The sequence below is a fragment of the Microcebus murinus genome, chromosome 2, assembly GCF_040939455.1.
Source record: "Microcebus murinus isolate Inina chromosome 2, M.murinus_Inina_mat1.0, whole genome shotgun sequence".
NCBI classification, from domain to species: Eukaryota; Metazoa; Chordata; class Mammalia; order Primates; family Cheirogaleidae; genus Microcebus; species Microcebus murinus.
Window position 1 is genome coordinate 111076509 of NC_134105.1, and position 72089 is coordinate 111148597.

The 72089-nt window shown below is 40.3% G+C and overlaps 1 long non-coding RNA gene across 1 annotated transcript; it reads left to right on the top strand.

The window, feature by feature from the left end:
- Positions 1 to 26027: 26027 nt before the first annotated feature.
- On the top strand, positions 26028 to 27290 carry LOC105873594 (uncharacterized). The gene is made up of 2 exons (XR_001155122.2): positions 26028 to 26130; positions 27007 to 27290. It is a non-coding gene; the product is annotated as an uncharacterized LOC105873594 (long non-coding RNA).
- The last annotated feature ends 44799 nt before the right edge of the window (positions 27291 to 72089 follow it).

Consider the following 72089-nt stretch of genomic DNA (forward strand, 5'->3'; position numbering starts at 1 on the left):
GTCTGCTGATCAGTCAATTGAATGTCAGAGAGAATTGCAAGCTGTGACAGAGAAGAGGCTCATTTTTATGGTAATGAATTTGAATTTTTTAAAATATACTAAACTACACTAGCTTGCTCCAGATTTTTGAAGTTCATTGGCATTACCTGGCAACAGAGATTTGTACAGCGGTGGGCGGGATCCCACCAGCCTTCAGAGGGCCTGGGCTTGGAGAAAACCATGCCCTGCTGTGTGGCAGCAGTTCTCATACCATGTCCCAGCCTCAGAGGTGCCTGCCAGTGACCCTCTTCCCATTTCATGAATGTGATTGTAAAATGTCTAGATTCATTTTTACAGTAGACAAAATGTTTGCTGTGGCTGTTAGGGGTTTACATTTGTTGACCTTTTCCAATAAGAAGTACAGGCCTCCATTTATCCATATTCCTGGGACTCTTGAGAAAGCAGCCAGGAGAGAAAATCAGGACTCAGGAGAAATTAGATCTCCCCGCCATGATTTCTGCTGTTCAGTGAAGATCTCTTGCTAAAGGAACTGGACAATGAGGACAGACATTTCTGAACTCAAAACTCCCTCCACAGGACAGAAACAGATGGGTCTGAGCTTGCTTTGCTTAAAATAGTCAGCAGAAGATTCCAGTCTCTGCTGTGCATTAGCTGCTATGAACATCTTAGGATGGACTGCTAAAGCAGGGTCTAGTCCTTAGATGCCAATTGCCTTATAAACTTTTCACCTAATGCCACGATGTTTACTCTTACATTCTTTCTCTCAGCTCCCTGCCTGATTCTGTGACTGACTGGCTGGTCTATCACGAACCCTTTTGTCGTGTTCAAAGATGACATTAAATCCTTCCATATACTTAATCCTGTGTGACCAAGAGCATTGATTTGAGTAGGCTATTAGTACAACAAAAATAACTGAAAATTCTTGCTGAGCTTTCTCAACAAGTGTCCTGATTTATTTGGAAAATCTGGACTGGAAAATTAATGTGAAAGGTGTAGTTAGTGTTACAATGATGGCATCAGCCAGAATTGTTAAAGACTCTAAAAAATATTACATAAGTACTTTTAACCTTATCACCAGATTCTGGATAATCTCTGCCAATTAATCCCAACCTTAGGCAGTTTGAGTCTTGCTTCTATGTGTAGTTGACGCTTGAACAACACAGATTTGAACCGTGTGGGTCCACTTACAAGCAGCTTTCTTCTGTTTTGACCAACCCTTCCTGTTCCTCCTCCTCCTCAGCCTGCTCAGTGAAAATGACAAAAATGAAGAATCCACTTCCACTTAGTGAATAATAAATATATTTTCTCTTCCTTACGATTTTCTTAATAAAATTTTCTTTTCTTTAGCTTACTTCATTGTAAGAATACAGTATATAATATATATATATATATAACATGCAAAATATGTGTTAATCAATTGTTTATGTTATCAGTAAGGCTTCTAGTCTACAGTAGGCTATTAGTGGTTAAATTTTGGGGAAGTCAAAAGTTCTACTTCATGGGGGGGAGGGGTCAACTCCCCTAACCCTCACATTGTTCAAGGGCCAACTGTACTGTTTTTCTTACCATTTTTTAATCAACATCAATCAGATGGAGATTGCAACCAGTCCCACCAATAATGTGATTCTGCTCATACTTTCTATTCAGTAAGTTTACTCACAGGTGGTACAAATAATGTTGCTAATGAATTGGATAACTCAAGGGATCTCCCAAGATGCAATGCCCAGTCCCATGCACTTCAAATGTAATGCCTGACCTGAAGATATATCTAGAAGTATGTATTAGTGTAATAAGAATACTCAGTATATCCCGGGGCATCTCATGAATACTTGGTCTGCTTCTGCAATATTGTGACATTTATTCTTATAACATGGAGAGTGCCATATGCCATTAACTTTGGGCCAGAGAAGTTTGATATCATATGTGTAACCCAAGGTACAAATTATCAGCAGTTTCTAATAGTAGTCTCTGGCTTTTGTACTTTGGAACTTAGATCCCAGTTACCTGATCTGGACCAGGAGGTAGTAAGCTTATATTTAATTAAATTGTTTTGCATCAATACCATAAAAGGATTTCATTATTGTAGTGTTTGAAAATAGCTTTGAAATACTCACCAGCCCACAAGTATTTTATGATCCCTAAATTGTTGTAAGGGCTTTATCCTTGCGAATACTGATAAGGGTTGGTACAATTACTCGAAACTACCTGTCTCTGTCCTAGGGTTAGGAATTTGGCCTACAACCTTGGATCATCCTGTCTTCTCCATGGTGTTCCAGACCATTACCACCACCCACCATTCCATGTCCCCACAATATCCTTTACCGATCTCTCCATGTATCCAAGTATTTTATTGCTATATCCCTGTGTGAATAACTCAATAATTATCTGTGAGCTTCTTGGGCTCAGGAATAAAATCTCATTCAATGTTTGATACTAAACATCCATCACAGTTCCTGACACAAGAAGGCCCACTTACTGTTTACTGTTGTTATTAACCAACACAGGAGAGAAGACCCCCACATCCTTGGTATTCCATTCATATCCTTGGATTCCTGTACACAATTTTTATCAAGAGGTATGCTTGATGCTTCATACCCTGCCTAACGCAGGACCTTTTGCATGTTTGGTATTTAATAACTTTTGAAGAATGAAAGTCATCATGCACTTGAAGGTCTTTTCACAACTGCCAGGAGATGTGTTTAGAGGATGTCTAGTGTGCAAAATATTAGGCATGGAAAACCACCACACTCCTGAGCAGCCACAGCCTGGTACTCCTCAGGGATGTATTCAAGGCCCTATTTTTATGATTCACGTTTTTCCTACGTTTTAATCATCTGCTCTTCTGATAACTCCCACGTCTACCTGTCAAAGGCAGACCTTTCTTCTGAGCTCCAGACCCATGTATGTGACTCCCTTCTGGGCACCTGGCTCAAATCTAACACATCCAAAATAGAACTCACCATTTTCATCTCCCCTTCACAGAAAATGATACCACCAGAAACCAGTTGCACGTGATAGAAAAGAAAAAAGTCTTCCCTCATTTCTCTCTCCCTTATCCTCTACAGCAATTCAATCAAGCCTACCGACTCTCTTTTCTGAATGTTTCTGGACCCAATCTTTCTTCCCCACTCCTTGGACCCACCCACCATGTTCTGTCTTGGTCCCCTTCAATCCAGACTCTACAACCACTATTTTTAAAGAAATATTCCCCATCTGGTTAAAAGTCTCTGGTATTTTCCTGTCAATTTTAGGATAAAGCCTAAACTCCAAAACACGGCTTTCAAAGGTCTTGATGACTCCTTTGTCTCACGACATTTTTGCCCTCCAAAACCTTAACGTGACTGCTTCTTCTTAACCTGTAGATCTCACCGCAAATGTTACCTCCTCAGACATGCTCCCTGACTACCTTGGCCCACTCGATATGGCTCAATACTTTATTTTTTTTTTCAGTGAACTAATTGATACACAAGGTTAACTTATTAACATTTGTCTGTTTGTCTGTCTTTCTTCACTAGGATTTAAGCTCCTCCTCAGTGTCTGCCATGCTCAAAGCTGTATCTCCAGATTCTAGGACAAGGTCTGACATACAGTAGGCACTCTATGGATATTTGCAGACCTACTGAACTCTCCTTTATAGTCTGGTTATTTCCACCAATGTATTGTGCTCTTTCTCCTTAGGTACCTTTGCACATGTTGTTTCACTCCTCCCTACACACACACACACACACACACACACACACACACACACACACACACATTTTTCTTGTAAGCTTGCTAACTACTATTTATCTTAAATATCATTTCCTCCAGAAAGTCTTTCTTAAGCTAAGTTAAGCCCTCTTGTGATATCCTCATGTATCATCTTATACATTTTCTATCAAAAACATTTGACACCATTGGAATTATTGAATAAATAATTGACTTTTGCATTAGACTATAGGGATCAGATTTCTTTTGTTCACTGTTATGTTCCCAGGGCATAGTATAGTGCCTGGCACTTAATGAGTACTTAGTAATAATTTGTGAAAGAAAGAATGAATCAGTGAATGAAATCAATGTTTCTGTCTGTGGGGAATTTATTTTCAAATCAGGCTCCAGTAAGCACTTCCTCCCAAAACAGTGGCTAAACCCCCTCCTCTTACTCCAGCATGTAGACAACCCAGTGGGGCAGAATGCCGACTGCACAGGCAACAGGGATTAGAAAGCTGAGCCACAGCACTAAGCAAACTGAGAAGCTATTCCTAAGGCAGCGGGTAATTAGCACACAGTTGGCAGAGGGTATTGGAAGGAGCAGACAGCAGACAGTATCCTTATCAGCGTTCTTGGAAAACACTCAGGACTTAAAGTTGAGAAAAATGAGAAATTGTAGATAGATATTAAGAAAACTCTTCACATAGGAATAAAGAACTTGAAACATGGAACCATCATCCCCCCAGAGACAAGCATGGGACAAGAACAGAGGGTCATATGTAGCAGGATCTATAAAATTAGGACTAGGCAGAAGAAAGGAACTGTGGTTGTTTCTACAACAGAGATTTATTTTTTTTTTCCTCTTGGCCTCACAAGCTAAAGATTTTTTTTTTCTAATGTCTTAATGAGGAAGGAATTGAAGATTAGTGTTCGCATTCTATTTTCCCATCGGTTGCTCTTGTTGAGGTACAGGGGCTTCTTTCTAAGTTGGTCATATTCCTTGAAGTGCATATTTTCATTGGCAGTTCATACTTCTGTCCTTTCCTAAAGTCCTAACTTTTTTAAAACTCCAATGTTGTTGCATGCTTGGACTGGGTACCTGCTAACAGTCAAAATGTTGGTTCTCAAATTAGGTAATTTGTAATTTTGCTTAAACAAGCTTATTTCTCTCTGGGTATGCTACATAAAGTTCCATGGAATCCTTTGGAAGATAATGGAATTCATCAAATGAGTTGCCCAACCAAAGCATACTAGGGTATTCGGATGGAAGAGAACCCAGCTGGGGCTCAGGAGGACAGGAGCTCTGCCTTCGTTCTGACACATTGCACGATTCACACACCTCACCTCACCTCTGTGTTCTTCATGCCCATTAATAGTCCTACAGTGTCTCTATAAAAAGGACTTCACAATCCTAGCAAAGTCTTAAAACTAGAGGTGGCAGATAGAATACAGGATGCCCAGTTAAATTTGAATTTTAGATAAACACAGGACATTCTTATACTGAAAAATTATTTGCCATCTATCCAAAATTCAAATTGAACTGGGCACCCTGTATTTTTTTATTGCTAAATCTAGCAACACTAATTGAAATTCCTTTATCGTTTAAAGTTCTCTCTACCCATAATCACATAAAGCCACGGAAAGTTGAAGAAGGAAGTAAAAAAAAACACACCAAAAAACAAAAAAAAACCAAAAAACCATGTTTATTGAGCCCTTACTAAGTGCCAATTGCTTTCCCACGCAACATAAATGCTTAGTTATGAAGCTGGTGATTGGATTTCTACACATGATCCTTTGCTGTTCATGTCTTCGTTAACATAGCAGTTTGGTGTGTTTTGCTGCATTTATCTCCTTTGATGAAGTCAGGAACTGATGAGGCTGTGAACTCAATTCTCAGGAGTATAGGTTCACTTCTCTTGGTTTAGGGGCCACAAACTACATTATATACCACAACACACTGGGAACAAAGGGGCCCTTGGATAAGTCATAAACAACCAGCTGATTGATTGGTTCTAGGAATTTAAGTATCTAAGCATTCATTTTAATTAAGCACTTCACTGGAAAACACATAACATAGACTACAGCCACTAGAACTGTGACAGCTATATTGCAATTTTATAGACCAAAATTTAATCAGCAGGTGCTGATTAATCCTGCTCTAAAAATCTTCCATAGCAAGGCAATTGCCCGGATTCTCTATGCTTCAAAAAGGAGGAAGGCGGCAGTTGCTGCTGCTGAGAAAATAGATCACCAACCTTCTACTGTTAATTCCTACTTTTCTGGGAGTTTTGATTTCAGCTAAAAGCAAGCTCCCCTCTTTAGCACCAGTGTTCATATGACCACAATAATATTTTTAAAAATCATAAAAGAGAACTCCCTTTCAAAATTAGCCAGCTCTGAGTTTACAAGGACTGGGTTTAAATTTTCATAGCTCTCTTTCAGTGAGTAAAACATAAGCCCCCTCCTTCCATCAAGAGGAGGAATCTATTTTCCCTCCCTTTAGTCTGAGTTGGCCTGGTGACTCGGTTTGGAAAATACTACTGAATGCAGCAGAAGTGATGGTGCACCAGTTCTGAGCCTTGCATACTCCCCACTCTCTCTTCAACCCTGATATGACATGAGAGCAACCAATCCTATGCTAGCCTGATGAAGAACAAAAGATCATTTGGATAATGGATGAATCATTCCATCTGAGGTCATCTCAGACCAGCAAGCTCCCAACTGACCTGCCAGCCCACCTGAGATAAACCTAGATGAGAAGAACCACCTGGCTGAACCCAGCCTAAATTGCCTGCAGAATTAGGAGCTAAATAAACAGTCGGCTTAAACAATTAAGTTTTTTTGTTTGTTTGTTTTTGGAGGGGGTGGTAGATTATTGTGCATCAAGAGCTTACTGATACAAATATATTCTTATATAGTAGAGCTTACACCGATTACAAGTTTATATCCTGCTTTCCCCTTTAATATGATCTTATTATTTAAAAAATTCTTGCTGACTTTTATGTTTATTACTCACTGTATGACAGTCTATCCTATGGATGTAGCATGACATTTTGTCATTTTTCTATTATTCTATCTTGGGCTTGTTTTTAAAAAATATAGAGAGCGTAGTGTAATGGGTACATTTAAACTAGAAGTGGAATTACTGGGCCATTGGTCATATGAAAATTTTGAAGACCTTTGATACACATTAGCAAATTCCTTTCCAGAAAGATTACAAGTATCTGCTCTGCCCTTGGGGTTGCCTAAAATGGCTTATCTTACCACAGTTAAGTATTGATTTTAAATAAATTGTTAATTTTGTGGACAGGAAATGCATAATCATTCTATTTTTTATTTTTTGTAAGTCAAGTTAGACTGATGTTCTTTTTTTATTTGCTATTTGTATTTACTCTTTTTGAGTAAACATGCACATTGTTCATTTTTCTTTTCCTTTTTTTAGTAGTTGTGCATTGATAATGTATGTTCTATATATTGATGTCATATATTGCCAATAACTGCTATTTATTTAATGACTGCTAAGAAGCAAACACCTCACATAAAGAATATCTTCTAAATCCACATGGCAAGTTTTCAAGGTAAGTTCTGCTATTCCTTTTACAGATGGGAAAACTGAGCCACAGAGAAGTACAGTATCTTGCCCAAGCTTATCTATGGAAGACCCAAGTTCCAGAGTCTGGCTCTTATTTTTGGATACTGTACTTCACTTTGTCAATCAACATTTTACAAGAATTTTTTTGTTGTTGTTGTTTTAGCCACCTTACATGATTCCCCAGACAATATACTTTCCATAAATATTTGTCAAACTGAATTCTTTGCTCTCACATTGGGTACCACTATCTTGATGGCTAAAATCTTTGTCTGATGCACTGTTGTTTGTATTAATATTCTCTCTGCCCCAATTAGATGTTATAAAATAATCAGGCTAATTATATTAGATCATTTTACTTTATCAAATAATTTTTTCCAGAATCAGGTAGTAAATGATGCTAGGTCCATGGTTCATAATCATGATTGAAAACAAATATCACTGGGTTCCACCATCTCCTAAAAGAATAAGATCCTGGATCACCTGAGGTAGAAAATCATTCACAACATTGTCCAATCCTATTCCACATGACTGGAATTTGGCCAAAAGTACATTGGTTTTTCCTACTCACTTCCCTCAAAAGTTGTTGGTGGTCAATACAACTATTTCTTGGAGAACAGTTCTGGAAAGAAAAATAAATTTAGTTACCGAAGACAAGATCCATGTACAACCATCATGGTATTTCTTATATAGTGGTCACTTTGGCAATAAGATCTTAAACCATGTTCAAGAGAAAATTAAGTTAACGTAATGATACATTGAACTAGTGATTCATTTTACAGTGCCAACTTTGTTGTTCTCTCTTTTTAAATTCACTCTAAACTGGTCCATTTTTAACTTTGTGGCTTTTCTAAATGCCAGATTATACTCACTCCTTCTATGGAATAATAGAAAGTCTATGAAATAATAGAAAAAAGCCCCGATTAGATTCATAAAAGGGAGCCTTTCCAATCCACATGTGTTTTGTCTGTGGATATAGGTATATCTCCTTGGGAACAAGAAGGATGATGCCCATATATATTTGCACAATGAAATAGTTACTAGGGTAACAAATGAGTTCTTATAGGCGCTTACTAAAATTTGTGTGTATATGCTTTCTAAAGCAAATCAAAATTAAATAAGCAGGACTTTTCTTTCCTGGTGGGACCCTGAGCTACCTTGGGGACAGACTGACAGAAATGCTAGCTTCAGCCTAGGGAGGGGTTGAAATAGTTTGGAAATGCTGAGCCGGGCCTTTGCAGAAATGTGCAGCACCTGGCACTAGTATTTTAAAACCCTCTAGAGAGAGTCACCAGTTTTTTAAAAGCTGAGCAACAATTTGCTGGGCTACAAAGTAGGTCAGTGAACATAGAAGGTGGGAACTTTCTGTTAAGATCAACTTCTCATTATATTTAATAACAATTTCAAAAACAAAGTGGGCAGGAGGACATGCTGACAGCGAAGGAATCTACTTTCTTAGACTCATGCACACAGAGTTTTTCAAATGGAAAAAGACCACCTGGCTTCAAAATTCCGAAGTCTGTTTAATGATACCCCAATAAATTTTCATTTATGTTTTGCAGTAGGGGTTATCAATCAGCATATTGGAATCCTCTAGCAAATATTTTTCTTTTAAAAAGGAATATAATGTCAGCTCAGAAATATGCAAATGCATCAGTAACATAGCATAAATAGTTTAGAAAATATTCAAATATATATGAATTTATTATGTGATAAATCTGATTTTTCAATATGTTGGGGAATGGATAGTGTGGATACCAGAGGCCACTTATCTGTTTTGAGGAAACAAAACCTAAATTCCTATCTTATACCTTGCATAAAAATAAATGCCAAAAGAACTAAGCATAAATATCAGAATTACAAAAATATTGCAAGCTCACATGTTCTGTTCTTTATTAGTCCTGCACATTTTCTTATATATTTTTTTCTGGATACTTTATAATTTTTCTGCTGATATGTAGGAATAGGATATTCTTTTCAAATATAGATTTCATCTAATTTGTTAGTATTAAAGAAAACTGTTTAACCACGTACCCAGCCATTTAATAAATTCTCTTAGTAGTTCTAACAGTTGTTTTTAAATTTTGGTTGAATCTCTTTGATTACATGTATGTCTCTATCTGCATCTGCATGCATGTATTTTTGTTTTTCCATTAGCCATAAATCCCAGAATATTGTTTAACAAGTGATGACACCATGCATTTCTCGTTTCCACTTTTTTTTTTTTTTTTTTTTGAGACAGAGTCTCGCTTTGTTGCCTAGGCTAGAATGAGTGCCGTGGCGTCAGCCTAGCTCACAGCAACCTCAAACTCCTGGGCTAAAGCGATCCTCCTGCCTCAGCCTCCCAAGTGGCTGGGACTACAGCATGTGCCACCATGCCCGGCTAATTTTTTCTATATATATTATTTGGCCAATTAATTTCTTTCTATTTATAGTAGAGACAGGGGTCTCGCTCTTGCTCAGGCTGGTATCGAACTCCTGACCTCGAGCAATCCGCCCGCCTCGGCCTCCCAGAGAGCTAGGATTACAGGCGTGAGCCACCGCGCCCGGCCTATCTTGTTTCCACTTTTAAGAAAATATATCCAGCGTTTCACCATGTAACTTTATGTTTGTTACTGATTTTAATTTCACACTCTATTGTTTTTAGGAATTTTTATTCTAGCACTATTTTACTTAGAATTTTAATTATGAATTGATGTTTACATTTATTAAATACATTATTTTACAATTATTGTTCAATTTTTTTCTCTTTTGACTAACATAAACAGATTAAAGGTGAAAATCCACTGAACAAGTTTTGTTTTTTATAAAGCATTTAATAAAAATATACAAGTAATATCATTTATTGCTACTTTTGATCCAATCTAGCCTTCTTCAAATAAATTCAATCTGCCCATGATTAATTGTTTGTATGACTCTTTCCTAATGTTTTATTTGGATTGTTTTTATATTTAAATTCATAAATGATATTGGTCTATAATTTATATGTTGTGGTTGTTTTTACCCTTTCTAATGTAAATCTTTGACATTTATAATATCATCCTGTATAGTTCTATTCAAATTTCCTATCTCTTCAGGGGAATACATTTTGATAATTTAGGTTTTCTTTGAAATATATCCATTTCATCTAGATTTTTCAAATTACTTGTTATACCATATATTTATATTTTCTTAAAATTCTTTTAGTTTTAACTATGTAATTATAACACTTTTCTCTCTTCTGAATTATTATATTTTTGTTCCCTCCTTTTGTGTCTCTTATATCCTCTTTGAAATCAGTGTTTAGATTTTTTTCAAGTTGTTACACATCTTTGTCAATGTCTTTTTGTTGTTTTTAGTTTAACTGCATTGTTCTTAAAAGAATTTTGAAATCAACTTTCTTTGTGGCCAATTGTATGAATAATGTATTCCCCTTAAATTAGACACAAAGTTCTATATATCCATGAAAACAAATGTATTATTTTTGTTAATCAAATTATTTCCTTATTTACTGAGCATCTATTGTATACTGGGCACTGTATGAAGTGCCAGGTTCACAGTGGCACCAAAACAAACATCTTTAAATTTATCTTTTTTCTCCTTCAATTTTAATAACTTTAATGAGATAAATTTTATATAAAATACATTGTTCCCTATTAAAGCAATTAAGTGAGTTTTAACAAATACACACACACACACACACACACACACACACATGAAACCACAACCATATTTATAACACAAATCATTTTCATCCTTCTATAAAGTTTTCTTGTGCTTCTTTGCAATCCATGTCCTCTTTACCCTCGTCAGGTAACCACTGATCTCTATTCTATCACTGTAGGTTACTTTGTATTTTCTAGAATTTTCTATCAATGAGAGCATACAGTATATACTGTTTTGTGTCTGAGTTGTTTCATTCAATATAATGATTTTGAGATCCATCCAAGTTTTTGCATGTGTCAGTAGTTCATTCCTATTTATTGCTATGTCATAATTTCTATTGTATGAATACATCACAGTTTGCTTATTGATTAACCTTTTAATGGACATTTGGATTGTTTCCAGGTTTTACTATTATAAATAAAGATTCTATGAACTTTTGTGTACAAATCTTTGTGTGAACAGGTTTCATTTTTCTTGAGTGAATAATTAGAAGTGGAAAGGCTTAGTTATATGGTAGCTAAATTAGATTAATCTTTATAGACAGTACAAAGTTGGATTTTGGCTTTGGAAACAAATGTGAGTTTTTTGCCTTATAACAATAGAATAGAATCTGTATATATTTATGGACCCAACTGATCTATAACATTTCTCATATATTTAATGCTTTCTTCTACTTTTTCTGCTTAAAATATGGCTTCCTTGATAATTCTTTTCATCTTTGGTGTATATTTTCCAGAAAATGAATATATTACAGAAGAATAGTCCCATCAAGAGGCTCTAGAAAAAGTCGTTTTCATAATCAAATAAATTGAAGAAATACTTTTTAAAGATGTACAATTCATATTAGTATTTTAAGGGCTCTTGAGAAGTCCTACTTAAAACTACTCAATGGTTTCCCCTTGCATTTTGACCAAATCCCAAATCCTTAACATAGCTCTATGAACTTAGCACTCTGGCCCCTACCAACCTCATGACACTCTGCTCCATTAGTTCTGTAAATATATCAACTTCTTTCCTGCCTCAGAACTTCACACAAATGATTTATTTTTCCTAGAGCTCCTTTCTCCATCTCTGCACCTGGATAACCCCTCAGCACTCTTCTAGTTACATATCATTTCATCCAGGAAATCTGCTAGGCTATAGATCAGATCCACATTGTACACTCTCAGAGCATGTGTTCTTCCTCTGTTAGCACTGATTATAATGACAATTAACTAACTATCTGTGTAATCATTTGATTAATGGCCGTTTTCCTAGTAGGACTACAAACTCCATAAAAGTAGGAACTTGTCTGTCTTGGTTTTTAGCAGAGCCATTGCATCTGACTGTTTTAGACAAATAGCAAGCACTCCATAAATATGTATTGAATGAGTCAAGAATCCAAGTAACTTTATTTAACCCCATATTTCTTAAGCTTATTTGACCTATCTCTTGCTAATATCTTATAATATTAGTATTCAGTCAATAATGCTCTTAGGAATGCAGCTCTGTGTGTGTGTGTGTGTGTGTGTATGTGTGTTTGTGTGCTTGTGTGTGTTGCTAGCAATTACCCTATTTACTAAATTAGTAAAAATTAATAAATATGTATTGGGTGCCATGTGCTAGACACTATTCTAAGCACTGAGAATTTAGTGAAGTTTCTAAACCCATGTAGTTTACCTTTTTAGTAGGGATATTCAGCCAATAAACATCCAAAAATAATGTGTCAGGTGGTAAAGTGCTGTGAAAAAAAATAGAGTAGAATGAGGTAGGAAATAGGTGTTGTGCTTCAATTTGGAAAGGTGGTCAGAGAAGAACTCTCTCATAAGGTGACCTTTGAATGAAGATCCAAAGACAAGTGAACTGTACCTGCTATCTGGGGGACAAGCAGGGGGAAAGGGTTGAGTTGCAGCTATAGCAAAAGGACATATAGGGAGAATGGTGGGGGAGGGTATCAGAGAAGGTGGGGCAGGGGTACCAGGTTATTCAGGGCTATGAAGGGCTCTGGGTTTAACTCTGAGGGAGACATGAAGGCATTGAGAAGAGCAGGGATATGATGTAGTATATTTGAGAAAGGATCTTGTGTAGAGAATATGTGTAGGAGGAAGGAAACTTATCAGGAGTCTCTTGTAACAATCTAGGTGAAAGACAACATGGACTAGGGTGGTAATGGCACAGATGGTGAGAGACTGCAAGATTCTGGATGTATTCCATGTAAAGACGCCAGGATTTGCCATGGATTGGGTGTGGAAGACGAGCAGCTTAGATTGTGGATAAGGAAACCTGAGTTTGGTTTGATTATACTAAGTCTGAGATGCTTGTTAGAGATCTAGATGGAGATACAGAGATATATTAATGAATATAGATATGGAGGAACTATAAGTCTAAAGTCAAGGGAGAGGACAGGGCTAGAGATTTAAATTTGGAAGTCAACAGCGTTTTCATGCTATTTAAAACCAGAAATTGGATAAGATCATCAAAGAGATGAGTATAGATAAAAAAAAAAAAAAAGAAAAGAAAAGGATCTGAAGACTAAACCTTTGGGACTTCAATGTTATATCACCCACAGTAGTTAAAATTGTCAACCTTACTATATGAGAAAATGAAATTGACTTCTTTTTCTCCCTATCTCTTAGATTTTTTTTAATTGTATGAAAAAATTCCCTCTTGTCATTTCTTTTTTAAAACATATTTCCAATAATTGTTTAGATCAGTATATGTTAACACCTTTTTTATCTTTAACATTTTATGTTGACTCATTCCTTGATTAATAGCACATGAATCAAAGTAAACATTTTCAAGATTGGTATATAAACGATGTTTTCTTTTAGTCCTTACATATTTGTATCTCTATATTTTTCTCTATATTTTTCTTAAAATTTGGTTGTTTTGTTATTGTTGTTTTGTTTTTGTTTTTGTTTTTTTTAAAGAAAGCATCTTGCTCTGTCACCTCGACTGGAGTATAGTGATGCAATCACAACTCTCACTAAAACCTCAAACTCCCAGGCTCAAGTGATCTTCCTTCCTCAGTCTCTAAGTAGCTGGGTCGACAGGCATGAACCACCATGCCTGGCCATTTTTCCTTAACATTTGAATTATATCTTTATTGAATATAGAAGCTTTGAATTATAGCTATTTTCTTTGTACTCAATAGTTATTGATTTATTATCTTCTACCATTTAATGTTAAAAGGAGAAATCTGTGTACATTGTGGTCAACATTTTATGTGTTTGTTGGCTTTTACTTATTTATTTTTGTGGTTGTTGTTGATGATGTTTGTTTGTTTGTTTGTTTCCCTAATTAGATGTCCCTGGAATTTTTTCTTTGTAAAATGCAAAAAGTTTCCACAATTTATTCAGGTCTTGGTTTTTTGCAGTGTTTTTTATATTTTGGTATTAAAATTATACTTTTACCATAAAATGAGTTACAGAAATTCCCATGCTTTTTCTGTTGTTTGAAATAGTTTAAACTATACTGAATATAAATACTAAAACTGTAATCATCATCTAAGTTCTTCTATGCTGTCTGGGCTATTCAATCTTCTATTTCTTCTCAGGCCATTTTTATTAATTTATATTTTATTAGAAAATTATGTGTCTTCACTAGGTTTCCAAAATGTGGCTCCACAGAGTGGCATGTTGTATTCTTTCCAAATTTTCAAAATTTCTTGTTTATGTATAATTATGTCTTCTATTTCCTTTCTAATTTTGATATTTTTACTCTTTCTTTCTTTACTTCTTAAATAGAGTTGTGAGGAGTCTTTTTTAAACAGTTCTTTCAAATGAATAGCATTTGAAGATTAATAACTTCTAACATTTTTGGTTTTGATTAATTGTGACACTTATCTTTATTAATTTTCTCTTACTACTTTCTTTTGAATCCTTTTTAAAGTTCTTAAACTGAGTACTAAGCTCCTTTGTTTTTAGTATTTATTTTTTAATATATATATTTTTTATTTTTAATTAATTTTAGGTAAATATTTAAGTCACATTTACTAAAATTTTCCTCTGAGTAGAAGTTTATCCATTTTTATCAGTTATAATATAAAGCATACTCAATTTTTTTCTAGAGATTATAATTTCAGCTTGGCTTCCTTTTGGATCAGTTGCTTTGTAGGAGTATATTTTTCTTAATTTCTAATGAGTTAAGATTTTTATACCATCTTTTCTTTATTTCTAATTGCATTGAAATAAATGTGTTCTACAAAATCTCTCCTCTAAGAATTGTTAAAATATTTTATGGCAGTTACATAGGAGATTTTTGTAAATCTCTTTCTTTTTTTTTTTTTGACATAGTCTCTCTTTGTTGCCCAGGCTACAGTGAGTGCCGTAGCATCAGCCTAGCTCACAGCAACCTCAAACTCCTGGGCTAAAGCGATCCTCCTGCCTCAGCCTCCCAAGTAGCTGGGACTACAGGCATGCACCACCATGTCCGGCTGATTTTTTCTATATATATTAGTTGGCCAATTAATTTATTTCTATTTGTAGTAGAGACAGGGCCTCGCTCTTGCTCAGGCTGGTTTCGAACTCCTGACCTCGAGCAATCCACCCACCTTGGCCTCGGCACAGTGATAAACACTTTATTTATTTCATTTATTTCATTTTCTTTAACCAAGACAGTCCCAGTCTCTGTATTTTAGTAAGAGAATTCAGTATATTCACATTTGATAAAAACATGCATATACTTAATTTTAATCTTTACATTCTACCTTATATTTGCTATAGGGTTTCATATTTCTTTCAAATGACTGTTTATTCTCTTTTTCTCCTGTTTGGAAGTTCTAACATCATTTTCTGTTCAACTCATGGTGTTTTTCTCTTTCTCAACACTTGCAACTTATTCATTCAACAAATATTTAATAAGTGCCTACAATTATTTTTTGAGTGTATTTATATATTATTCTTTGAAAACAAAATGCCAACTATTTCCTTCTTCCAAGACACTCTATTTATCCACTGGTTTCCCTACCACAGTAAAATGAGATATTTCGATTATTCTTTCTTTTCCTCTCCTTCCCAGCAAGATAATATCTTTATAATTCATTCTCTCTTCTCCCACCTTTGTGACCTCGAGGTATTGCAGAAATAACTATATTTAGGTTTTACATTACAGCATGTGCTTTCTATTTTAAGAATTCTAGCTTAACAGTGATGTTGCTCATTATCTATCACTCTGTCATTATTCTTCTAGAGTCAGCTATATAGATTGCAAAGTTCATCCCTCACTTCTTGTTTCTCTCCTTTCTATCTTCCCTTAACTTAAGAACTTCCTTGAGATTTAGATGTTGTTTAATGTCCTTTTCATTAATACTTTTTTTTCCTGATAGGGCAAAAGAGTGGCATATTTTCTAAATTTTTGTAAATCTTCCTCTTATCCTGATAGACAATTGCTATCTTGGCTGGATATAGAATCTTGGGTTGTATTTACTGAATTTCAACATTCAAAACATAAATTTCAGGCCGGGCGCGGTGGCTCACGCTTGTAATCCTAGCACTCTGGGAGGCCGAGGTGGGCGGATTGCTCAAGGTCAGGAGTTCAAAACCAGCCTGAGCGAGACCCCGTCTCTACTATAAAAATAGAAAGAAATTAATTGGCCAACTAATATATATATATATATATAATTAGCCGGGCATGGTGGCTCGTGCCTGTACTCCCAGCAACTCGGGAGGCTGAGGCAGTAGGATTGCTTGAGCCCAGGAGTTTGAGGTTGCTGTGAGCTAGGCTGACGCCATGGCACTCACTCTAGCCTAGGCAAGAAAGCGAGACTCTGTCTCAAAAAAAAAAAAACAAAAACAAACAAACAAACAAAAAAACATAAATTTCAAATTCATGAAAGTATTTGTGTTTTAATTTGCTTTCCTTAAGTGTTCATATATTATAATATAATCATTATTTTGTTCAAATTGCCATCTCTCTCTTTCAGAAGTTCTTCTTCATTAGGAAGCTGTCTGTGCTGGTGCATGGCTTGTTCTTCCTCTGTTTGGATATTGTTTTAGTCCTTTACCAGTTCATTGCTCTACTAGCTGTTAGGGCTCAGGTTCACCTTCCCTGCACTCTCCATGGAGTCAGTGTCAATAGTGAAGTGAAAATAATAACGTCTATCTTCGTGAGCCAGTGGTACAATGACCAGCAGGTCATCTGTCAATCATCTTAGCTCCAAAAGCTAATGCTCTTTATAAACTTAGATGCCAGAAACCTCTGCAGCTTCTCAGGAGCTGGGAAGACCAGTCCGTCCTCTCAATGCCACTTGGTCAAGTTTGTTCTGCCCTTTCTTTTGTTGATTCACTCTACAGGAAGACCAAGCTCAGTCTAGGAGGGTTCTGAGGGCAAAGCCACTGTGAATTTGGCATGCAGAGCACACCATAGTGCATAACAAGCAGTCAGGAACATCTGAGATGTCTCACTTCTACTGAGAAATTCCAGACTCTTCAGCCTGGCATTAAAGTCTCCTCTTACCTTTTGAATCGTAGCTCCTCTACTCCCTTTTCTTGCAGGTACCTAGAAAAGTTACTTTTCTATGCCCATGCTACAAAGAAGTTTTTGCATTTCTTGTTGGACGGCACTTTCAATCTGGCTGCTATACTCTTAAGTATGATCACATACCTCCGGATTATTTTTTTATTTCAGCATATTATGGGGGTGCCAATTTTAAGGTTTCAAATAATGCCCTTGCCCTCCCTCCCCCAATCACCTCCAGATTATTGCCTATACCAGGATCCCCACTACAGTGATTTCCAATGCAGAGATCAATTCCAAGATTTAGGCATTATACGTATGTGTCTAACCTGATAAGGCAAAGTTGTCTGATCACAATAAATCATGCCACACATTAAGGTGTTCAGCTTTCTGACATGATATCGGTCTACAATAGAATTTTCATGTGATATTGATGTTTTTCTGGAAGAGTGCCTCTGCCAGTATCCTTGAGATAAAAAGCTCAGAAAATTTTGCTGGTGTTGTACTACCGTGTCAGACTTTAAGGAAAACAAAATTTAATTGTATTGTTTGGACAAACAAATCAAGTCTTTTCCCTCTTTTCTATTTCTGCAGTAACTAGTGGAATAGAAATGTTTCCTTTTTCAACAGAAAGATCTATATTGACTAGCTTGGTAGAAAGTTATGGTTAAAATGATTTTGGAATGAAAAACAATCCCAATCATCTGGGGAAATTCATTGATTGGTTCATTAATTTATCATTACATTAATTACACAAACACCTACAGAGTAATTGCTTAGGGTCAGCCCAGCAGCAGTGGCCCGATTTCAACATTTATGTCCACCCTCTGGATCTAGTTCCTTAATTTGAACGGTTAGAGATGTTGGCATAATTTTTGCTCTTATCACTCAGACTTCATAATTCTTGTGATTTTGTCACTCTTAATATTTATATGACATCTAGTGAGTGATTGATCTTCTGAAGGGCCCTATGGTCACTCACATTTGCTTATCACTAGCACATAGGGGGCAGTCTACGGATTTATGGCTGCCAATAAACGTTGTTACCAAAAGTGCAGTTTCTTTTTTTTCTGTGTGCTAATTTCTAATAACTCTTGTGCATGAGAGCAATTACTGACAAAAGTCAGCCTCTGTTAATAGAGTTTATCACACTTCATCATATATCCTTTGTCGTTGGAAGCATTTTGACAAGCCCAGGGTTAATTAAAACCAAGAAGACAATAAAATACACCTAATCAAACATAACAGGTACAGAAATCAATTAGCAGATTTATAGCACTTTGGAGGTTTCCATAATGTATAAAATTCAAAGAAACTGTCGTTTCCATTTCCTCAAGACAGTGTAATTAAATTTCTAATTGAAACTATTTTTCAGTGGGTAACGTACAATCCACCCAAGTTTGATTTGCATTAAAGTGAGCCTACGAAGGTTGAAGGAGCCTAGGGAATTGAAAAGAGCATTGAGTCATTTCCATTATTGTTATTTTGTCTATCTGAAAGTTGGGGAAAAGTTATTCTGTATAAAAAAGGGGAGAACAGAAAAGTCACGCTTTGTATGATAAAAGAGAATTGGTGAAGTCTTCTAATGTATTAAGGACCTCTGTCTTTACACATGGTAAATGAATTGCCAAGGGAGAGTGAACATCTCAAATAATTCTCAGATAATTCAGTAGTTTTGTCAGAATTGCTAAATAATTCATCCGACTTGTTTTCTCAGCTTGACTGATTTTTTTTGGACTGGATTGACTGCCATGATCCATTACTTTGGTATCATATAGATGTGGCCTGAAATAAACCATGTCTTTTTGCAGTTTTATTCCCCACACAGCTAAGTAAAATGTGATGCCAATCACCATGCCTGGAACACATTGACTAAGTGAGGAGTGGGCCGGGGGCTCAAGCAGGCAATGAGTATTGTTCAGTGTCTGCAAGGCTATCTTCACACCCCTTATGGGCTGGTTGACTGATGGGTGTATTTTCTTCTCTGTCTGAGGATTTCTCCTCTAGACACTTGTGTGCCTCTGCTTGGCATTTTAGGAATTATTACCAAAATATCTTATTGCTATTTATTTATTTATTTATTTTGAGACAGAGTCTCGCTTTGTTGCCCAGGCTAGAGTGAGTGCCATGGTGTCAGCCTAGCTCACAGCAACCTCAAACTTCTGGGCTCAAGCAATCCTTCTGCCTCAGTCTCCCAAGTAGCTGGGACTACAGGCATGTGCCACCATGCCCGGCTAATTTTTTCTATATATATTAGTTGGCCAATTAATTTCTTTCTATTTTTATAGTAGAGATGGGGTCTCGCTCTTGCTCAGGCTGGTTTCGAACTCCTGACCTTGAGCAATCCACCCGCTTCGGCCTCCCAGAGTGCTAGGATTACAGGCTTGAGCCACCGAGCCCAGCCTCTTATTGCTATTTAAACATAGAAATAATCATATTCTTTACCTTCTACCCCAAAGTGTAATTTTTTGGAAATTTCCATGCCATTGATATTTAATTTAAAAATAGTTTTGTTGCTTTGAACTATTTATTTTCCCTTTAAGTAAGGACTACCCTCAAACCTAATCATTAACAATAACAGAATAACTTGTATTTATTTCCTGAACTCAGAACTAAACCACACTCACTATGAAAGTTTTACTTTTAAACTGTGAATACACCAAAATTTACTACTACTTTCATAAAATGATTGCTATGAAATCCACTGCAAGGTCAAAGTTAGGTTTCAGATATTTCTTTTGGTCTGTGGGGCTGCCTCTGAGGTTGTGCACATATAATGCCAATAAAAGCCAGATATTTTGAAAACTGTCATGGAAAAAAAGATCAGCCAAGACATTGCTGGAATTCACATAGATAACTGTGACGATACGCTGATTAATTATATATGCTGGTGGCAAAGTAAAACAAATGAAAGATTCAAATGTGGATAAAACATTTTTTTAGACAAGCAAAGGCAGATATGAGGATGCTCACAGAAGCCAGACCTTATGCTTTTTCTTCTTCCCTAATGCTACCTTTCTTTTTTTTTTCTGACCAACTCATTGTTTTAAACAACTTCATTTGAGTGTTAATGGGCATTAAACGAATATAAAAGAATTAGGCAATAACCCAGTGGTGGCTGGTTTACACGGCAACACATTCCCAGGTTAAGGATGGTGCTGTTATTTGGGCTCACTCTGCTGTTGCTCAGGGGAAGATGCATCAGGAACAAATCAAAATTAGACTGAAATTAGATTTTCAAGCTAAGCTGTCTCTTATTGCTTTCCTAAGTTTCTAATCCTCCTCTCTCAATTCTTCATTAGCTCTTCTTCCTTCTTCCACTCCTTAACATAAACATATGCTTAAGATTCAGTCTCAACTTTCAGTCTTGTTTTCTTACACTCTCTTTATCTGAGAATTCTTCTATTCTATGGTGTCGACATGTTTTACTTTGTGAATGACAAATCTGTACTTCTTATTGAGTTCTTTCTCTTGAGCTTTGATCCTGCTGTACCACCAGCTGCCTGGTAGACTTTCCACTCTCTTTTGGTATTCTATAAAGCTCCAAACATCCTCTTCCCAGATCATTACTTCTGTTAGTGGTGCCACCATTCATTTTATGAGCCAATGGTAAAGTAGTCTGATTCCAAAAATAAGTAGACAAAAATGTACAATGATTCAAACTCAACTGAAGTTAATTTTCTCTTTATATAATAGCACATGGTGGGAGAAGAAGTCTGCAGGGTGGTCCTTCTCCCTACTGTCATTTTGAGGACCTTAGGGTTGTCTCCAGTGCAGCCAGGGGGAAGGAGAAAAGAGAATGAGGATTGCATGCAGGAGGTTTTATGGTCTAGACTTTGAAGTGTTGCATAATCTCTACCCTCTCCTGTTGGCTAAATCCCAGTGTCATGGCCATGCCTATCTGCAGGGAAGCTGGGAAATATGGTCTAGCTGTTTGTCCAGGAAGGAACAAGGAAATGGATTTTGATGTGCAGCCATCAATCTCTGCCACAGCCAACTAAATTTAAAACTATAGATTTCAATTCCATTTTATCCTTCATATCAGATCAAATCCTGGACCAAATCTTGCTATACTATCAAAATGCCTCTTATTGAATCTTCCTTCTACTTCTTATATTACCACATGGTCCAGACCCTCATCACTTCAAGTCTGGATTACTGCAGTAGCTTCCTAGGGGATCTTCACAACTTCAGCCTCTTCTGCTCCAACCAACCCTACAAATCCTCTTCACGCTCATTTTCCTTGTGTATGGCTTTCACTGGTTTGTGTCACAGACCAAGACCTTCAACAGCTTTCTTCTAACAAATCAAGTCTAATCTCTCCTGCTTAGCTTTTAACAATAGATATAATTTAGAACCTTCTCTTCTTACTTCACCCAACCTTGACCTCCTACTTCTGTAAGTTTCTGCAATGTGTGTCTGTATCACTCAATATCTGAACTGTTTTGTCTTGGGTTGTTTAACATTATTTTATGTGCTTTAGGGCTATCTTTCCCACTATGTTGTGAGCTCCTTGAGTAAAAAGATGATATCCGATGTCCTTTTGTTTTGTTCTCCATATTATCTAGTACATTGCTCAGTGCATACAAGGTTGATATCTAATAAATACTTGTTGATGAATAGGATAGCTCTGAGAAGAAAATAGTCATTACACTGATTTTATAAAGTTTTATTCTCTAAATGTGTCAGCTATATTGGCAAATCTTTGTTACAAACTGCCATTTATTTATGGAAATCTATGCTTAATTATAATTGGTGTCAAAGTATCTCAACATAACCAGATACAAAATAGAGACATTTAAAAGCCTGGGGAAGTTCATTTCAATTAGGGTTTTTTTTTTTTTCATTAATTCAACCAACAATTTAAATTCTGATCTATGTTCTGAAGAGGCTCATAGATGGGAGAAGGGAAGTGAGGATACATACGTATTGTGGTAGGCAGAATTCTAGAATGGCCCGAAGATTCCTTCCCCCATACACATGCTCTGTAGAATCCTCTGCCTATGAGTGTGAGTGGGACTCATAAATATGATGGGGTCTCACTCCCATAATTATGTTATGTTATTAATATATAATAAAAGGAATTGTACAGGCCGGGCGCGGTGGCTCACGCCTGTAATCCTAGCACTCTGGGAGGCCGAGGCGGGAGGATCTCTCAAGGTCAGGAGTTCGAAACCAGCCTGAGCAAGAGCGAGACCCCGTCTCTACTATAAATAGAAAGAAATTAATTGGCCAACTAAAAAAAAATATAGAAAAAATTAGCCGGGCATAGTGGCACATGCCTGTAGTCCCAGGTACTCAGGAGGCTGAGGCAAGGGGATCGCTTGAGCCCAGGAGTTTGAGGTTGCTGTGAGCTAGGCTGATGCCATGGTACTGTAGCCCGGGCAACAGAGTGAGACTCTGTCTCAAAAAAAAAAAAAAAAAGCAATTGTACAGATGTAATTAAAGTCTCCAATCAGTTGCCTTTGATGTAATCAAATGGGAGATTACCTTTGGTGGGTCTGACCTAGTCAGGTGAGACCTTAAAATAGAGAAGAGCTTTCCTGTGGGCCTGGAAAAATGCAAAAGCCACATTGTGAACCGGAGGGAGCCACATGGTTAGGGCCTGAGTGTCCCAGCCATAGCCAACAGGAAGGCAGGGATCTCAGTTCTGTAATTGTAAGTGACTGAATCCTGCTAACAACCTGAGTGGCAGAGGATCCTGAGCTCTGGACGAGAATGTGGCCCTGCTGACACCTTGATCTTGGCCTTGTGAAACACTGAGCTGAGAGCTCAGTTCCTCCGTGCCCACATCTGTAGGATGATAGATCGTCTGTTGTTTTAATTCACTAAATTTGTGGTAGTTTGTTACACAGCAATTGGAAATTAATACATATGTTTCTTACAATATGTTATTTAATTGCTATGATATATTGTTATATATGAGTTTAATCATGTTGAGTTTCTATAAATTTTAATTTTAAGACTTGGATCAATTCCAACAAAAATATTTTTTGGACTTGAATGCACCGATGTCATTTACTTCCATTTTCCTGACCTGAGTCAGTTAACATCTAACCTACCTCAAGGAAGCACAGGTGGTTGGCATTGCCTAGTCTATTTTCAACGACTTCCACTAAAGATGATTTCACCCAATTATCAGTGTTTTATTAGGGGAGTCACCCCATCTTTACTCTTCTCTATTCCAGCATGCATATTGTGCTGACCTAGCATTATTTTCTGGATAGTCCACCGGGTTAAATATTCCAAGAATCTTTGGAGGAGAGCCAAGTAGCCTTTTTGCTCTTTAAAAAGAAAGTATTTTAAAGGAACTTGCTGCTTAGCCAAGCCATTGCTCTATTGCAGAGCAAGCATGTTTCCAAAGTACATCAACAAAGCTAATGAGAAAACTAGCCCTGGAGTGGAAAAAGAGAAAATGAAGAAGTCGTCTCATCATTGGAAGCATCCTGGTGAGGTAGAAAAAGCCCTGGAGTGTGAGTCAAGAGATGTGGCCTCTGCTAGCCGACAGGCCTTGTAGAGCTAATTCTCAGTTTTCTTATCAATAAAGCGGGACCATGAACTTGATAATCTCTGAGTTCCCTTCCAACTTTGAAACCAATGAATGAGTCACCCATGCAATGATAAAATGGAGAGGAGAAATGAGGGATCCTAGCAGAAAATGTAGAATGTTTAAGTCTGCATGAGGATATTAGGGAATGAGTATATACTCTGAGGATCAGTTCCCATGTGAACAGATACTAAGTTGCCTTCTGCACGTGTGCAGCTCTGTGGCTTCCTGGTGTTGAAATTCCTTAATCTGAAATACGACATCCCTCCTGCTCCTTTTCCCTGGCCTTTTCTATTCTTCCAATCACCATTTCCTTGCATATTCTCTACCCCCCTCCAAGTTGAATTCTTCACTCTCTTAAAAATATATCCTATATTTTCCCTCCTGTTCTTGGCTTTCGTAGTACTCATAACTGGATTGTTGTACCTTCCATTTTCACCTGACAAATCCTGGTTGTCCCTGAAGGTCTAATTCAAAAAGTACCTTCTCCATGTAGTTTTCCCTGCTGCCTTTTGTCTCTACTTATATGGGGCTGACCTTTTCTTCTTTGGAACTTTCCTTACTATCTACCCTTCTTTGGGTATAAATCGTCTTCTGCCTTCTATGTTATTTGTGCGTTTCTCATTCCTCATACTGCAAAAATAGAGATATTATAAGGAATTGAACTGAGTGGTTCTTGCACCCAGGCTATAACCTGAAGGGTTCCTTGTGTTAGCTTTCTTGCCTAATATTGTCTTATCTTCTTATCATTCTTTTTCCCTGTTACTAGAGTGCAGCAAAGGTAAAAAAAGGAAGTTCCTGATAACATATATAAGTTCTCAGGAGGCCTTTCTGAAGAATACTCATGGTTATGCAATTCAGGGGAGCAGATGGTATGAAATTAGCTATGCACCTTCACAGGAGTCTTCCATAAGCCTGATGGTTGGCCAAAGTAACAATGGCTCAGAGAGACCAGTTGATTTGGTGAAAGTCACACATCCAGTTAGAGACTCCAGTGCAGTCGGTTCGGTTCCCCCTCCTCTCCAATATGCTACACCGCTTCAGGGCCCATCCCTGAAATTGCTCAAGGCTGCTATGATCCCTGAGGCAAAAGTATCCTCTGAATGAAGGAAACACTGATTTGATTTGTGTCTTTACAAGTTTTACTCCCAGATGGTGCCTCCAGACTTACAGAATCTCAATAATGTTTTATTTCCTTTCGGGCCGTGGCTGATTTGCAGTGCTTTTCCATTTATAATTTCCAAGCTGAATACCTTTATAACTTTCTTCTTTCCCCTTTCTTTCAACTTGGAGCTGGAATTAGACTTAAGAATTTAGAGAAAAATAGTTGGAAGCAATTAAGGGGAGTTTGCAAAGATTTGCAAACAGAATGTCTGATGAAGGAAAAACCTGAAAAAAAGCAGAAATTTAGAAGGGTTGGAAGAAAGGTGGAGAATATGGTCGATACTAATGAGTATTACATAAGCCAGGGCTGTACTAAATACTTGCTCATGATGCATAATTTCATCATCATTGAAGCCTAGAAAAATTAGATAATATGTTCAAGATACCATAATTAACAAATTATGGAAATGGGCTTTGGATTAAATACTGTTTGACTTCAGAATTGATGCTTTTTTTTTTTTTTTTTTTTTTTAAACCATGGGGGATGCTGGATCCACAAAGGCTGAATGTGGATAGGGGAAGGGGCTGGTTTGAAGACATAGATCTTCCTGTTCTTGAGGTTAAAACGGAATACCTGAGCTGGCACCTTGAGGCACCCTCTAATTTTCAGCTTGGGTGCCTGCAACCTAGAGAAAGATAACCAGTGAGGCTTTAAGGAATTTAATTCAGATGATATGCATCTCTGTTTCCATTTTCTTTGGTTGTCACGAGTCTCTGTAGTTGTCTTGGTTGAGAGGTGCTGTTTCAAGTGCTCTCCTCTTCCCCTCCCACCGACCTCCCCACCAAGGATGACTTCCGAAAACCCACAGTGCCACATCCACCCAGTGGGTCCTGGAGGTCAGAGTTCTCAGGCTAAGAGGTGATAGAGAGATGTCTCTGCAGAAAATAAGGACTGGAGTAAACCCTGGGCCCCAGTTACTTGGGTGACCACCTCAGGGTTCTGATGTCCTCACAATATACACATCACGACTCATCCTAGCATCTCTTGGCTGCCTGAAGTTTAAACTGTGTTCTGTTGACTTGCTGGGGTCAGGAGAATAAGAGTTAAAGAAAGGAAAAGGTATTTTTCAATCATCGTTTATTTATTCACTCAACATTTCTGCTATACTGTGGGGGAAATATAGATGAAGAATATGCACAGTCTCTGCTTTTGAATGTAGAGTACTGGGGACACTAACCTGAGATTTGAGAATAATAAGGTAGATTTCAGGCAGTGGAATGAATCTGGCTAAGTGTCTGAATGCAGTGCATAAAATAGGTTTAAGGAGTATCAGGAAGGAAAGAGGGCAGAGCAGGCTGAATGAGAGGCAAAGTGAGGTGGTTGAAGGTGCACAGGGCCTCGAAGGTTTCATCTCCCCTCCCAGAACATAGGAACTTGGACACCAGACCAAGGCTTTTGGGTTAGGTGTCCCTGGTGCCTCAGTGAAATTTGCCTGAGGGCTGACTTCAATGAGTGGAACAGAGGTGAATGATTGAGTGGTGGTGTCCAAGGAAGGCAGACAGTCTACCCAGTGACTGGAGCAGGCTGCCCGGGAGGGGTCTCCATGCTGATTGGGCCAGTGGTCAGTGGTCCTTCTCAGAGGTTGGGTGTGAGGCAGGTTCTGGAGCCAGAATTACTGGCTTTCAGTCCTACCTTCCTGGTCTGTGCTTCAAGAAACCTTGAGACACTTACTTGACCTTCTTGATTTGCCATTTCCTCATGTTTAAAATGTCAGTGATTATTATGGTAGTCATCTAAGGAGTGGATCGCGCGATTCATTGAGTTAACACAGGTAAAGCGCTACAAATAGTTCCTGGTGCATAATAAATGATCAAAAGTGCTAGTTATTATTAGTTATTACTCATTGAGGCCATCTCTCCAAATTTAGTGTGGTCTGGTAGTTATATTTTGAGAATGATTTTCGAGTTTGATCTTGATCAATCTCTGTGTCACTAGGCAGTGCCATGCCTTCGCCCATTCCAGACGGAGCTGAAGAGAAAAGAGATGAAATAAAGCAAAAGAAACAAGAGGGACTAAAACAAGCTTCTACGGCCCTCTCTAAGAATTTCACTGGAGGTCTAATTTTAAAGAAGGATGCGTGAAGATTGAGGAAAGGGGAATGAACACTTTCAACCATCTTGTCATGAGAAATTTGTCAGCGCTGGAAACACACTATTTTGGTGCTGTTTCCAGTTTTCCCTGCTTTTCCTCACGAAGAATAATAATTCTGTTCTGTCCTCTCCCTCCCAGACTCCAAATACTCTTTCTTCTTTTCCATGAAAGCAAAACTCCTAGGCTACATCCCGCGCAACTCCAGCAATGTGAGTGAGCTTTTGTTCCCAGTATTGGCAGCATTTCCCCCTTCGTTTGTCCCCTCTGCCTGTCTGCAGGTCTCAGGGCTGTTCTGCTGTCGGAGATTGCAGGGAGCTGGTGGATTCAAGCCATGGAGCTTCTTTTATGAGCCAAGTGCAGAGAAAGGAACCTTTCATACAGCTCCAGCCTGCAGTCAGGTACTCCCTGGTGGGCTCCTCACAAAGCCTGGGCCCTAGAGCTCTTCCCTGGAGTTTGCATTTGTTTCCTTATAAGGCACGTTCTTGGCGATGGGCAGGAGGCAATGGCAGCCCAAGTGCACGGCTCCCTCTGCAGCCACTGTGGGCCGGTTCCCTGCACAGCCCACAGAAGCCACCAGTTTGACCTGGTCCTCCCTTAAAGCCAGCCTGAGTTCTTTATTAGCGAGCATGAAAAATGCTTCAATCACAGCACCAGATGGTACCCAAACCAATTTGGTTTGTCAGCTGAGGCCTACTCATTTCCAAGGACTTGGTCTAACATCAGCGTTATTTCCCTCAGTGCCCATCGAGCCCTAAGAGATGATCTTGCTCAGATGATTCTGATGAGAAATAATATTTTACTCTACACAGGACCGCAATCATTACTTCTTTCCATCTTTAATAATTCATTTAATAAGCTTTTATTGAGTGCCTGCTGTGTGCACTAGGCATTTTGGGGTATAACAGAAAGAAATTCATTTCTGTTCAACAAATATTTGCTGAGAATCTACTATGTACGTGCCAACCACTGTACCAGATAATAGACAAATAAAATCACTTAGAAGAGGTCCTTGGCTTTAAACAAGGATAGTTGTGGAGAGATGAACAGTCTAGTTGTACAGTGAGTACTGGGGGAGAAAGATGACCCAACGCATTATCTTATCCTCTTTCATTTTTGCTACTTAAATCATAAAATTTCATTTGGTACTCTGTTCTCTCCATCTCCCTAAAAGAGGAGTTGGAAGTAACATTAATATACTACCTATGTGGGTCACTAGCACAGAAATAGATCACGGATGTAGCAGAGAGTCAATGATTTGGTTCTCTGCTACCTTGCTACTCAAAGAGTGGTCCATGAACCAGCAACGATGGCATCTCCCATGAGCTTGTTAGAAATTCAGGTACCACTCTAGACCTCATAGATTAGAATCTGCAATTTTAATAAGATCCAGAGGTGACTTACATGCCAATTAAAGTTTGAGAAGTACTGCTCTGCTAGTTATTTATTCCCCAGGTAGTCTAACAATGATGGTGGGTGCAGTAAAAGATGACCGCATTTTTTCCCAATGAATATTTATTGACCACCAACAAATCAGTACCTGCTAGTTACATAATCACTTTATTAAAAGAAAGAGATGTGGAAAGTTCCTTACACATGGGTCGCTGAGTTTTGGACTGTCACCTAGACTTGAGGGCCATGGTTGATGGGTTGGAAATCTGGGTCTAAGCCAAAAACAGCCATTGACGGGCCAAGTGACTTTCATGGTATCCTGGTAAGAAAACTCTCTGAAGCAGTGTTGCTTTATATTGCATAACTAACCAGTCAACCAGTCAGAGGCATTTTCGTAGGAAATTCAGAAACTCAATAGAATTGATGTTCTCCATAGTTGGAATTAGAGAGACATATTTTAAAAAGCAAGCATAAGCCATCAGGTTGAAAGCAGATAGAGAATAGGAGAAAAAAGTACAGGGCAATACCACTGTTTTTAAGGGTTCACTTAGAAAAGTATTGGGAACTTCACATGCAAGGGCTGTAAGGAAAGTCTCCAGCCATTGTTAATATAAAAAGAACGATTTGCACGACAACCGTGTAACCTGGCAGCCAAGGAGAGTGGACTGTAATGTGCATGTGTGAGCAATGACGCCCTCACTAGGGTGCTAGACTCCACTGAGTGAGCATGTGTACTATGTGGCCGTCACATTTAAAATGACCGAGCGAGCGGGGCAACAAATCTGCATCAAAGTTTTCGTGAACCTTGAATATTCCTCTACGGAAACTATTCGGGTAATTCAGAAGGTTTTCGGGGACGATGTAATGAGTGCAGCACAAATAAGCACAAAACTTCAAAGATGTCTGAGAATCTGTTGAAAGCTATCCACGTTCTGGAAGGCCTGCGACAAGCAGACCACCTGCGAATGTTGAACGTGTATGGGTTAGGGTAAGAGACGCTGGGAGAACTGTGTGAGGTCCCAAGGTGCCTACTTAAAAAAAAAAATTATTTCAGCATATTACGGAGGGTACAAATGTTTAGGTTACATATATTGTCTTTCCCCACCCGAGTCAGAGCTTCAAGCGTGTCCATCCCCCAGACAGTGTGCACTGTACCCATTAGGTGTGAATATACCCATCCCCTTCTCCCCCTCCCATCCGCCTGACACCCAGTGAATGTTACTACTATATGTGCACGTAAGTGTTGATCAGTTAATGCCAATTTGATGGTGAGTACACGTGGTGCTTGTTTTTCCATTTTTGTGAGACTTCGCTTCGAAGAATGGGCTCCAGCTCTATCCAGGATAATATAAGAGGTGCTAGATCACCACTGTTTTTTTTGTGGATGAGTAGAACTCCATGGTATACATATACCCATTTTGTTAATCCACTCATGTATTGATGGGCACCTGGGTTGTTTCCACATCTTTGCAAATGTGAATTGTGCTACCATGATGAGATATCACTTAACTCTAGTGAGAATGGCTTTTATCAAAAAGTTCCAAAACAATAAATGTTGGTGTGGATGCAGAGAGATAGGAACACTCCTACACTGCTGGTGGGACTACAAACTAGTACAGCCTCTGTGGAAAGCAATATGGAGATACCACAAAGAGCTAAAAGTAGAACTACCATTTGATCCAAGGTGCCTACTTTGAAGGGGAATGAAGGCATCATTGTCCTACGTACAGTGTCTCTTGTATCTTCTTCAATAAATGTCTTTATTTTTCCTATTACATGGCTGGATACTTTCCAGACAGCCCTCATATATGATCTTTAATTTTTACTGCATCACTGAAGGGCAAATGTTCCTATGTTTTGTTGGGCAACTTGGGCTCAGAAAAGAGGGGTAATTTACCTGTGATCACTCAACTCTAGAATAGTAAAGTGAGAATTTGAACCCAGTTCTAACAGGTTTCAAAGCCCAGATGTGCCAGTCTTTTCATATTGTCTTCCTTCAGTGCATTGCCTGTGTTTTTGTTCCAATATTCTCCTGGAGTATTCTGAGGCCACTCAGGTTCAAGGGCAAAGTCATGGGCACAATGAACTCTTCAGAGACACATGAAGGAAGAGGCGTAGGGTCCTCAGGAGCGTGAAGGTACCATGGGACTCCTGGCTTTCTTCAATGAGTTTATAATCTTTTTGGTGGAAAGAAGTCTGAAATATTTTTAAAAATTGGTTTTATAAGTTAGCATTTATGAGGATTCAGAAACTTAATGCAGGTGGTAGGATTGCAGCAAGGCTTTACAAAGCCTTTAGAAAGACTTAAAATAGGAGGCGAAGAGGAGGGGCTCTTTAGGCTGGGACTTCAGTGTGAGCAAAGGCAGGAATGAACCTGTGGAGGTACAAGAAGGAAAAGTGAATCATCTACTCTCATATCTCCGAAGAACATCTATTATACTTCAGGTTCGGTGAATGCACGCTGTGTGCAAATATCTTCAAGGTATCTGCAGATCTAGTAAGTGACTGGAGGGAGATTGTTAAGGATCAGAGTGAGACTTGAGGAGAATGAAAGAAAAACAATGAATCAATGGGTGTGGCCTGGCAGAAGGTGTATGTGAGTCAGGGGAAGTGTGGCCAAAATGTGTCTACAGATTCAGAAGAGTGAGTGGGCTAGGAAGGAGGTGGATACAATTCACCTCTCCTTCTCACCACTGCTAGGATGCAAAGGTTTCTAGAAGTTAGTCATTTCGTAGGTTTGTTCTTAAAGAAGGTAGGGTTCTACCACTTGAGATGTCTCAGAGTCTGTAATTATATGTGCCAGAGACTATTCGTGTTCAACAAATGTCCATATGTTCCCTATATTTTTTAGTTTCTCTAGAATCTAGGAGGTGCTTGGTTTTGTCCAGTGGGATACAGGCAGAAAGGATGCAACTCTTCCGCAATTACTTCCGGGCCTGGCCCTTACCAGCAGCCCACGTATCCTTCAACTCTCTCTTGCCCTTCTTTAATGATCTGGAGGCCACATGTTCCAGATAGTGTAGCTACAAAACACGGGAGAGCTGCCTCACGGGCACTGGACTTGAGATACTCACGCCGAGCTGCTGAAAGTCTGGGGTTTGTTGGTTATCACAGCAAAATCCATCCAGCACAGTCCATACGCCTATCACATAGCGAGTGGTCATGAACATTTGCTGAGTGAATAAATGAATCATTATATCGGTTACTGAGGCCACGTTGGTATGATTCTTTTCATCTGTGTTTTCTATTCTTTGAGAGCACAGTGCTTTTTGGACCCTTTCCTTTTCAACGTTGCCTTGATGTCATTTTTTTTCCTGGAGTTATCTGAATGTTTGAGACAAGCTTGGGAAAAGGGTGGAAGGTGCTAGAGTGATTTTTCCCCGCCCTTCCCCCTGCTAGGGATCCTTCGGGGGCACTTCTTCCCTGGGGAAAACCCTGCTAAAGAAATCAAGCTGGGCAATCAAAAAGTCACAGCAGAGGGCTGCTCTTGCTCATTCGAAGACTCTGCAAACTAGAGAAGGCTTTTCAGAAAAATATCACGGATCCCTCCAGTCCCACACACCATTTTTGTGGCCTAACATACCCACCCAATTATGTCAAAACCTCTAAGTTTAAAAGAGATCAACTCTGTGTTGTACTAAACACTCCCGATGTCCTTGAGGCTGTGATTTATACAGAAAAGGGTGCAAAGTCACACAGAATGATGTTGATTCAGGGCAGAGAAAAGGGCTCCTGCTGGGTGGCCCCCTTTTCTCCCTCCTCACAAGTAAATTTCACCCACTTGAGCCCCTCGATTGGAACAAGATGAAGATTTGTTTGGTTTGCAATTAATGGCTAAGTGAAACCTTCTAGAACTGCAGGCTTCGGGGACAAACATTTCCCACCAGGCCTCTGCCCCTCCATCCTTTCTGCTAAACACTGCTAACCCGCACACCTGCTGAGAGATCAGAATCCCATATGGTCTGTTTGGAATCAGTGGCCTAATTTTTTTGAACTTCAAAATGATAATATGATAATAGCAACATGGATTTTTGTTTGTAGAAAAGTGTTTGGGGAGCCTGGGGACACATCATGGGATAAAACTGCATCATTCACTAATTAATACATGTCCCCATTTGGGCCACGGCAGAGAATTTGTATATCTAGTCTGGAGAGAACTTGTTTACCAAAATTTGATAATTTATTCCAGAATCCATTCAGAGTGACTCTACAGTATTAGAGATGCATAAAGCTGTTTACCACTCATAGATATTTAAGGCATTTTCTTTCTGAATATGTAGATAATGCCTCATTACTGGGAGGCAGAACTGAAAACAACCAAGTTTACAAAAGAACCACCAAACAGTGTCATGCAGGTGGGATCATGTTGTCGGCAGTGCTGGGCACTAGGAGAATACAAAGATCGTAGCTGCCCTTCTACCACTAACTAGCTGAGTCATCTTGGGCAAGTCCCATAGTATTTTTGATTGTCTGCTTTTGTAAAATTGATTAGTTCCACTAACTGATCTCTGAGCTGGTCCTGACCATCTAAAGTTTTCTGGAGAGCTTAAAACACAATCAAGCAATAATAGTATAATTGCATAGCAGAGTGGATGGGAAAAGGGGGGGCTGATCTGCTGGGTCAGCTTCCAGCTCCCTGATTAGTCTACACCGGTGTATTCAAGGTTCACTGTTCTCCTTTGTGTCCGGCTTTCTCTCCCATTGTCCCACTTTCATGCAGAATAAACCCGACTGGATGGCCCTCTTGCTAGCTCCAATTCTTCCCTTCCAGGGCTCTGGAGCGTGGAAAAGTCAGACCCCAGGGTTTGGGAATTAGGAGTGTGGTAAAAATCAGACGTCACAGGCGGTTTCTGTCTGAAGCTACTCAAGGTAGGTGGACTTGAAACGGAGTGGTGCTGAACTTCCCAGCCTTTGCAGCGTGGATTTTGGGGGGGGGGGGAGTCGAAACCACTGGTGCATCACGCACTCTCTCTCAGGACCTCAGCGTGTGAGTTCCTCTGGCTTTGGAAAGCAATGTGACATTCCTGACTGCCCTGGCCCAGGACCATCTGAATTCCACTCAGTCTCACCATGACTTTTAAGAGAAAGTATAATAGCTGGATGTAGGCAGCTGGGTTGACTTAATTGCTACTAAACTTGGGTTCGATTTCCAGCATTCATCACCGAGCCTTATAAAAACGAAGCAAGGAAAAGAAACATAATCAGACCTCAGCTTTCTTCACAGGGCAGCCCAAGGCCTTTGCCAGAAAGTACGTCCCGCCACGGATAAACACAGGGCCCCAAGGGAGGCAAGAGAAAGCGTCCGAGGGCCTGGTTGGCTCGGAAGTCAGCTGTTGGTAAAACGTGGGCATTCGAAGCAGCAGGAAGCGCCCTGGGTCAGGCAGGTGCATTTCTCTGACTGCATCCACTGTTTTTCATTTAACTCTACCTTCCATGGAATCATTCCACTCCTCCAGCCTCCTCACCCCTGCGCTTGCCCCGTCACCTGCTCCCTGCTAGAATGTGAACCGGCGCTTCTGTCTACCTTCCATCCGCTGGGAAGATTTGCCATGGAAATCATTTCAACAGTCGGCAAACGCAGCCAAGTGGCACCGCATGTGGCAGAATCTGTGCCTGTTTTTCTGCACAGTGGGGGTTTAAACTTTTTTGGGGGGCTCATGCCTGCAGTTCAACTTCTCCCCTCTGAGAGCAGATATTTGGCAGAGAGAAGCAAACAAACACTTAAATGGTCAACTGAATTTTCAGCCTGTATTAATTATATCATTCAGAGCTTTTTTTTTTTTGGCTTAAATATAGCATCATGAATACACAGCTGCAGAGGCTGTGCCAAGCAGCTCAGCCGGCTGTACACACTGCCATCAGCGGAAAACCGTTTTTCTTCTCTCCTGCTTGAGGTGTTATCATCAGGAGCCATGTGGATACTCCCTGGGCCAACCAGCCGTCTCCCCAGCGCATCCACAAAAGCAGGGGGGGGGATGGGCCCTGCCTCCCCGAGGGCCTCCCAGTGGGGGCTGGGGGGGGGAGCCGGAGGGGAGGATGTCAGTGGTGAAGCCTGTTCTGTTGATCACTCAGAGAGCAATTCTGAGAAATGAGATGCCGTGTTCCTGGGCCAGGGCTCCAAGCAGAACATGAAACCTGAGACAGACACTGTTTTTACATTCTAGTCAGAGTCATGAATAATGTGCTTTCCGTCTACGACACCACTCTGGCTGGGAACAGGTTCCCAGCTGCCTCCGTTGCTCTCCTGGAGAACTTTGAACTCCACAATGGGGGTGGGGGCTAAGCTACATGCAGTGGACGCAGAAACATGATGATAGACCTGAAAAAAATTAAAGAACAAATACCATGAAGTCAATGATCATACGACACCTGCACTTAAAGTCATCTGGCAGGTTCCCTGTTATATAAAGAATGAATTTCCAAACTCATGGCACAATGATCATCACAAGTAAACCCCCAGCCCTTCTTTGCCTGCTCTCCTGCCTCCATGCCCCGTATGCTGTCCTCTGTCCCCGCAAAATCACTCGCCACCCCCCAGACAAGGCAAGAGCACGGATGCTGCTTTGTTTTTGCGGGTACTCTTTCCCTCCACCAAGAATACCTGATTCTTCTCCACTCGGTAGATAGTACTCATCCTCCCCAGGGAGGCTCCGGTGGTGTGCTCTCCTCTTGCCCAGCCCTGGGGGATCCCCCCTGCACCCCCTGTGCTTTGAGGCTGTTCCACAGCACTGTGCGCATCCCGCCCGGTGTTCTGCTGGTTTCTCTCCCAGTAGATTGTCGAATCTGTAGAAAGCAGCGACCACCTTGGAAAATTCCCAGCACCTGGGTCAGGGTGTGGCACACAGTAGGTGCTCAACGAATGTTTGCTGAGTTATTTGAAAAAATGTTTTTTAAACCAGAAGGTGTATACATACTCAGTGGCAAAATTTCAAATAACACCAATTATACAAAATAAAAAGTGAAAAGTTCCCTGCCAATCCCTGTGCATTTGTGTGTCTAGGTATACACACACACACACACACACACACACACATACGCTTATCTTGTGTTTTTTTTAATATATATATACCAGAGTGGCTCAGACAGTGCATGGCATTTTATCCTCTTTTATCCTTTCCAAGTCAATACTTGCAGATGGACATCATTCTTATTAGGTTCATAGTATTTATTTTAATATTTAAAAGGCTAAAAGTGTAGATAACAATGTGCTCTAGAAGCTCAAAGTGTCCAGAGGCCACCAAGGACTAGGATATAGTCAGAGAAAGCTCATTAGAGGCTGGAGTTTGGGCCAGAAGGACGGGCAGGATTTGTATTTTGGAGAAGGGGTGGGCTGGGGGCAAGCGACTTCCCAAATGGGGGCACTGCAGGGAAAGGCATAGGTAGCGTATTTGGGGTGGCAAGTGCACGGCGGCCTGTGTTGAAGGTTAGTGCTGAGGAGCAGTGAGATGTCCAGTGCAAAGACAAATTGGGCATAAATTCAAGGGGACATTGGATGCCCGAGGACTGGATTTATCCTGCTGCTGCTGGTGGCACAGGGATGGCCTGATGAAATCTCGATTGAGGAAGGTCATCTGGTAGTGCTTGGTGTGCAACGTGCATGGGGAAGGAAGAGAACAGAGACAGGCTCGAGACTCTGGTGTCACTCTGCCGTGATGGGGGTGGACTTTTGTTGGACCCCAGCCGTGTGCCCCACACTGGCACCTTGCCCTAGTGTATGCTACTTCCGCACCCACGGCACAACGAGGAGGAGGCTGTCACCAGCCAGACCGTGCACAGGAGGACACAGAGGAGTTTCAGATCACTGTGCACATGGATGAAGTCAGTAGCTTTGAACCAGAGTCCACATCTGTTTAGCTTCCACGCTTGTGATCTCTTCACTCTGCCATGCTGCGTAGCCTGGCAGGCGGGTGGTGGAAGAGAATAAGGGAGCCATGAGGACAATGCCATGAAGGAAGGATCTGGGGAACTGTGATTGGGACTCAGAAAAAGAGGACTCCTAGTGGCTCAAGGGTTCGTAAGGGGCCCATGGTGGGGACTCTTTGACTAGAACATTCTGCCTTTGAGATTCTCCTTAATAGCATCTCATATTTTTGGTCTCATGCTTTTGAAAGAGATGACTTCTGGATGGAGCTTTATTGATCTAATTCCTCAAGACATAGGCTCTCCCAGAATATATTTTATGTCCCCTGCCCCCGCCCATTCTTCCTAAATTGAACTGAATTTTCCCCTTTATGAGACTCTACGAAAAGTCCTCGTGTCTTAAGCCACACGCTGAAATTAGACGTTTGTTTGCTCTAACAGCATTACATTTGTAATTGTGTTTGGCAAAACGTCTCCTTGCAGTGACTGGAGTCATCCCAGTCTTTTGAGGAAGGCACGAGAGCGACGGGATCATGGACACCCATTCACAAATAGGAAATGTTTGGGACCCTCCTTCTCCCTCCCTTAATCTGGACCAGAATCTCCGAGAACATCCAGGGCAGAGGTCATCTCCAGCACTTCATTTCACTGAACTTCTTTTGTTCAACCTCGCCTGCATCTAGCGTTCATGCCTCTAGAGGGCACTGTTTGCCTTGAAATGAAGTTCTTTAAGTTTTCAATCACCTTTTCCCTCTGGGGTCTATTGTTTTTGCTGTACAGTACTTTGCTTTCTTCCAGAAGGGGCTTTTTTTTTTTTTTTTTTTTTTTTTTGCTTTTGTGCCTGCATATTTGTGAGAGTGTGTGTTTCTCCTTTAAAAGTGGATTTAGTGCGTATGAGCATGGCAGATAATTACTCTGACCAAAGCCTGTCATTGTCTGGGCAGGTCTTTTGAAAGCTTTCTTCCCCTATATATTCTTCCAGTGCCCCTCAGTCTGACCCACGGTGCACCTCCCCCAACCCCAATTATTGCAGTCTGGGGGTCACCGTCACAGCTCTGCCAATGCATCTCAATCCTGCCTCGCAGCTGCCTGGGCCGGTTCGGCCAGGGCTCCCCACTCAGGGCAACTGAGCCTTGATTTATTACATCCCTTTCCACCGGGCCTGGTCTTTCCTCCGGCGAGACTGCTGATCATGCCACATTTTCAAATTGGTTCTGCGCTGCAAACCAATGTCTGGGAGGGACAATAACTTGCCCCTGCAACCCATTTCCACTATGACCTCCCTCGCTCAGGGGTTGACCTCTGATCTCTGGACATGAAGGACACCTGGCTGCTCCCTTTATGTTGGGAAGGTGGATGGGTAAGTATTGCTTCCTGCTGCCTCTGCTCGAAATGTAGACACACACACACACACACACACACACACACACACACACACAAACACCACACGCATGCACACACACACAACCCTAGGCTGTTATGTTTGTGTGATGCACAAACACTCCAGGAGTTCTGAGCAGAGCTGAGTGTCAGGGTCCCCGGAGCATGCCTATTCTTTCTCCGCTCTGTCCCAAGGGCCTAGAAGTTTTCACTTTCTATGCTATACCCACCAGGGATCATGCAAGTGTCCTCAGCAGTGGAAATTAACGTCAGTGCATGTTGGGAAGAGGGTAGTCCCGGACCAGGCAGCTGCATGGATGCTGAGTGGGTTCCAGGTGAAGTATTGGGCATTTTTGGGGAGGCAGAGGGGATCTTTGGAATGGCTTCAGGAGGAGAAAGGGGATAACCACCGCCCTCACCATGGTCTCACGTGAAGTGGGCTTCAACAGCCATCAGTGAGGGTACCGGCTGGGGAACAGCATTGTGGAAGTGGCAGAATTTGGGTTTTGTTTTTTTTTTGAGACAGAGTCTCACTCTGTTGCCCCGGCTAGAGTGCCATGGCATCAGCCTAGCTCATAGCAACCTTAAACTCCTGGGCTCAAGTGATCCTCCTCCCTCAGCCTCCCTTGTAGCTGTGACTACAGGTATGCACCACCAAGCCCGGCTAATTTTTTCTATTTTTTAGTAGAGACGGGGTCTCGCTCTTGCTCAGCCTGGTCTGGAACTCCTGAGCTCAAACGATCTGCCTGCCTCAGCCTCCCAGAGTGCTAGGATTACAAGCGTGAGCCACTGCGCTCGGCCACCTTAGAAAGGACGGTGAGATCACTTTGTCTTAATATCTCCATTTTATAGATGAAGAACAGGAGCTCATCCCCACCGAGTATGTAATGATAATAATTACAGTGATCATTTAGCTACGCTTTTTAATGCTCTGGGCACCATTTTAAATGTATGAACGCATTTAATCCTTAGGATAATCCTGATAATATTATGACACCATTTTATACATGTGGAAACTAATCTACAGAGCAGTTACCTTTCCTCAGTTAGCAGAGTTAGTGAGTCTCAGCTTTCAGGCTCTAGATGTCAAATTTAACTCTCGAGGCTCAAAAATTGGCATGATTTATTGACTGTGTACCATGTGCCAGGTACTTTACATATGTTATCTAAAATCTTTACAACTGTGCCATATATCTAATAATTGCATTATGTAGATAAAGAATTGAATTCTCAGAAATATTCCATGACTTGCTGCAGCCCATAAAACCCATACATGGCCAAGCTGGGATTTGAACTGGGTGTAGGTTAGGCTCCAAAGCCTGGGTTTGTGCCATGATTGCATGGTTCCCTGAAGTGACTTATGCAACACTGGCCCAGGGATATTTGCATGTTAAAAGCTAGAGAGGATGAAAAGACTACACTTAACCAAGAACGTTACCCTAGGTTGGTAGAACTGCAGAAATAAGCAAGGGGGGAGTCAGGGAACATTGAAACTTTAGGGATACTTTGTAAAACATACAAACACGTGCTCAGACAAGTGCCTGCCCGGCACTGCTTTGCAGAGGGGACACTGAGTATTGGAGAGAGCAATAGACACAGACACAGGAAAGCTGGGTTTGACCCGGGGATCCGCCATTTCTTGGCTGTGGGTGACTTTGTATGAGTGTGATTAACCACTGCTGGCCTCAACTTCCTCATCTGTACAAAAGAAATGATAAGGCCAGCTCCACCCTTCTCATAATGTGTTGTAAATTATAAGGCTAGCATACGTTATTTATTGTCATTTGTGATTTGGGAGTTGAGCCCTGTATCCCACAAGGGGTCGGCAGTCTCTCCTACACTGAAGGTGAGAAGCAGGTGGAAGGAGGGGAAGGAGAGCCCTTCTTAGACCCTGATGGGGAGTCAATGGGCTCTGGCCTGTGTAGACACCATCTGCCATCATCAAAGTACTTATCTCCTGCTTTGGGACAGAACAGGACAGGAGGCATTGCTTTGCCCCACCCCTGGGACGAGGAGGCATGAGGAGGAGGTGGCCCAGGTGATGGGGGAAGGCCATGGAGGCATGCACCCCTCCACTTCCCCAAAACTAAAACAAACGAGATGTAACAACATAATCTATGCATTGCAACGTGTATGTTATAGTTTTTAATCTGTTCTAAAAAGTGCAGTTTTAAAATCAACATCAAAAGAAACAGAACGAACCAAGGTTCCCTTCATTGTAATTCAGCTGACGAAGATGCATTCATTGGGTCATTACCACACAGCTGTGTTATTTTTAAATGAATAACCCATTTAGAAGTGTTAATCTGAAATTTCTCGTAAAGCTTCTTGGTTGCTTCTGGAGGGTTCTCTCACTAACCTGCCCCTGGGGCCTGTCCCCCCGATGAGTGCTCAGTCACCATGCACCTGCGTACAGTGGGGAGGTGAGGAGACAGGAGCGAGGCTGAACACGCGTGGTGAGGATGGGGGGAAAGGAAGTAAGACGTGTGGACGCGTCTTGCAAAGCACAGATCCCCGCCGCTGTTATTAAAACACAGGAACTTTTATTCGGGATGGGAGTGGTAGACAGATACCCTTGCCCAACTCTGAGTCTGTTCATCAGTGCACGTTTGTGGAGTATCAAGGAATCGAGGAGTGTCTTAATGCCACTCCAAGTCCTCTTCTCCATACCTGTGGACACCACATCTTCTAGAGCCCAGCTTGGTGCCTCAAAGTTTGCTGCAAGCATGCACTCATTAGGTGTTTTCTTACCTCCTTCTCAGATAAAACACAAATCAAGGAGGCTTTTCCCCTCTACTCTTTAGGAAATAGTAGCTAAGCAAAGGGGTCTTGCCTACCTATTATACTTTCTGTGTGTATAGGTAGGGCAGAAGTATACAATACATTGCTGGGCTTTAAACCAACCTCTGCCTTGGATTTGTGCTGAGTCTTTGGCAACACTTAAATACATTTTCATCTTTAAAAAGAACAGAGATCACATATTTTGATATTTTTAAAAATTGACTACATCTGAACGTGAAGAAGGATATTAAACAATGGACAATTCACATCAAGAATGATTAGGTTTAGTTTCAGATCTTTCCCAAGCAAGTCTATCACTCTTGACCTTTGGAACAATGCATAAACAAAACAAAGCACACACACACACAAAAAGAAACAACGCAGGCAGCGGAGGATGATATAAGTGCCACTGAGGACAGTCATATGTTCCCCATGTTTCTCACCTAAATGCTTTCACTCCTGCCAGGATGCCTGCCGGGGGCACCATACTCTCATTCTTTGTCGGGTGAAATCCTCTTCATACTCGGAAGGACCAGCACATACGTCATCTTTTCCAAGAAGCCAGACTTGACTTGTCACATCTTTACTTCCTCCTAAACTCTTGTTGCGCTTGGCTGGCTGTGTCTCTTTCACGAAGTTTATCACATACTGTGTAGGTTTACAGTGTTGGGGCCACATACCCTACATCCCCTGGTAGAGTGTAATTTTCTTTTAGCAATTGACACATTTTATTTATTTTTCTGTCCTAGTTTTAGTACTTCACACACTGAAATGCTCAGTTAAACCCTACTACGTAGATTAAGGAAAGAGTAGGGGTGCAAGATCAGGTCGTGCATAAACACGTACAGCCTTCTCTCTGAGCTAGTCAGGACAGATTGAATGCTTAGCTGAGCACCAGGCAGAACGTACCCTGAGTATTATCTTCAGCTATTCGATGTAAGCTACGAACTGCCCGTTATCTTCTCTAAGGTCCAGCTCTGTGCTGTGAACTGTGTCACCATCCCCTCTTGCTCCTTAAAGAAATCTCTCCAGCGATTCTCTCTTTTCTCTTCTGCAGCATCAAATTTCTTATCTCTATCAGATGATTATCATTCATATACAAACATGCTGTAATATCCCATTTTTTTTCTTTTAAAGTCCTCTTGAGCTGCCATCCTCCTCCAGTTGCTGTCTCATGTCCCTGTAACCCATGACAGTCAAACTTCTGGGAATTTTGTCCCTACTCCCTATTACCAATGTACTGCATTCCCTTTGCACCCACCCCAATCAGGCTTTTACTTCCACTTCTTCACCAAAGTGCTCCTGTGAGGATCAGCCCTGACCTCCCTGCTGTGAGGTCCAAGGGTCAATTAATTCCCACTCCTTAGCTCTCTTCCCCCGGCTGCAGCGTTTGGCACAGATGATCACTGTCTTTGTTTCACTAGGCTTCTGGAATGCCATGCTCCTAACCTACTAATTGCTAATTACTAATATACTGATATACACTGGCAATTCCTTCTTCTGTCCCCTTTGCAGATTCTTCCTCCTAAATCTTTAAACTCCATGGTAACCCATGGCACAATGCTCGGACCTCTTCTATTCTCTATCTGTAGTCACTTGCTAGGTGATACCTTCAGCCCCATGACTCCAAATAAAATCTGCGTACTAAGGATTGCCAAATAAATAACTTTAATCCTGACCTCTGCCCTGACTCCAGCTGCCTATTCGTTATTTAGTCTTGGATGTTTTGGGATGCCCTTAGGCATCTCGACCCTCACTCCCAATCATCCCTTCACACTTGTTCTCCCCCCCCCCCGTTCTTTCCATTTTAATAAATGATATTCTCATTCTTATATTTTTTGAGAATAAAAACCTTAATGCCATTGTTGAATTATTCCTTTTTTTTCATATCCCATAATCAGCTCATCATGCAATCCTACCAGGTCTTGCTTGGAGGTATAGCCAGACTCAAACCTTCACTCATTACCTTTGCCTCTCTCTTTCTGACTTAAGGTGGCCATCGTTTATGGCCTTGCTGCTGTCACCCTTGTCTCTGTGCACTGTATTCTCAAGGTAGTCACCAGAAGACTCTTTCTAAAAGCATAAATCAGATCTTATAAATCCCATGTCAGTGATTTTTTTTCATCTCAGAATGAAAGCCAAAGTTCTTATAACATAGCCTATCAAGTGGCCAGCCACAGAAAGAGTCATCAGACACAGTTATAAACTAATATAAAGAGTTATTTTCCAAGTCTTGGTGTCTCACTCCTCACAGGTTTGCTCTACTCTAAATATAATGCACAAACACTAGGGACTCATCTCCTGTATCAAAATAATATGATTCAGCCAGTGTGTGGGATTTCGGAACTAGCAGGAAATAATTCATTTTCTTAAGAGAAGATAATGAACACACTGAGACATTAGAGCAAATGTTACTCATTTTTACCTTGTGCCAACAAGTCTCGAGTGCTTATGGGGTGTCTTGCTTGGCATTCAGGCTGGTGATACGATGAGCAGAGAAGACACAGACCCTGTTCTGCTTCTCTCCCACTGTAGGCTCATCCCTGTGAAGAAAGGGTGGAAGGGGCAGGCCCACGGCGGCATGTGGGAGACAAGAAAACGGGAGTGGCCATGAGGGAGAACAGTGCTTATAAGAGAACAGCAGTATCCTGGAATCTCTTACCTTCCAAGGCCTGGGGGTTTCCACCTAAATGCAGGTGTGGTAGGGAGGTAGGCAGCTCCAAACCTGGAAAGGCATGTGGTTGAAATTAGAGGAAGAAAAAAAAAAGACAGAATTATGAATAAAGCTACTGGATGGAAGGCTGGAATAATTTTTGTGAGGAGTGGCGAGCCCCTGCGTGTACCCACATCCGTGCCGGTTCTCAGAGTAAGTGCTCTCCCGGCCTCATGGGTAGAGTGTGCTAACAAACCGTGCCAGATGTTACCAATAAAAGAGAGTCCTTCTTTTTACATACCATTATTGGCATAATATTTTCTATGTTTCCTGCTCTTGTGGAGGCATTGTTGACAGTTTGATGAACTAAGGACTCACTGTGGGTTTGACTGTGTTTCAATCACTAAAACCTAAGCCTGAAAGGAGAGTTAATAAGAGCTAACTATATGTCTTGACTGAAAAATATAATATAGGTGCCTCAAGTAGGACATCCTGAGAAAAAATAGTTTCCCATAAGAAAGATCCCAGAGGCAGCTGGATAAAGCCCTATCGGTTGGCTTCCAGATTCAGAATATATGAGATGTGAATCACGCATACCCTATTGCTTTATCCAGAAGGGTGGCTTTAGGGACTTTAAACTTCCAGATGCTTCTGTCCTCTGTAGGATTGCACTTGGCACTTTAAAGTCTCCAGAATGGAGCAGTTGCAAAAGCAAAGCCAAACACAAAATCAAGAGCAAAATCTTCCTCTTGCTAACAGCGCCATCTCTGATGTCACAGCTCCCTTCCAGAAGTGAGAGGGGAGAGGAATGCAGGGGGTAGTAGGTCCATCTATGAACATGCTATTTTCCTTATTTTATAAATGAGAAACTAAGTCTCAGACTAGTTAAATTGGGGGCCCAGACTGATAAGTAGGGGAAATATGTTTTGAATTCAGTTCTATTTGACCTTGTAAGTGTTTTTAAGAATTTGTACAAATGAACCAGTTTTACTATCAGTCTCTCTGTAGGTCCCAGATGAGACCCAGCTCTGTATATTAAAGGGGGACCCTATATAACATAGGGAGCCATAATTCCATCTACAACATGGGGAAAATAGAAATTAGACTTCTAAACTCACCATCTGATTGCATCAACTCATTCTAGCAAGAGCTGCATCGGGTTTTCCATGCAGAGGCCCTGCATTCCACTTCATGACACCCAGCACCATCCCAGAAAAGCATGTGGTCAGGCCACAACCTGGAGAAGACAGCTGACCTTGTCCCAGTTAAGGGGCTTGCATATGGGCCCTGGGCTGTGACCCCCCAGCCTAGGGCTGTGTTCTCCTTTTTGTTCTTGGGATGACTGGGTGGTGCAATTCTTCCATCCCCTCCCCTACCTTTAAATCCCTCTGTCCTAGAGTGGGGGTTAATGATGGACTCCTAACTTCTGGGCAAAGATCTCTGGCTCCACTATTAGCATTCAGTATGACTGTGAGCATAAAGGTAACTTATCTGTGCCTCACCACCGTATAAAATAGGAGAATTCTAGGGTAATTTTGAGAGGATGCTGGAATCCACAGATAAAATATCTTTAAGCCTAAGGGCAATTGTGCATCTCTTATTTTCATGGTGACCTGGTTTATGCTTCCCTTTTTCCTCCTAAATTGTTCATAATAAATGAAATTTTCAGAAAAAGGATGCAGGATGAATTTGATACTCCCTGGTCAGTTACTTGTACAGCTAACAGCTAGTGCAAAGGCACAATTATCAGTAACTAGATTTGACTCATATAGTTATAAGTTTGTTAAAAAAAGATGAAAACAAGACTCTAAGATACAAAACCTACAGAGGCTTGAGAATTGTCTGGCATCAGAGGAAGAGGAGGAGGAACCTGGGTTATTACAGCAAAAAGGAAACCACCGGAGAACTCAAATTAAAAATGTGTATCCAGTTGGTGATGTGGATAACACGTGGGCTGCTTTTGCATTGCTAGGTTTTACAAAAGACTCTATATTAATTTACAGTCTAGGATATATTGTGCTGATATGGATAGTGGGTGAGTAAAAGGGAGAATTGAAAACAATCAGGAGGTTAAATTTCTCTACCTAATGGAATACTAACCCAAAGAGAAACCAATGGGGAGAAGAAAATATAATTATTAAGAGATGGCTGGCCTATTGGGAGGAAATTTGGGGGACTATTGAGGAAACTTTGAGAGAAAAAAAAATAGAGGATGGGTGATGACAGTAGAATAAGTTGCCCTGGATAGCAGTAAAGAGGAGAAAGATGAATGAAGAAAATCTTTAGGATGCTGCTGAGCCACACAGTGGCAATTATCCCATTGGGGCTTTTTAAGAGTCTTAAGACGACCACGTTACAAGGTTCTTTTGTTATTAATATTAGTATTTTTACTATTATTAATACTGTGTGAAAATTGGCCATAAAAGTAGCCAACTTTATTTGGGCTATGTATATCTAAATAAATAATTTCATGTGTGATGGATGGTTCATGTGGCATTCCAAACTATAAATCTCACTGGTTTCATTATCATGTATTTAGGCTTTTAGGGGAAAAAAATCAAATAAGTATACATATATATGTATATTTAAACTCCTTGTTACAAAGTATTCTTTGTAAGTCCTTGCGCTAGTGATTTTATTACATTGGTTGCTTTATAAAACATTGCAGATGTCATAATTGTTAACAAAACAATTCGCCTAACTGTTGTTAATTGGTGAAATTTGCTGAGCACATTTTATAAGGGAAAGGAAATACCAAAACCTATGTGAAGTCCTCCCATCACCGTCTAGCAGCACAAAGGAGATTTTGTTTTTCAGACACTTAAATCAGGCAAATAAAAGAGGTACAGAGTCTCTCTCCCCCATCTGAAGTGGTCTGTCAGTAGAAATATTCTAATAAATGTAAACTAGACAGTTAAGACATTAGACACTCAAGACATTCCACAGCTTGCGGTACGATAATGGTTTACCTTCTTTAGCTTCTAAGTTGGAGAGTTTGATCATTTAATTTTTCAGTATCAATCTAGTGGCTTTTCAGCAGCAGTAACTTCACTTTGAAATAGGCAGTCTTCTTTATAATCTAGTTTTTAAATCCTCAAGCTCAATTTTTAGACAAAGCAATTTTGAAACAAGGTGCATATCACATTTCCTTTTTGGAAAATGGTTTTCTTGACAAGTTATGAAGTAGTTCAAGGAAGAATGGTTCAGGCTGTGTTATTGACTGGTGCTAGTAAATACTAGACACTTTTGGTCATATTGTAAGCTTTGTTTCCAATTTAGTGGCACTATTTTTTTGAAATCAGATACCCATGATGACAACATCATTAGGATTTTTTTTTTTAAAAAAATCTATGATTTAGTAGCAATTGAACTACCAGACTTTAACCCCTTGGCAACAAAGTCCAATTGCCTCATATTCACATTGGCTCCTAATTGTCAAGGAGTTAAATAGCAAGCACAAACAAATATACTGTGCTTTCAATTGTAGCATTTGGCGGAACTGAAAAGAAAGGAAGTTATGCTACATGTTGAAACAATTGTGGTGTCTTAGTCCACTAGGGCTGTTGTAACAAAATTGCCATAGCCTGTATGGCTTAAATAATGAACATTTATTTCTCACAGTTCTAGAGGCTGTGAAGTTCAAGATCAAGATGCTGACAGATTCTGTTTCTGGCAAGGGCCCTGCTTGCAGATGACCACTTTCTTTCTGTATCCTAACATTGTTGGGGGCAGGAGACTAGTCTCTTTCTCCTCTTAAAGGGCACTAATTCTGTCATGGGGGCTCATCTAAACCTAATTCAGATGAAGTCTTGCCTCATGTCACCTCATGAGGCCTAAATATTTTACCTCTTAATACCATCACATTGGGGTTAGGGTTTCAACATGTGACTTTAGGGGAATACAACCATTCAATCCATAGCAGTGGACAACACAAAGTTACCAGGAAAAGATCAAAATGTCACGCAGGGTCTTGTGTTTCTTGGTGGCCTTTAATCCGCATCCAGGAACCACACTTTTCTTCTTTTTGCTTCTCTTGCTTCTGTTTGTCCCTGTAAAATATCAGTGATCTTTTTCAAGTTATCAACTTCCAAAGAAAATATCCTTAGAGCTCCCTCTAAGGATTCCTCCAAACTTGCCTAATACACTGACTTTTCAAATTGTGTGATTTTATCTTTCAGTAACTTTTAAAAATCTGAGATGTCATCTCTTAAAAATGGGTTCGGAGCATTGACTCTATAAGTCATATTATTTATATCAAATGTTCCTTTGGCTTATTTGAAGACTGACTCTTCCTATAATTTCTTTAGCCTAGTTTCAGTTTGCTCACTGTTCTTCTGTTCTCACTGTTCTTCTAGCACTTTAGGTTCTCCTAACATTTAAAAAATTTATCCATGTCTTTTTTTTCCAGTTGCTATACTTTCCCTTTGGTTTTCTCTATTCTTATAATTTATTTTTCTTTTCTGGAACATTCACTTCTGGATTTACTTCTCTTTCTTTCTTTTCACATCGTCACAATCATCTGAGTTATCCTTGTCATTGTCTTCTCAGCTGTCCCCTTCAGCAGTCCTGCTGGCCCCCATGGTCCACATTGGACTCTTCAGAAAGCATTCCCTGTCCCAGGAGCCTGGACTGTCACTATAGCCATTTCTAGCCAAGGGTGAACGTAAGCAAGAAGAGTCAGGGAGCAGAAGTGATTCACTGGATTTGTCCTCCTTTGCAGGCACGGGGCATTCTGTGATGCAGGCTAACTGTGTCTGGGCTGCTAGGAGCCCTTTGGATTAAAGAGGGGATGTAGAACTCAAAGTGATTTTTAAGTTGATGAAAAATATTGCATGTGTAGCTTGACTTTGACACACCAGTGGTCTAAATGAACCCCAGAAATAAAGCTAATGGAAAAGTAGACAAAACTAAGAGAAAAGATTCTCCTGGATTCCTAGTGCCATAGATGAACATAACCCTCACAGTAGGCAGAGAGCTAACATCTTCCCTTCCACCAATTCCCAGCCCCTAGTGACCCAATTGCACACCAATGTAGGTACTGCTGTGAAGGGATTTTGCAGATATGATTAAAGCTCTAAATCAGTTGACCTTGAGGCACACACAGACCGTGTGGAACTGAACTAATGACGTGAGCCCTTTAAAAGCATAGTTTTCTCTGGCTGGTAACAGAAGAGGAAGTTAGAGAGATGTGTAGCCTGAGGAGGATTCCACCTGACATTGCTGGCTTTGCCTTGGGGGTGGCCGGGAGGCAAAGACCTGAGAGGAGCATCTAAGTAGCAGAGCCAGTCCTGGCCAACAGCTGGCAAGGAGACAGGAAGTTCAGTCCTACAACCTCAAGGAACTGAATGCTACAAACCACCGGAGTCAGCTTGGAAGGATATCTTTCCTTAGAGTCTCCAGTTAAGAACTCAGCTCAGTGGACACCTTGATTGCTACCTTTTGAGACTATGAACAGAGAACCCAGTTGAGCTCATAATACTTCCGACTTATAGAACTATGAGATAAAGAGTGGCTGTGTTTCAAGCCACTAAATTTATGGTAATTTGTTATTCAGAAAATAGAATACTAATATCATCATCACTAATTCAAAAGGAGAAAACAAGAACAGCTAGGAGGAACAATGCATAACAAAGATACATAGAACCTGGGTTTTGACTTAGAGTTCAGGTGTTCTTCATCTATGAGATGACTGTGGTGAACTAGAAAAAGCATTGGAGGGTGAGCTTTGGGCATTCACTTAACATTTCTAGCCTCTGTTTCTCCCATGTGTAAAATGCAGACAATGTTATCATTCTCATACAGGAGTTGAAGGAATCATTCAGGTAGTTGATGTAAAAGAGCTTTAAGAATGTACCAAATGCGTGGGTGGCATTATTTTTAAGCAGATCTAGAAGAGGCAAATTCAAATTTGCAAACAGATGTATAGGGGACGATTCTTTTCTTTCACTGAGAAGTTTTCTCCCATTCCCAGTACCATTTCCCAAAGTTTCCAACTCTTCATTTGGACTCTTTCCATATTATGGAATGAAGTAGTGGAAGTGAGTATTACTATGAAGATTTTGTCAAAGACAATGGTCAGAAAGGAGGCCCTTTATATCTTTTCTTCTACATACTCATATTCCATCAATTGTCACAGCAAAATTAAATAACTTTTAAAAGACTTTTTTATTGTTCATTCATTTTTAATTCATTTGTACATTCTTCTGTTCGTTCATTCACAAAGAGTGTATTTGGTTCCTGCTATTTCAGGCAGTAGGTAGATCACTGTTCTACCAGGAAGCCTCTGCTTTAGTTCTAAGAAACTGATTATTAAGGTCTGTGGTAGCCAGGCTTTTTTTAATTTTAATTTTTTGGCAAATGTTTCTCAGGTTTCGTGCAAACTGCAGGATTCAAAGTCCTCACATTAGAAAAACATGCTTATCCCAGAGAGAAGAGCCATTTGACAAATGCCACCTTTGGTCATTTCCATTTTATGTCTAAACCCATCTGGGTTCAGATCTAGCAGTCTGTAGTTCTAGATCTGCTCATTAATCAATACAGTATTGAAGGATTTCTTACACAAAAGAATTTCTTCAGCAGAACTCTAGGCCTGTTAACGAAAGCTCAGCTGCATTTAATTGGAATTAGTTATGTTGTAAAGTGGGGGGAATGTGAGGGCCAATTTTGCTTTTCTTTGCTAACTTGTGTTTTGTACTTGGTATTGTGTCAGTAACAGCATTAATGTGGCTGCATTTTGTTGGCTGGAAATGTGCCGAGACTGAAGAAGGTCTTGGCCAGCCAGGCCCATTGGCACCTGTGCCCATGGACAGGTCAGGCTCAAGAGCACTCACACAGCAGAGTAGCTGATTGAAAAGCAAGCAAAAAAGATAAGGCTAGACTGTGCTTGCAGTATACATAATGTTAAGGCAAGAAATGGGGCATAAATTTGGCAGAGTTCTAAGGAACATAAATCCCAAGGGCTAAGGAAGGAAGGTAGCCAAAGTCAGGATAGTCAGGAGCAGAAGGGAGACATGGGCAATAGAACATTCTGAGGTGCCAGGACAGGTGCCAGCAAGGGCTCTCACTGAAGCAGGAACATTCCAGAGCCTGAAGATTCCTGGGCCTCTGGGCAAGAATAAGAGTTTTAGTAAAGAACAACAGGGCATAGAGAGGTTAAGAGAGAGATTTAACTGAACTTCAATCAATAGGCATTCACTGCCTTAAGACTGCACTTAGGACTTTGTATAACAAAATGACTGTTGTAAGGTCCATATTCTTAAAGAGATTATAATCTAGAAGGAGAAGCAGAGACCTTACAAGTATTAAATCAGCCCTTGATAAGCATTGGAACAAAAGTGACATGCGTTACCAAGTACTATGAGATAAAGAAATGTATTTCTTGGGAAAGCTGAGTCCTGGCTGACAGGTAAAGATCAAATGACTATTCTTTCACAACAGCCATCACTCCGGCAAAACCCATTTAAAAAGAAAGGCCCAGACTTAAGAAAACACATGCGAACTAAAATAAAATTTTAAGGCTCACCCTCCACCGGCTGACTGAATGGACCCTCTTGTGGCCAAAGGAATATCCTAAAAATAAATTGCCTGCCAGGAGGAGGGAGGTCAGACATGCCTTATCATGCCCCCCTCTCTTCTTGGAGACATCCTTTGTGACCCATTGACAGGCCTAAGGGTATACAAGACAAACCTGCAGGTCCTCAATTTATACAAATGTATGTCCCATGGCTTGTCTCTGATAACAGCTCCTTAAATTCAAACAGTCCAAGCCTTTAGACAAAGCTTCATGTCTTTAACCAATAACAAGCCAAAGAATCTTTAAACCCACCTGTCACCTGTAAGCCCCTGCTTCGAAATGTCCAACTTTTTGGGCCAAGCCAATGTATGCCTCCCACGTATTGATTTATGACTTTACCTGTAACCCCTGTCTCCCTGAAATGTTTAAAACCAAACTGTAACTCAGCCACAGCCCGTCCACTCACTCAAGGCTTCTTGGGAGTGGCTCTGGGTCATGGTCCTCAAATGGGGCTCAGAATAAACTTCTTTCAAATATTTCAGAGTTTGGATTTTTCTGCCCACACACATTATTCTCTAAATGTTGAAACAGGAGTGATTCCTTCCCCCTAGCTGCTACCCTGCTCTGCCACCTATTCAAAGTCTCTCTTAAGTTATTGTATCAGCTTAAAAATCTGCTAGCCAATGTTCTCTGGGCCTAGGACGTGCCAGGCAGGTGGCAGGGAAGAAGAGCAGTGGAGGGCAAAGAACAAAGACTGTGGTGTCTGACTTCAAGGATTTCACAAGCCAGAACAGCTGAGAGACAGTGGGTGACACAGGTGAAGGGGTCTGCTACGCCAAGACCCCTCTGTGCTGTCACTCCCTGAGCAGAACTGCAAAGTGTGCCATTACCACCCTGATGGGTTTCTGGTAGAATTTCTTGTCTTGAAATGGGAAGAAGGGCAAGGAGGGGACTGATAACAGTCAGCTCTCCCATGGAAGATCTGTGGGTTCCTGAAGCTAAGAAGGAATTAAAAATGTAAATTAGACCACAAAGTCATTCATCCCAAGCTGTGAGCACTACAACTCTAGGCAAAAATGTTGGAAAGTGCTCTCCATTGAAAAAGAAGGCCCTAGTCAATGCATCTCAAAAGGTAGGCTGAAAAAAAGGAGCAAAGTGGATGGTTTGTGTTTAAGGCCCCCACAAGGAGGTCTGGGTTTCCAGACAGGGGTGAGGGGTGGTGGGATGAGGGGTGGGGGCTGGGACAAGTAGAAAATGACTATAATCCCAACCCTTACTAGTGGTGCTCTGACCAGTGAGTTGTGGCTGTGACCAGAACCTTCCTGATAAGGGACAGGGTAACAGTGGGAAGTGGGGCTCTGAATATGTATGGGCCAGATTTCTTTGTGTGGCCGATATCTAACTGGATATTTATTCTTCTAGAGTACACATCCTGACTCTGAGGAACAAAGGACTGGCAAGAGAGTTGCTCTCTGGTGCTTTATAACTTGAAGAAATTTACATTTCAATGCTGCTGTGTGTTAAATTTCTCACACTACTTCCTCTCCCCCTACACCCTTTTTGCCTTCCTCTCCCCCTAATTTCTTCCAGTGGAAAGAACACACCACTCTCCCAGTCTGGGAGAGGCAGCAGGGAGGAAGGGAGACGGAGAAAAATCATAGAGATATCACTGGAGGGAGGAGATTTATTGACAATCCACTTACAATTTATACTCTCAGAATCCTATTTTATTTATGTTTATAAATCACACATTACCAAGTACAATGAAATCTCCTAAAAACTCAGAGGGTTACTTGGCATTCTCTGTGATTTGAAAGAGGAAACAGAGGGAGAAAATGAGTAAGCAGTGAAGGTATGAGAGTGGTTGGGGGCAGGAAAGGGGGGGCTTTGAAGAACACATTTCCCAGGCAATAGTGCCTGTCCCTTTGTCTTGCTCTGTGTGAGCAAGTTGGATCCAAATAACTTCTGCAGTCCCTACCCGGGACCCTCTCCCCGCCTCCCAGGAGAGAGGATTCATTGTCAGGTAATTAACCATCAGCATTACAGAAAGCGCTTCACCAGGCAGAAGTGTGAAAACACATTTACACCTCATGTAAATGGGATGGAAGAGCTTACTGTTTGAGTGACACCCGAGGAGCCACAAAGTGACAAAGATAGTCATCCAAGCTCAAGATTCCAAGATCCTAAGAGCTCACATTCTGTTTTTTAAAATGAGCCACCCCTTCTCCCTTCACTCTGATGCCTAAGAGCATATAGTGACCAGCAGACGACAGGCAGCTCAGCTACGACCCTCCGCTAATAAGTCACGGGGTTGTATCCGCTGTTGTTAGTGCAGTCAACCAATGAACTTGTAAGACGTTAATTTGTGCCACAAGGCACTGTTTCTGTCCTCAGGGTGCTGACACAACACGACGATAATACAGGGCGATAATACTTACAGAAAAGCCACGTCCAGGAGGTCACGGAAAAGGCAGTCACAGAAGGGTTCATGGAAGAGGTGACATGAGACAGGTGTAGAGAATAAAGAGGGGCTTGCTAGATGAATGGGATTAGGCAAATGTAAACCCCCGGGGGATGGGGGAGTCTAGGTGTGCCTGGCACACTGATTGGCATGAGAGCGTTGGTAGAAAAGGCGAGAGTAGTCAGTAAGACAGGTTTATGGTTGTGCCACAAAATGACTTGAATTTTATTCAGTAAATGATAAGAAAACTTCATAGGAATAAAAAAAAAACATCAGTCTGTGGACTGGGTGGCTAAGAAAGAAAAATAGGAAAAAAAAAGATTTTTTATACTCGCCAGGATAAAAATATGGAAACGATGACACAACACTCTTTAACCACAGGACAAGTAGGTGTAGACTTCCTCTCAGCTGAAGGAGGAGGAGGGAAATAAGGGCTATAATTTCCATACCCATGAAGGTATTCTGGTCAATCATGTTATACAGTTAGTCTCAACCAGAACTTTTTCTTTTCTTTCTTTTCTTTCTTTCTTTCTTTCTTTCTTTCTTTCTTTCTTTCTTTCTTTCTTTCTTTCTTTCTTTCTTTCTTTCTTTCTTTCTTTCTTTCCTTCCTTCCTTCCTTCCTTCCTTCCTTCCTTCCTTCCTTCCTTCCTTCCTTCCTTCCTTCCTTCCTTCCTTCCTTCCTTCCTTCCTTCCTTCCTTCCTTCCTTCCTTTCTTTCTTTCTTTCTTTCTTTCTTTTTTTGACAGAGTCTCACTCTGTTGCCCAGGCTAGAGTGAGTGCCGTGGCGTCAGCCTAGCTCGCAGCAACCTCGAACTCCTGGGCTCAAGCGATCCTCCTGCCTCAGCCTCCCGAGTAGTTGGGACTACAGGCATGCGCCACCATGCCTGGCTAATTTTTTCTATATATTTTTAGTTGGCCAATTAATTTCTTTCTATTTATAGTAGAGACGGGGTCTCACTCCTGCTCAGGCTGGTTTTGAACTCCTGACCTTGAGCAATCCTCCTCACCTCAGCCTCCCAGAGTGCTAGGATTACAGGCGTGAGCAGCCACCATTACCATGGCCAGCGACCAGAACTTTCTTGATAATGGGGGAAAGATATCTTTGGAACTGGAGGCAGGGCCTTCACTACCTCCCGTGGTAGAGTTCAACATCTATTAGAAAAGCAGACCTGTAAGTTGAACTACCTCTTTTCAGGCTCCTGATTAAATGCACCCAAGTCCTCACTGCAGAGTAGCAAGTGATTCCTACTTTATGCAGTATGAGGGGACATCATTAGGGCTGTCCCATCTCCCATAAGTTATAGCCATGATTGCAACAAGCCTTGAGGGTCCCATAAAAAGATGAGGTCCCAGGGTATATGGGGGACATGTTTGGGACCAGTAAACAAGGATGTGGGTCCTTTAATAAATGTTATTTGATGTCACAGAATTTCAATGTAATCTTGACATAATTCAGATATAATTACTGTTCTTTTCTTCTTTAGATTACTTTATTCTCTTCCTACTGCTTTGAAATGTGCGTATTATTATTCAGGTAAGATGAAGCCAACAGATGAGGAGAAGACGGTCATTGAAAAGACAGTGTGTTACTATTCTTAAGAGGTGGGGTCAAGCCATGCCATGGTGGTGAGGAAGGGGGTACAAAGAAAACATGTGAGCAAAGCCTTCATGCTGGTTTCCATGGAAAGGAATAGGAGTTATAGTTATTCATCTGGTACCCAGTCTTGGGTGTGATTATAGCAGGGGAATAGTGGCCTGGAGTGTTAGAACCCAATAGATAAAGGATGTGGCTGAGAGTTTGGGTCTGACTGGTTGGTTTGCATACGAAAGGTATGCTTCTAGAGGAGCCCTTTACTATCCCTAGGAACTGGCTGTCTCTGAGAGGGGCTGTCTCTCCAGAGTTTCAAAGCCCCAGATATCAAAGCATCAGAAACGCATGATTAATAGTCGTACAGACCTTGCTTTTCCTTAGACTGTTCTCTGAACTTACTGTTTGCTCTTTGGAGACTGGCAAAGAGCCCTGTGTAAGCATATGATAAGTGATGTCTACAACAGAAATAACATGACTTCCTCGTTTTTTTTTACGAACTTTTTCTGGAACTTCGTAGGAGACAAGAGATTTGCTTTATCTATAAATGGAATAATGGTGTGGTAATCTTTTATGTTTCCTCCTGGACCAACCCAAGAAGAGCTGTCACATTCCAGATTTTCTGTCACCAATGTATATATCATGTTTATAACTCTGTTAAAATAGTTGTATCAGGATGTTTGAGGTGGTAATTAAGAGAAAATTTATCTTAAAATGGCTTAAACAAAGAAATGATATTATTTTACCCAACAAGATATATTAAAGTAGAGAATTTAGTGCCTCAATCATATTTATCAAGGACCCAGGTTCATTGTCTCTCTCTGCTGTGCCATTTTTGGTGTGTTAGAATTGTCTTCAGCTTGGCTCCCCTCAAAGATGCAAAACAACTGGTTGCACTTTCAGACACATGTCTAGAAAAAGACAAAACAAGAAAAAAGTACACAGTAAGAAGAGAGACTGTTTCTAATTTATGATTTCCTTTATTGAATCTTTTTCAAAGAATCAAAGTTTGGTTTTTTTAACCTTCTCTATATTTTTTGGTAATTTTTCTGTTTCATTGATTTCAACTCATACCTTTATTATTTCCTATGTTGTATTTAGAGTTTAATTTGTTCTTTCTTTCTAGCTTTTTAAGAATGAAACTTAGATAATTGATTTTAAACCTTTCTCCTTTTCTAATACAAACATTTGAATCTATCCATTTCCTTTTAATCGACTATTTTAGGTGTATCCTATATATGTTGATATGTTTTATTTTCAATATCTTTCATTTGGAAATATTTTCTAATTTTTTGATGATTTCTTCTTTGACTCATGGGTTATTTTGAAGCATATGGCTCAATTGTCCAATATCGAGGATTTTTTAAGATAACTTATAAACGATATTTAGTTTAATTCCACTTTTGCCAGGGAACACATTTGGTTTAATTTCAATCCTTTAACTGTATTGATACTTGCTTTATGGCACAGCATTTTGTCTATTTTGAATGTTCCATATATGCTTGAATAAAATTGTGCATTCTTAAGTTGTTATATACGTATTCTATAAATGATAATTAGATTAGGCTGCTTGATAATGCTATTCAAATCTCAATATTCTTTAGTTTTTGGTCTACTTTTTTTTTATTAATCATTGAGATACAAGTGTTAAAAGGTTTAATTATATTTGTGGATTTGTCTTCTTTCTTTCTCTTTGTCTTCTTCTCTTCTCTCATTAGTTTTTGCATCATATATTTTGAAGATATATTATTAGGTACGTAAACATTAAGGACCATTTCGTCTTCATGAAGAATTGACTCTATTATCATTATGAACTGTTTCTCTTTCTCCCTTTCTTTTTTTTTCAGAGTCTTGCTCTGTTGCCAGGGCTGGAGTGCAGCAGCCTAATCATAGCTCACTTCAGTCTCAAACTCCTGGGCTCAAGTGATCCTTTCACCTCAGCCTCCTAAGTAGCTAGTACTACAGGCACATGCCACCACGCCCAGCTAGTTGAAAAATTTTTTTGTAGAGAGGGGGTTTCACTATGTTGCTCAGGGTGGTCTCAAATTCCTGGCCTGAAGCAATCCTCCCACCTCTACGTCCCAAAGTGCTGGGATTACAGGAGTGGGCCACAGTGCCTGGCCAATTATGTTTCTCTTTATTACCAGTAATATTTCTTTTATTAATCTCTACTTTTGTGTTATAAACATAGCTACTTTGTGTATCTTTTCCCATCTTTTCATTTTAACTTATCTGTGCCTTTATACTCAGAATGAACCTCTTATAAACAGCATATAGTTAGATCACACTTTTTTTTTAAAATTCAATCTGACAATCTTTGCCTTTGTACTAATACATTATAAGGTGTTTTTTTTTTTGAGACAGAGTCTCACTTTGTTGCCCAGGCTAGAGTGAGTGCCGTGGCGTCAGCCTAGCTCACAGCAACCTCAAACTCCTGGGCTCAAGCGATCCTGCTGCCTCAGCCTCCCGAGTAGCTGGGACTACAGGCATGTGCCACCATGCCCGGCTAATTTTTTTCTATATATATTAGTTGGCCAATTAATTTCTTTCTATCTATAGTAGAGACAGGGTCTCGCTCTTGTTCAGGTTCGTTTCGAACTCCTGACCTTGAGCAATCCACCCACCTCAGCCTCCCAGAGAGCTAGGATTACAGGCGTGAGCCACCACGCCCAGCCTATTATAAGGTTTAATCCATTACATTTAATGAAATTGTTGATATGGTTGGCTTTAAGTTTACCAGATTGCTTTGTGTTCTGTTTGTTGTAACTGTCATTTCTTTTTAACCCTTTTCCTTGGGTAAATTATGTTTATGAAATACAAATTCAATTGTATTTTTCTAATTGGCTTTTTTGTCACATTTCTTTTATTTTATTTAGTTATTTTTATTTGTAGTTCTAGGGATTACAATGTGCACTTATAACTTGCCCCAGTTAACTTTGAACCTATTTATATATAATATAATAACCTTAGTATGTTTACATTTAAATATTTCCATCCTTTGTGCTATTATTTTCATATATTTTCTATTTCTACATGTTATAAATCCAATAATAATATAAAATAATAATAATATATCATTATTATTTTTTTGCTTTCAATAGTCAATTGCATTTTAAAGAAATTAAGCTGCAAAAAATAATCTTTTATGCTTATCTGCATATTTACTCTATCTGGTATACCTCATTTATTCATATAAATTTTAGTTCCATCTTGTATAATTTCCATTCGGCCTAAAGAACTTCCTTAAGCATTTTTTGTTGTATAGGTCTACTGACAATAAATTCTCTAGGGTTTTGTATGTCTGAAAATCTCTTCATTTTGTATTCATTTTTGAAAGGCACTTTGAGCTTGTTAAAGAATTGTAGGTGGGGTTTTTTTTGGTTGTTATTATTATACTTTAAAGGTATCATTCCATTATATTTTAGCTTGCACTGTTTCTGACAGTAATAATTCTTAAGAGTCAGTAATAATTCTTACAATCACTACCCTGTACATAGTGTCTTTTTCTTTCTGGTAGCTTTTAGAAGTTTGCCTTGGCTTTTGGCATTCATCAATTTTACTATAATATACTTAGGTATTTTTGTTTTGTTTTGTTTTTTCTTGCTTGAGGTTTGTTGAGCTTCTTACATCCAACTTTTCTTTCTTTCTTTCTTTTTTTTTATCAAAGTTGCAAGAAGTTAGCCATTATTTCTTTACATTTCTGTTGTGGTCCAATCATTCTGTCTCCTTCTTCTATAACTCCAATAAGATGTATGTCTGACTACTTAATATTGTGCCACTGGTCACTTACTATCTCTTCCTTTTTTTCTCATTCTTTTGTGCATATATGTGCTTTAGTTTATTGTCCTGTCTTCTAGTTTACTGATTGTTACTTCTTCAATGTCTAATCTCTTATTGAGCTCATCCAATAAATTTTTATGTCATATATTATATTTTTAAAATTTAGAATATTAATATCTTTAAATTTCCATGTATCTGTTGAGGTTCCCATCTGTTCATTTATTATATCCATTTTTTTCATTTATTTTTTTTTCCCAAAGACTACTTGGAGGGCACGGTTCATTCATACACTTTTTCATTGTTCTAGACTAGTTGCAAAGATAGTTTAGTGAGATCTCATATACCTGTCACTCATTTGTACCTATTGCTAACATCTTACATTACTATGATGTATTTGTCACCAGGAAGAAAACAACGTGTTTATGGACAACGTTTATTGTTATTAAGTAAAATCCATACTTTATTTGAATTCCAGTGTTTTTTTTTTTTCTTTTTAACCTGGTTCAGTATCCCATCTAAGATACTATATTGAATTTATTCTTCATATCTCCTTTTCTTCCATGGTCTATGACAAATTATCTTGTCTGTGATAATGCTTAAGGGTTGAAGGAGGTCAGGTATTTTGTAACAGGTTTCTCAATTTTGTTTTGTCTGATGTTTTATGATTAGACAGGGGTTATGGGATTTGGGAAGAAGACAGCAAGGGTTAAGTGCCCTTCTTATCATATCCATCAGGGGTGCAAGCTGTAAGCATGACTTACTGCTGTTGTTGGCCTTTAGCTGGCTGAGCTAGTGCTGGTCAGGATGCTGGTGAAGTTACTCTGGTTGCCTTTTCCAAACTCCAATCTTCCTAAGCACGTTACTAAGCACAGACAACACTCAAGGAGTAGGTTGTCTTTTTATTTAAAAATTCCTTGAGCATATTTGTAAGAATTGTTTTAACATTTATGTGTCTTAATTCCAACATCTGCATGATCTCTTGGCCCATTTCCATTGACTATTTTTTCTTCCTGGTTATAAGTATATTTTCTTCTTCTTTGCATATCTAGTAGTTTTTATTGTTTGTTGGTATAAAGATTAATGGATGGATGAATCTTTATCACCAGTAATACTTCTTTTATTAATATCTGCTTTTGTGTTAGTAACTTAGCCTCTTTGTGTCTATTTTTCCATCGTTTCATTTTAACTTATCTGTGCCTTTATATTCAAAATGAGCCTCTTCTAAACAGTATATAGTAAGGGCCAAAATAATAACAGCATTATTTTGTTGTCTGCCTTTAAAGAATGTTAAGTTTTGTTCTTGCAGGCAGTTAATTTACTGACAGATCAGCTCGGTCCTTCTAAATCTTGGCTTAAGGCTTTGTTGAGATAGGTCTAGAGTAGCCCTACTCCTAAGGCACGGTCTTTCTGGATTTTCAACTATATGTTTTCTGTGTTCCCTCAGGTCTTCCCACTCTTTCTGGTCAGAACACCAATGTTTTCCAGAGCTGTGCAACCTCCAGAGTCTTCATTCCACTCATCATTCCTGTACTCAATTCCTGCCGTACTTCATGCAGTCTCATCCTAGACACGTGAAATGTATTTAGCCAATCACCTAAAGAAACGTATATTGAGATTTCTGGTGGTTATTCTTTGGCAGTTCCCTCTTTTGCAGTTCCTCACTCACAAATTTCAGCTGCCTCAGCATCCTAGAATTTATATCTGTTTTCTTTGCTAATGAAACTATTGCTCTCTGTTTGGGCTCCACTTCCCTGTACCACGGTTTGAAAATGACCTCCCGTATATAAAACTGAAGTGTCTGTAGCACTCACTCTTATTTTTCCTTCTCTCAAAGATCACAAACCTTCAGCATGAGCACTCTGAGGAATCTTTTCCTATCCATCTTTGTTTTATCAGCATTTAATATAATGCTTGCATATATTATTCAGTAAATAAATTTTAAATGATTTGAACAAGTTAACTGAATGAACTCAAAAGTCATGACCATCTCATCTTTTAATATTAGTTCACAAGAAGATGCAGAATAGGATCTCACCATAAAAAAAAAATATGAGGTAAGGCATATGTTAAATAGTTTGATATAGCCATTTTGCAATGTGCACATACATCAAAAATAATGTTGTAAAATAAGAAAACAAAACCAACAAACAAAATCATGTTGTATGTTATAAATATATAGAATTTTTAATTTTTAGTAAACAAAGTAAAAAAGAGATCAAAAACAAAAAAGCTCCTTGATACTTGTTCATAAGAAGGGTTTAGGTGGTAAGATTGAAAATATGAGACCACCAATAGTTTACTTTTAGTATTATATCCTTATCTTAAATTCAGGAAAGTCCAAATATAATTTTTCATTTCAGATAATATTTTATCTCAAATTTTAATTTAATTGAAGATTTCCTTAGTGAAGAAAAAGGATATTTTTGATTAATTAATGCCTAGCTAGGCTTAATAACATTAACCTGTAGTTAGAAGCAAAATCAAATTAATTTATTTAGTATTTTAAGGATGGGTGAGATTGGCCCTGTGATTGCCAACCAATTGTTTTAAACCAAACCAAAGGTTGGCCCTGTGATTGCCAACCAATTGTTTTAAGATTCCTGTTTTCCTGTTATAAATGAGTGTTTTAAATCTTTATAGCAGTTTTTCCCCCTAGAAAAAGGTTTATATACAGATTTAATGAGAAAATGTTTCTTTAGTTAATCTTTATCTTCTTGGGGTTAAAATATCTTTATCACTAAGAAAATAGTTATTTCCTTCCAAACACTATCATAATTATCTTCCTATGTAAATTTTTGTGTTGTCTTCTTAGCTTGCTGAGGATTTTATAAGCTGGAGAGGTTTCTGACCTAAAGGAATACTAGATTCTTGTTTGCATGTTGATGGGCCATGTCGAACCCTGAATATAGTCACTAATCAATGGTTCTAAAACTCAGAGAAGGAGGTGGTCACTATAGTCTGCAGTTATTAGAGTCATTGTCAAAAATTACCTATTTCTCAAGACATTTTGCACATTCACTTATGTGTTCATTTATATAAACAAACATTTTGGAATTCTTGCTGTGTGTATGGCATATGCTAGCCTAGGGGTTCCTAGACCCGCAGCATTCACATCACTTGGGAACTTATTAGAAGGAAAATTTGGGGGCCTCATACCAGACCTACTGAATCAGAAACTTTGAGGGTGGAGCTAGAAATCTGTTTTCATGAGCTCTTTGGGTAGCTCTGATGTAACTCATGGTGTTCAAAGGACTATCAGAATTTATTATGCAAAATGAGAATCTCAGGTTCCTGAAGTCAAATATCTTCCTAGCTCAAGATCTCATACTAGTTAGCAGCAGAGTTAAGACAAGTCTTCTGAAGGCCAATCCAGGGATCTTTATACAACATCATATTGATTAACCACCTGTCGCCCTCCCTTCTATTCCTAGTTCCTAACTTAAAACCTGTATGTACTTAGGTCGATGTCGCATTGATCCTCAAAATCTGCCTCTGGGCAACTGGTGGAGAAGTGAAGGCAGACGGTAGCTACCAGGAATCCTTTCCCCTTCTCCAATCAGGTACTTGGCCTGTTAGTAAGCCAGCTAGTCAGTCAGTCAGCGTTTATCCCCACTGTGCAGGGCACAGAAAGCATATTGCACTGCAGGTGGCCTAGGACTGGGTGCATGAGAAGGCGAGGAAGCAATCCCTACCCTTGAAAGATTCATACACACACGCACGTACACATGTTTTGAAAATATAGAAGAACAGTTCTGATGCATGACCATAGCAAGGGCAAGATAATAGGTACCAATAAATTGGGTATTGCCGGGCGATCTCAAGTCCTAATGCCAGAGCTGGGAGCATGGGGGTTCATCACCCCCACTAATTCACTGGGCAATTTCTGCCTCATTTCGTTAGACAGAGGAGATTGTTACCAGAAAGCCAGAAAGGAAGCGCCATCTGGGACTGTGTGTGCTTCCAGACAGATGGCTGACTCTTCCAGTCCTGTTTTATTTCTGGCTGCGGATCACACACCCCACAGCTACACTGTAAAAATGGGATGTGACGGGACATGGGATGTTGTCAGGGTGGTTTTTTTTTTTTTTTTTTTTTTTCCCCTTCTCATTTTTTTTTTTTTTTGAAACTTGTGGTAAAAATAAAACTCAATGACAATCTTCTTTTTTGATTGTTGTTCAAATTAAGCCCTTGGTTGGCAAAGTAAAGGACTAATAGGCCCCCAGAATTGGAGATGATATGCAGGGACTTGGCAGGAAGCCAAGCTAACTTTGAGGCTGTTGCTTTGTGGATACCCTTTGTTAGAGTGTGCACATATGTGTGTGGGTATGTGTGTGTGTGTGTGTGTGTGTGTGTATGTGTGTGTCTGGGGAGGTGTGTGTATTTTGGGATGGCTGAGAACTGTGACACAAAAGGACAAAGTAGTCCGACCAGGCTGGGATGCTTCACTCTCACCTACTTTTTTTCCTGCCTTCTTCCCATGCCTGGGCTGCTCCCACCCCCAGCACTAACTTCCTGCAGGCCGGACAGGGCCTCGAGGCTGCCATGGGCAGGGTGGTCACAGTCTGTCTGCTTTTGTTCTACTCAGGGAGCCTGGGCTTTAACGTCTGGGATTTGAGCATTTGCCTGGGAGGATCACATAAACGAGGAGTCACCCATATAAACGAGGAGTGCCAAGAGTTGTGAGGGTTAGAGCAATTTCTCAATCTAGCTCCATAGAATAAGGCATCAGCTTGTTCAATAAATATTTATTGAGTGACTATTGATTAAGTCTTACATTGGAGGGATGTGAAGAAGTAAAAGATTATCCCTAAAGCCAATAAAGTGTACCAGAAAAAGACTTGACACCAAATTCTAACTTATTGGCTTTGTGATTTGGGACGAATGACTGAACTCATCTAGCCCCCAATTCTTCATCTATAAAAGCATTCAGTATTGCTATTGCTCTTTCTCTACCACTGTCCCAAGCCTTATCTCCCATCTGTAACCCTTTAGCAATACTCAGACTTTGGGGTACATACCAATAGCATGAGAAGTGCATTAAAATGCACATTCTTAGGCTCAGAAAACTTAATGTAGTATGTCTGGGGCGGGATCCAGAAACCCGCAATTTTAGCATGTCTTGGTGTACCCCTAAAACAGGTCATCAGTGGACCATCCTTTGATAAACTCTACTTTAACACTTTTTCCAGCTTTCTGTACCAGGTTTAATCAATATCTTTAACCTTCTCTGAGTTCCCATAGCATTTTATTTAAACCTCCTAAACGCTACTTGTTATGGACTTATTGGCATTATAATAGGGAGTAGAAGAAAGGGTTAAACCTTTAGAACCATTCATTAACTTGTTTATTCAACAACTATTTATGAAGCACCTACTATGTGCAGTCAATAAGCAAAACAGAATCATTGTGGCATTTACATCCTAGTAGGTTGAGACAGAACTGCCTAAAAATATCACTAAAATAATAAGGAAATAATATGGTATGTTAGAAAGTGCTAAGAGGCATGAAAAAATGAATCAACAAGCATAAAACAAAAAGCAGGGCAGGGTAAGAAGATCAGGAACGTTGGGGTGAGGGGAAGGTTGCAGTGTTAAATACAGTTTACATATTACTTGTACCCACTAAAAGTTTTATTTAGCCTTGAGTGAGTCTCTTAACCACTTAAAGCCTCAATTCCCCATCTGTAAACTGGGAATGAAAAAATCCCAACCTGCAGAGCTGAATATGGCATGTGGCTGTATCATGCAATTAGGAAACGCATCTTCCTTATCTGTATCCTCCTCTATAAGCTACTGGGGGGGGTATACTCGTCTTTGTATCCCAAGCTTTTAAGAGTACCTGGCATGTGGGGGACACTTAGTAAATGCCAATGGTTGAGGTAACCAATTACCAAATACTGAAGGAGGAATATATACAAAGGGTGAGGCTTTGAAACTCACAGCATGGGTCTTTACCAGGGGGGTTCACCCTCTGAAAGAAGGTTAGCTGTTGGTATAGTCATTACCACATTGCGATTTTGAGTGACAGTCAGAGTCAGACAACCTTTATGGATCTGGATGGGAAATTCCCATGAGGTTTTCAGGAATGCCAGCAGGTCCCTACCCTTTCCCTCCATTTCCTAGCAGACTGACTCCCAAATATCAAGGCCTGGACAACAGACAGCCCGCTGCCCCTCTGGGCTATTCTAAACCAGCCTGGTACCTGGTACGCAAAATAGGGCTGAAAAAGCAGTATTCTTTTCTGAAATACTTTTTCTGAATTCTGAAGACACCATTAATCATAGGATGTACCATCAACATACTATTATATTTCCTTTTTGAGGAAAAAATGCTTCTCAGTTAAAGATGCACATTAATGGAAAGTACATTTCAGATTTAGAAACATTAGAATGTAGGTAAAATGTACAGCTAGGATGGGAGAGGCTTGGGTAATAGAAACCATACGTCCCAAGTCCTTGGGCCTTGGCATGCTCAGCAGACAGTGGCGTTCAGTTCTCCCGTTCTACCCGGCCCTCACCTTCTCCCCCGCTGAGCTTCTGGGTCTCAGCTCTTTCTCTGTTGACATGGGACCTGGAGTCCCTTCTCATAAGTAGGGAGATGAGGATACAAAAGGGGCTGGCAGGTGCTTTAATATTTGCAAGATGTTTAAGAAATAATTATAACTATGATGGCTAACAGTTGTTGGATTCTTATGAACAAGGTCCTATTCTAAGAACTTTATGTGGATGACCCCACAATCCTGTGAGGTGGGCACAGTTTTCATACCCACTTTACAGATGGGGAAATTGAGGTTTGGAAAGGTTAAATAGCTTACATAAATACAAATCAGAAGTGAAGTTGGGAATACCCGTATCTAGCTGACTCCAAAGTCTGGAGCTTATCTATTACACTGTGCTTGTACTTTATAAAATCTCACCTTTATTCACATAGTAGTTTGGGTAAAATTAATAGGCATGATATGGAATAGGATGGGAGGGTGATTAGAGCAATCTCTGCAGTGAATTATGTTGTTGACAATAGAAAGGTAGACAGAGCAGGCAAAACTTCTCTTTGCTCTCCAAGTTTGTACAACTTAGGAGACAGATGACATTAGGGATTTCCTCATTCAAGGCCACTGGGCTGGCATCTGTTCCCCAGGTGTTACCCTTGGGCTGTGGTCAGTGGCCTTACTAGACTAAGCCAGGCCAAGCACCAAGGACCATATGATTTCTGTGTCCTTTGATGCGAGTTCACCCACTGATAAGGCAAGCTGTAGGGAATCAGAAAACTCAGTCGGGGAAAAGATCAAGGCCTGCATTAAGAAGGAAAGAAATGTCAGTCACTCTGATAGGGAAATAGATTTTCGTGTTTCATTGCACAAGCACGCACAGATGCACTCAAAGCCTGCCATGTTTCAAAGCAGCCTTCAGTGCCCTGGTGCTTGCTTGGAGGGAGAGAGATCTGAAGCCTCTAAAAAGGGTGCAGGTAGAGAGCAATTGACACAGGACACAGCCAACAACCCTCTCCCACCTTCTTTCTTCATCTCCCCTTCCCCCCACCCACCCGCCTGTGCTTAGTGGTGGTGCTGAGGAGGTATGTGTGTGTGTGCATGTGTGCACATTTAAATCCAAACTTAAAAGGACGGGAAAAATTGGCAGCTTTGGACCAAAGCAGCAAGGATTCATAATGAATGGAGGAGCCGTCATGAAAGAGCTGGGGCACTTTCAGTAAAGCAAACCTCCTCCCAGGGGAAGACAGCTCTGTGGATGCCGTTGAGGATGGCAGCTTAAAAGGCCCTTCATTTCAGAGACAGGAAAGAGGCAGAGCAAGGATTTGATATACAACACAAGCTTTTTTCTTCCTTTCCCTTCTTCTTCTTCCTCCGAATCCCATCTTGGCTGAGCCACGGCAAAACTAAATTAGAAAAACCTGCAGAGCATTCAGAGTCCAAATGAAGCACACAGCCAATTTATCACAACAGAGCCCAGTTATCTAATAAGCCCCGTATGTAATAAATGTGCTAAGTGCCCACCTTTAGCTTCAGCACGCCCAGCAGCGGCCAGTGGCGGGAGATGGCAGAGTCCCCGACAAGGGGATGACATCAGACCCAGCCTGAAGCACTCAGCATCTGGCTTACATCACCGGCCCTTCAGGGTGCTGAGCCAAGGTGGATGATGTTGAGGTCTCTGAAGGCAAAGTAAACCATCACCAAGCATGTAGCATTGGAGCAGATGGATGTTTACAGGTAGTTTTGTTGGCCGAGCAATCATCATGAAAGCAGAGCGGGAGGAACTGGAATGACAACAGGTTTCTTTCTAACCTTTTTGTTTTGGGAAAACAGGCATTTTCAGGAGGAAGAACCTGCATCAGCACACTTTTCCTATGGAAAGGTGAAGACAGGAGATCTTAGAGATTGTGTAATTAGACTATTTTTCTTCCTAGCCAATAGTAGAGGGAAAAGAGAGCCTCTGATAATGCCAAAGGGGTGAACAGGTAGGAGATGGTACTCTTAGTTTACCCCTAGGTAACCTTGGGAAAACAGGGTTACAGACTAGAAATGACAAAGGCTTGGGAGTCTAAACAAGAGAATCAGGTTGTAGGTCAGTCTTTCGTTCATAAGGATAGCTGGACACACAGGGTGTCTCTAGGGTCCTCTTGATAATTAGATGGTCTTGATGGACCTCAACAAGTTCTACTCCCAGATCTTTTATAGAAGTGTTTTTGAAACATAAAGGGTAGTTCCCTTGGAACTGTAATTTTCAACTTCAGCTGTAGAGTACAATCACCTGGAGAGCTTTAAAAAATACTGATGCCTGTGTCCAATTCTAAGAGCTATTGATTTATTTTTAAGGTATTGGTTTAATTGGTTGGAGTTTTGTAAGTCTCAGGGTGAGTATATTTAAAAACTCCACAGATGATTCTAACAGTGCCATTTAGTTTGACAGCCACTGTGGAAGAGTGAAAATTACGTCAGGGTCCACAGAACCAGGAAGTCCTGGAAATCCCCAAAGTTTTGAAATTGACCCACGGGAAGCAGGAATTAGGCTAAAAACTACTGTCATGTTTATAGGTTAAAAAATGATAGAATATTGACAATTTCATATGGTTTGGACCAATAGATTAGGATTACGGGGAGTCCTCAGTCTAATACCGTCCCCTAGAGTCTGCATTTGGCTCCTTGTCTTGCCCAATTGCTTTTCTGTATTTCTTTTCTTTTTTAATCTAACATGATTTATAATCTGCACATATCTCGAATGGACTTGAGATGCTTATAGTAATAAAAAATATCACACACTCGTATACATATACTATATATTTGGAAATGGTCAGAAAACATTAGAAAAAGGATAATGTTATTAAAATTAACAATTAGGGATGAGATATTAATATTAATAAGCACTCACTATAACTTTGGAGCTTCTGAAAGCAAAAGTGAAATTTATTCTCACTCTCTTTAAAGACAATGCAGATTTATTGTTAGGGACAGCACCAAATTCTGGATGGAATCCATTGCATAGATTCTAATAACAAAAGCCTTGTGTACTAAATAGACAAATATTGTTTTTGTTGAAGTTGCAGTGATGATGTTGAGGCTATTGTATGGAGTCACGGTTCAGTGAAATGATTTTTATGCCAAATAGCCTGCCAGAATTCAGTAGGAGCCTGTACCCCTGTGAAAAACAGTGGAAGGTGTAATGCCCCTGGGAAATGGGTGCATTCTAAATTACTAAACCTCAAGTTGTCATGCTCTTCTCTCTGCCTGTGTGAAATTGAATTGCTGTTAACATCATCATGAGTAGTTCTTGTGTTTACGGTTTTTTTTTGTTTGTTTGTTTGTTTTTTGATGATAATGGGTTTGTGATCATAGTCTACCTATTTTTTTCTTTGTCCTTCTTGTGACCAACTGTGTATGTTTGTGAGATTGATTGGTGGGATTTGGGTGCTCTTTGGGTCATAGAAAGCCCTTTCTTCCCCCAGTTTGATTGGGATCCATTGAAGATAATTTATCCATTCATCACACTTTTATCGAGCACAGATTATGTGCCCATAACTGTGCTGATCGTTGAAATCTCAATCCCTGTCAGCATGGAACTCAGAGACAACTGAAACAACAAGATACTTGGCAATACCCTGGGATAAGTATAATGGAAGCATGGAAAAGACAGACCAGACAAAAAGAGAAGTAAATTCGCCATCAGGGGAGTCAGATAAGGCATCCTAGACTAGATGGTACCAGGACAAGGTTTGCAAAGATGAGTCAAGATTTTCATACAGTCAGTAGGGAAAGGAATCATGGGTGGAGGCACCACCTGGCCAGATGCCGGGTGGCTTTGGGGAGTAACAGGCAGCTCACTGCAACAGGAGCTTGAAGAGAAGATGGCATAGATAGCCAGGGGACATAGACAGACAGGAAAATAGAGAAAAAAATTGTGTTCTAGTACAATTTTGCATGTAATCTTTATTCATTCCACAAATATTTGAGTGCCAAGTATATGCCAAGCTTGGGGGGGGGTGGTGAACCAACCATAGTTATGCATCTATTTTTATAAGCTTTAAACATTTGCAATGCTGTTGTCATTTCTTTCCACTCTGAGCTAAGTTTAACCCAATTCCATCCTTCAGGGTGTTTCAAGCAGGTCCCATATGGATGGAGGCAACTCTCTGCTATGAGAAATCCACCCCCTCACCCCCGCCAGTTCCCATGAGCCACCAGAAAGATAAAGAAAGGAAAAGCAACATTGATTTTATTTTTTATTTAAATCCTCTGTCTGATTTTTTGTTTTTTTTTTTTTTTTGATGCCCCCAGAGTCTGCACTAATTTGTATGGGGTGTTTGGGTCAATTCAGTCCTTACAAATCTGCGTATTGTTGAAACCGGTGAAGACTATTGTTTGTCACTGAGATTCAGGCAGGGTGATAAGAGAAAGCGAAGAAGGAAGGAGATGGATGGGCCTGACGTTGCATTTACACGGGAGAAAACTAAAAATAGACCGGAGACAATCCCCAGCGTAGGAGCTGACCCACAACTGCAGGACCTACCCCAGCTGCCTGTCCCAATCCTCCCCAAGTGTTCTGTGCTCTGTTACCACCTCGCTGGGGCGCCGTTTGAAACCTTATGTGAGGCTGGGACAGCAGGAACATTCCCCGCATCCTACGGGATCTAGTTCCCTTTGTCTGTTGCCTACGCTTCTCTCTCTACAGCACTCGGGGTAGATGGCATTGTAATCATGGCCATAAGTATTATTAATGATAGCAGCCATGACAATGAGCTGAGCCCAAGTCTCTGGCTTTGATGTCAACAGAGAAAAGGGAGGTTTTCATTTGTCTCAAATGGAAACAGATGCATATAGGCAGAGCCAGCAATAAGCAGAACAGTAGGGATGGGGGTTTTAGTGTTTGTCCTACCTGCCCTGCCAAGTTTCTCTGTTAGGCAGACTTTCTGCATGCGACTAGCAGGGAGCCTGCTCTTCTCTGGTGTCCCTTTTCCTCGATATCGGGGCTCTTCCTGCTTTCACCTGAGGATGGTTTCATTAATGACAGAATGATAAGGGAAGGCGTCACATCGGCTTTCGAGCTGTGCCCCCCCTTAGATAGTGTCACTGTCTTTGTTCAAACCAGGGTTGACTTTAGAAGTGGAGAAACATGTGCTTACTCACCCATATCTCTGCCTTGCGCCTATAACTTCCAGGAAGGGAGCCACGCATCAGTCCAGCTCAAGCCAATTCCTGAGTGTGTCTGTCATCAGCATGTGCAAAACACTGTGCTAGGTGGACAACCTTACATGCGGCCAGGATTGTGCTAATTTGAAATACTCGGTGAAGTTTACTTTTTGCCTTGTTTGGATCTTGAAAGATGTGGTCTACATGACGGATGCAAGATGTGTTCGAAATGGTTGTTGCTTTTAAGCAGTTCACTGCCAAGGTGGGGGAGTTGTGAGTGAGCTGGGCACCTGCCCTGGGAAAGAGGAGTGTGAGTAACAGTGCCACCCACCTCCACCGGCTGCTCTCGGCTTCCCATCGCTGCTTCTTTCAATTCTTCAGTCCTTGCGTCTCTTCCTTCTCAAGCTTTCCAGATTCTAGCCTACCCCCATGTAGCCTAAATCATTCCTTGCCCCCTACTCAGGTGCTCCTTTGGCGTCCTCGTCTCACCGTCTGTTGTGAGTTCAGAGTGTGGATCGAGTGTTGAGCATCTTAACGCGTGGTACCTACTCCCTCCCCCCCACCCCTTCTGCACTCATCTCTCCTTCCTGATTTCTTCTGTTCCCTGTTCTGCGATTGTTATGCTATTTCTGAACCAGTCCTTATTCCAGTGGCTACTTTTGTTCCCTATGATCTGATAGAGCTGAGCCAGTGAACTAAACTATAATCCATCTGCAGTTCCTCTCTAGGGGTCCCATTCTCTGCACTCCGGAGTCAGGCTGCCCGGGTTGAATCCTGCATGACCCTTGGGCAAATTATTTAATCTTTGTGTCTTCACTTCTTCTTCTTTAAAATAGAGAGAATAATAGTTCATATCCAACAGCAGAGTACCCTTGTAGGGATTTAATGAGCTAATACATGTAAAGCACTTTAACAATGCTCGACATAAACATATATGCAGCTTCTTACTTATTACCTATCGAGGGAGATATTGTTAGGCCGGGAGGGATCCTAGGACCCTGTGTGACTCATAGCTCCAAATTTTAATCCTTTGTGTCTGTGACTAAGAGCATAAAACCCGGGGTGGTAAATGCAATGTTGGGCTCCTGTGGTTTCAGACTTTTTTCTGGAGGTTTATGGCAGTACCAGAGTTGCTTGGGAAGGGATTAGAACTCTATTGTCACTTACTGTTTATCACTTCTATGTAAATTCTTGCAGGATAAAAAAAAACAAAAACAAAAACAAAAAAACATTTGGTAATTATACTTGGCTGGCTTAGGAGAACAATTTTCTTCATACAAAATAATACCCTGACCTTGAAGAAAGACGTTATTAGGCATTTACCCTCACAAGCCACACGTAGTTTCATCTGCAGAGGCAGTAACAGATTAACACGTTAAAGTCCATGCAGGCAGAAAGACAGAGGGCCCAAATACAGTTTAAAATATTATTTAAACTTAATGTTATGTTTATATATTTAACTTCTTTTTATTAGCTACCAACATATTTAACATAAAATAATTAGACTCTCAAGATTAAAACCAAAATGGCCACGATTTTAATTAAACTGCATAATGAGAGGCAGCCCGATGTAGTGGCGAGAGTCAGTCGGGGACCCGAGGCACTGCTCCTAACTCACGGACCCGTAGAGAAGTCTCCCTTGTTTGAGCCAAAACCATGAACTTCAATGGTAAAAAGAGAGAAATTTCACTTCAGTGGGTTCCATTTGTTTTTTTAACATAATAGAATCTCTTTGTTCTTTTTTTTTTTCCTAAAAGAAATCTTATCTAGAGTCCTAATATAGAAAAGAGAGTAAAATTGGCCTCTGTCTACTCCCTTTTCACTGCACCAGCTCAGCCCCTCGCTGGTGGTCCCCCTTTCACCGAAGCCCCTACGTACCATGGAAC